At 37.6% G+C, this 64,736-nt stretch overlaps 1 protein-coding gene across 1 annotated transcript; it reads right to left on the bottom strand.

Annotated features, from left to right (window-relative positions):
* Positions 1-11,257: 11,257 nt before the first annotated feature.
* LOC142397137 (general transcription factor II-I repeat domain-containing protein 2A-like) lies at positions 11,258-14,243 on the bottom strand. Its single transcript, XM_075480477.1, has 3 exons — positions 13,924-14,243; positions 12,930-13,829; positions 11,258-11,525 (listed from the first exon to the last, which is right to left on the bottom strand). The coding sequence occupies exons 1-3, from the start codon at positions 14,241-14,243 to the stop codon at positions 11,258-11,260; spliced, it is 1,488 nt and encodes a 495-aa protein (XP_075336592.1).
* Between the last annotated feature and the right edge of the window lie 50,493 nt (positions 14,244-64,736).

The following is a 64,736-nucleotide window of genomic DNA, read 5'->3' as shown; positions in this document are numbered from 1 at the left end:
ATCCGTTAAAAGGATCGTAAACAGTGAAATGTTTTTGATGTCAAGACATTTGAAAAAGGGGGGGAGGTTTTTATGTAAACATCTCCGTTCTCTGTCTTTCCTGAGAGCACGCTACAGTGCTAACCACCACACAAGTGAAATTAATTCCAGAAATAACAGTAACTAACCCTCATAGTGACTCCAGTGCAGCTGTGCGCTGCAGCTGTGTTGTAATGAGGCTGCAAGATGTGACCTGGCCATCACTAATGCACAAAAAGACAAACACACACACGCTCAATTTAGGAAGTAAGCGGGGAGCGACTCAGGAAAACAGACGGGTATATAGAAAGTGTCACCGAGGGATGAGTTAAATTACATTAATGATGCTGCGTTGGTGTGAAGTGGCTGTGAATCTCAGCAGTCTCTCTCTACTTGTTAGCATGGTTGCTGCTGCTGAGATCCTGATCCTGATCCTGATCGATCCTGGCGACCTGTCCAGGGTGTACCCTGCCTCTCGCTTAATGACAGCTGGGATAGGCTCCAGTCCCCAGGGACACTTTTTGGCTTTTTCAATTAAACCGGAACAGTCTCAGTTCTCTGCTGTCAGGTGCTGGCTCATATCGTATGAAAAAGGAAAAAACCCAGCTGTTATGAATGGAAGTTAGACAAAAAAAAACTAAACAACAAAAGTTGACAGAAGTGAGAAGCATAAACACACGCATGTGTACAGTGGGGTCCAGCTAAGCTTTGGGGTAACAAACACAAAGAGGAACTGCAGAGGTAAATAAGTAATAAGCACAACAGTGAATCGAAGGCTGTATGAATTAATGTCAGTTACCTTGGCAACTGCTGCTTGAGAAATAAGAATGCAACGGATGATAGGAAGGAGAGAAAGAGGGAGGGAAACACAGGAAAACACAGACTGGCAGACATTTAAAAGGCTACAGATAAAGATGAATTGCATGTTTCTGTACTGCAGGCTGACTTGTCCTCCATCTTTGAAGTCACACATTGTGTTGTTTCTTTGCTTTCAACCACACTGTCTTCATCCACCTTCTGCTGGCGGTGCTTTTCTCTTCCCATCTTAAAAACTGCCTGCCTGCCTGCCACTGGCAAACTCTTTAGTTTTTTTATGTTCACAAACAAAAATTTTAAAGAGCAATTTTCAGGATAGATTTCTAACACATTCACCTGTTAAGAACACGCACAGAGGAGGGACCTTTGGAGAAGCAATTACAAGTGTCTGCTAGATTCTGGTTTGTACAGTGACACTTAGGATTCATTAAATGATTTAAAAGGCACTGAAGCCAAAAACTTAAAAAACTCTTTGTCTCGTCTGATTGCCTGAAGATAGTGCTTCGAACATGCTTTCAATGGACGATAAAAGTAGAGTGTATTTGTGACAGAGCCTAGATGCAATCCATTATATGAACATGTGTACAAAAAAACACGTGAGGGGCATTTTTGTAAAATAAGTACCAAACTATATGATCACTGGTTTAGACTCCGTAAGTATTTGGTTTGGTTGAACGTATAAGGGAATTTGCATGTTCTCTCGCTGTATGTGTGGGTTCTTTTCGGGTACTCCGGCTTCCTCCCACCGTCCAAAAACGTGCATGTTAGGCTCATTGGTGACTCTAAATTATCCCTAGGAGTGAGTATGAGCGTGCATGGTTGTGTCTCTCGATCATCTCTGTGTGGCCCTGTGATGGACTGGCGACCTGTCCAGGGTGTACCCTGCCTCTCGCTCAATGACAGCTGGGATAGGCTCCAGTCCCCAGTGCAAGTAAGTTGGATTAACTGGGTATAGAAAATAGATGGATGGATGAAGGAATAGCAAAACACTGAAACACACATTACAAAAAAACTTGTAAACATTGTGAAAAGTTGATCAACAAGAGTCCTTAATGCTCGCCCCTAAAAACTGGAATGCCATGAACAAATCAAGTTAGTCCCCACAGCATGCAGTGAAGAGAACTGATGAACTAATTAAGTAGCATTGTTCAAGAAGAAGAAACAATAGCTGCTTTAAAGCTGCTGATATATTCAGATTAATAATACAACTGCACAGCATCTGATTTGAATTAAATTAAGTTTTAATGTGAAAATGAAAGGAAGAGAGGGGGAGGGGGGTTCAGATTTTCTTTGAGATGGAAAGCGCTAAGACAAAGAAAAGGAATGAAAAAAATGGTGATGATTTTGCATTTTGTTTCTGTAGTATTTTTTTTTTAGTTCCGGTTTGTGTTTTTTCTTGCATGTATTTTTAGTGTGTAACAAGGGAAGGTGTGTGTTTGTATGTGGTAATAATGCAGGTCAGGAGGATCAAAAGCTGCATCGTGGCATTTTGATCCAGATAGCTGTTTACCATTCATGCTGTAACTTTCACAAGAACCCCTATGATGATTAAAGAAAATGAACACCGTGTTCCCTTGCCCGGAGGCGGGTCACCGGGGCCTCCCCCTGGAGCCAGGCCCAGGGGTGGGGCCTGCGAGCGCCGGCGAGCGCCTGGTGGCCGAGTCTGTGCCCGTGGGGCTCGGTCGGGCACAGCCCGAAGGAACGACACGGGTCCCCCTTCCGACAGGCTTACCACCCGTGGGAGGGGTCTAATCTTTCTCTTCTACTCCACGATCTCTCTCACTTTTCATTTCCCTGCTATTCCTCCCTCATCCTGGCCGACCATGTTACCAGCTGTGTATATATATTCTGTCTTCCTAACATCTTAAGCCCATCCTCATGCTCCTCTAATTTACACTGACATTTTGGATGCTCTTGCTTTAATCCAGCAGTTTACAAAAAGGGACTTCCCCCTGCTGATTTTGATCTGCTTTTAAGCTGTCCTTGCTGTTTGAGCTTCTGGAAATGTAAATCTAAACACTTGTTGCTCAGATGTTCCAAATTACGCGAGCATGCTCAAAAAAAAAGTATCATCTCAAAATGTTCTCCACCGGGTTTCTCTTTGGTCTTTAATAGTTTAACTGGATCCAACTTTTTTTCCCACATCTCCTCATTAAGAGCTAAATAAATCTGTTCAAACAACATTCAGCAAGTGTTTAATGGCTGTTTTAGATTTATACATGACTCTACATACATCACTATAAAGGATTAAACTGTAAGAACTGTTATTTTCAGACTTTCATGTAAAATGAAGCAAAAAACTTATTAGTAAATTATGTATCAAAGTACAAGTTCTCATCTTGTAACTCTGACTCCATCTTCCTCCTAATGCTACTATGTGTGATGGCACTAGATTTATGAAGCACCAGTCTGTGAATGTGTGAACTTTAAGTCACTGTTGCAGTTCCTAAAGTTGGAGTTAGTGAAGTACCAAATGTGGGGTCATGAGAATATGAATGAGAGAAGAAGAATGAAAGGATAAAGTGGCTTCCAGAGATGTTCCTTGAAACTATACCATGTGAGAAATTGTATTTTCTTATTTGGTGGAGCTGTTAACTTGTTGACATTTGAAATGTGGCACAACAGCTTTTAACAATTTATTTTATCGTAAAAGCTTGCTATAAAATGTGTTGTGTTAAATCTTCATCTTGAAAGTAACTAGATACTTGCAGTCCGCTAAAAGTGTTGGTTAGAAAGTCCAAAGTTTTCCTCTGAAAATGTGGTGGGGATGTGCAGATTGTATAGAAATACTCAGTTAAGAATACTTTACAGCTCCATCTTTAATTTTAGCACAACCCTCACAGCAAAACATGAATCACGTAAATGTTATATCATTGATGTGTCCAGAGACATGATTTTCTGTGTGTTTTGGTGCTTACAGCACATTAAAATAACTACACAGTGTAACAGTCTCACAGGACCGTGTGAAATAAATAAAACTGTTTCCTGCTTCTGAAGAGTGCAGACGTGTCTCTGCTTCCTCCTGCTGCTTATCGCTTTATTTGCTTTTAAATCATTTTACTTCTTTCCACAAGTCTTGGATATAATTTTATTATTTTTCTTTTAAGTGAACCAAGACTTTTTAAATAATTTTCATTCTTTTTACAACTTATCTGACGAGCCAGCGACTACAATCCTTTCAACATGCCCTGTGAAAGCTGTCGGATATATCAACAAGAAATTTGGACGCTACAAGAAAGGATTTTTGCCTTAGAAACTGAAATGGGACTTCATGAAACGCTCCCAATGGAATCCAGTGGTAAGAAGTCCACATTTACTTCCAAAGGAAAGGGTGAAAAAAACGCTACCTCCAACTTAAAGCTAAATGATACTGTGTCTTTTCCAAGACTCTGTAAAGACACGTATGATGGACTTGGTGCTAAGCCGAAGAAACGTCAAACTGTTGGTATCAACAGAGGATATGTAACATAAAGTTAACAAACAGATTCTTACCACTGTCAGAGCCAAATGTGACTGAGTGTAATAGACAGAGAGACGGTACAAAGCAGCAGATGGACAGAGAAACTGCTGAGTGTCAAGGTCAAAGATACTCTTGTGCATGGAGACGGAGCCATATCTAATATAAACATAAGCAGAATGGTTACATGCAGCTATCCAAGTGCCACTGTCTCTGACATAACAAGATTACTACCAGAGGCACTGGCAAAACATTACATTACGGTCATTTTGCAGACGCTTTTAACCAAAGCGACTTACAATAAGTGCGTTCAACATCGGTAGACAAAAGAACTTCAGGTCACAAGAAATCATAAGTGCATTTCCTTCCAAAACCAAACAGCTAAGAGCAAAACTAGTGCTAGAGTAAGTGCAATAAGTCAGGTACCTCAGCCTCTCACCAACTGCACACCAGTCACAGCAGGGTGGGGATGCAAACCCTGGTTCGGGTAGGGGAAGAAATAAAAGAGGTAAGAAAAGCAGGAATGGGATTCAAACCCTGGTTCGGGTAGGGGTGAAACAGCTGATTGTGCACGTTGGTGCAGTGGACATCAGAGAGAATCAGTCTGAAATCTTAAAAAAAGACTTTGAGAAACTATTTGAGAGTCTTGATAAAGTGACAATACCAACATTCATAAGTGGACCTCTCCCAAACATCGACAGGAGGATCAACAAATTTAACCGGCTGCTTCAGTTGAACACATGGCTGTCCAAAGTCTGTGAGTCCAGAGGACTGCATGTTGACATATGTATGATTGACAAATGTGTATTCTGTACCACTTACCTGTTCCACACCACAAGAGGGTGCTATTGATTTTGATAGGAGATGTGATATGATAGGTGACGTCACATCCCCTTTATAAATATGAGCGTTCTGGACTTGGTCGTTCTCTTGTCTTCTCTTGTATTGGCCCGGCTGGAAGAGCAGTTTTGTTTGCTAAATAAAATAAATATGCCCTAGAGCAGGGGTGGGCAATTATTTTTCTCAAGGGGCCACATGAGAAACCAAAATTATGTCAGAGGGCCACGATAAATTTAGGTGGTAATTTCATTGACCAAAAATAACCATCAGTGGCGGCTGGCAAATAAAAATATGTCCGGATTACAAAAAAGGGAAAAAAGAAAAATATTTTGACACACATCCTACATTGGCCCTGAGCAACAAATGGCCCACACACTTAACAACTCTTTTTGAAACTCTTGTTGAAACTCAAACACATTTGTTGGAAAGCTGGCACATTGTTCTTAATGACTATCATTTCAATGCAGCTCTTTGTGAGAAATCTTACAGCAAAGTGTTCTGGAATAAGCACAGGAACTGACCTGTGGTGGGGAGTCTAATATAAAGCTGGGTACCACTGTCACACTTAATTCAATCAATCATTATCCCCCCGAAGGAGGTTATGTGATTGTCTAAGTTTGTTGTGTGTTCATTTGTTTGCTGCTGTGAGCACAGTCCGCCACTAGGGGGCGCCAAATCATTAATTATTTACTACTCTTGTTGAAGAGGGATGGTTGTTCTTCCCTACCTTTTTCACCTTTTATTATTATTAGAATCATTAAGGTTTTTTAATATTCTTTATATTCATATCAATACATCTTTAATATTAGTATTATATTTATTCATAGGCTATGTGGAATTGTGGTGTAGGCTATATATAAAGAAGAAAGCAAGAACAGTCATTGAATCAGTGCAATTTATTTATTATTTATTTACCACTTAATTTCAACTCTTCAGTGAGAATAATCCAGTCTGCTCTGGGCCTGAACAAGAGCATTGAAATCTGGCTGAATGTCTGAGGTTGCTATGCGAAGGACAGCAGACAGGTGCTCATCAGTGATGGAGGATCTGTGTTTGGATTTGTTGAACTTCATCACTAAGAATGTCTGTTCACAGACGTAGGTGGATCCAAACAGGACTAGAATCCTCTGAGCATGCCTCCTCAGGTGTGGAAAGCTCTCCTCTTTGAGAGAGGAGTAAAAGTCCAGCAGGGAGACTGACCTAGTAGAGTAGAGTAGAGTACTTTTATTAATTCTGAAAGAAATTAAGGTGTCTGTCATCTTACATAAATACACACACACACACACACACACACACACACACACACACTTTTCAGGGACTTCCCCCTGCTGATTTAAAAGGCACTGAAGCCAAAAACTTAAAAAACTCTTTGTCTCGTCTGATTGCCTGAAGATAGTGCTTCGAACATGCTTTCAATGGACGATAAAAGTAGAGTGTATTTGTGACAGAGCCTAGATGCAATCCATTATATGAACATGTGTACAAAAAAACACGTGAGGGGCATTTTTGTAAAATAAGTACCAAACTATATGATCACTGGTTTAGACTCCGTAAGTATTTGGTTTGGTTGAACGTATAAGGGAATTTGCATGTTCTCTCGCTGTATGTGTGGGTTCTTTTCGGGTACTCCGGCTTCCTCCCACCGTCCAAAAACGTGCATGTTAGGCTCATTGGTGACTCTAAATTATCCCTAGGAGTGAGTATGAGCGTGCATGGTTGTGTCTCTCGATCATCTCTGTGTGGCCCTGTGATGGACTGGCGACCTGTCCAGGGTGTACCCTGCCTCTCGCTCAATGACAGCTGGGATAGGCTCCAGTCCCCAGTGCAAGTAAGTTGGATTAACTGGGTATAGAAAATAGATGGATGGATGAAGGAATAGCAAAACACTGAAACACACATTACAAAAAAACTTGTAAACATTGTGAAAAGTTGATCAACAAGAGTCCTTAATGCTCGCCCCTAAAAACTGGAATGCCATGAACAAATCAAGTTAGTCCCCACAGCATGCAGTGAAGAGAACTGATGAACTAATTAAGTAGCATTGTTCAAGAAGAAGAAACAATAGCTGCTTTAAAGCTGCTGATATATTCAGATTAATAATACAACTGCACAGCATCTGATTTGAATTAAATTAAGTTTTAATGTGAAAATGAAAGGAAGAGAGGGGGAGGGGGGTTCAGATTTTCTTTGAGATGGAAAGCGCTAAGACAAAGAAAAGGAATGAAAAAAATGGTGATGATTTTGCATTTTGTTTCTGTAGTATTTTTTTTTTAGTTCCGGTTTGTGTTTTTTCTTGCATGTATTTTTAGTGTGTAACAAGGGAAGGTGTGTGTTTGTATGTGGTAATAATGCAGGTCAGGAGGATCAAAAGCTGCATCGTGGCATTTTGATCCAGATAGCTGTTTACCATTCATGCTGTAACTTTCACAAGAACCCCTATGATGATTAAAGAAAATGAACACCGTGTTCCCTTGCCCGGAGGCGGGTCACCGGGGCCTCCCCCTGGAGCCAGGGCCAGGGGTGGGGCCTGCGAGCGCCGGCGAGCGCCTGGTGGCCGAGTCTGTGCCCGTGGGGCTCGGTCGGGCACAGCCCGAAGGAACGACACGGGTCCCCCTTCCGACAGGCTTACCACCCGTGGGAGGGGTCTAATCTTTCTCTTCTACTCCACGATCTCTCTCACTTTTCATTTCCCTGCTATTCCTCCCTCATCCTGGCCGACCATGTTACCAGCTGTGTATATATATTCTGTCTTCCTAACATCTTAAGCCCATCCTCATGCTCCTCTAATTTACACTGACATTTTGGATGCTCTTGCTTTAATCCAGCAGTTTACAAAAAGGGACTTCCCCCTGCTGATTTTGATCTGCTTTTAAGCTGTCCTTGCTGTTTGAGCTTCTGGAAATGTAAATCTAAACACTTGTTGCTCAGATGTTCCAAATTACGCGAGCATGCTCAAAAAAAAAGTATCATCTCAAAATGTTCTCCACCGGGTTTCTCTTTGGTCTTTAATAGTTTAACTGGATCCAACTTTTTTTCCCACATCTCCTCATTAAGAGCTAAATAAATCTGTTCAAACAACATTCAGCAAGTGTTTAATGGCTGTTTTAGATTTATACATGACTCTACATACATCACTATAAAGGATTAAACTGTAAGAACTGTTATTTTCAGACTTTCATGTAAAATGAAGCAAAAAACTTATTAGTAAATTATGTATCAAAGTACAAGTTCTCATCTTGTAACTCTGACTCCATCTTCCTCCTAATGCTACTATGTGTGATGGCACTAGATTTATGAAGCACCAGTCTGTGAATGTGTGAACTTTAAGTCACTGTTGCAGTTCCTAAAGTTGGAGTTAGTGAAGTACCAAATGTGGGGTCATGAGAATATGAATGAGAGAAGAAGAATGAAAGGATAAAGTGGCTTCCAGAGATGTTCCTTGAAACTATACCATGTGAGAAATTGTATTTTCTTATTTGGTGGAGCTGTTAACTTGTTGACATTTGAAATGTGGCACAACAGCTTTTAACAATTTATTTTATCGTAAAAGCTTGCTATAAAATGTGTTGTGTTAAATCTTCATCTTGAAAGTAACTAGATACTTGCAGTCCGCTAAAAGTGTTGGTTAGAAAGTCCAAAGTTTTCCTCTGAAAATGTGGTGGGGATGTGCAGATTGTATAGAAATACTCAGTTAAGAATACTTTACAGCTCCATCTTTAATTTTAGCACAACCCTCACAGCAAAACATGAATCACGTAAATGTTATATCATTGATGTGTCCAGAGACATGATTTTCTGTGTGTTTTGGTGCTTACAGCACATTAAAATAACTACACAGTGTAACAGTCTCACAGGACCGTGTGAAATAAATAAAACTGTTTCCTGCTTCTGAAGAGTGCAGACGTGTCTCTGCTTCCTCCTGCTGCTTATCGCTTTATTTGCTTTTAAATCATTTTACTTCTTTCCACAAGTCTTGGATATAATTTTATTATTTTTCTTTTAAGTGAACCAAGACTTTTTAAATAATTTTCATTCTTTTTACAACTTATCTGACGAGCCAGCGACTACAATCCTTTCAACATGCCCTGTGAAAGCTGTCGGATATATCAACAAGAAATTTGGACGCTACAAGAAAGGATTTTTGCCTTAGAAACTGAAATGGGACTTCATGAAACGCTCCCAATGGAATCCAGTGGTAAGAAGTCCACATTTACTTCCAAAGGAAAGGGTGAAAAAAACGCTACCTCCAACTTAAAGCTAAATGATACTGTGTCTTTTCCAAGACTCTGTAAAGACACGTATGATGGACTTGGTGCTAAGCCGAAGAAACGTCAAACTGTTGGTATCAACAGAGGATATGTAACATAAAGTTAACAAACAGATTCTTACCACTGTCAGAGCCAAATGTGACTGAGTGTAATAGACAGAGAGACGGTACAAAGCAGCAGATGGACAGAGAAACTGCTGAGTGTCAAGGTCAAAGATACTCTTGTGCATGGAGACGGAGCCATATCTAATATAAACATAAGCAGAATGGTTACATGCAGCTATCCAAGTGCCACTGTCTCTGACATAACAAGATTACTACCAGAGGCACTGGCAAAACATTACATTACGGTCATTTTGCAGACGCTTTTAACCAAAGCGACTTACAATAAGTGCGTTCAACATCGGTAGACAAAAGAACTTCAGGTCACAAGAAATCATAAGTGCATTTCCTTCCAAAACCAAACAGCTAAGAGCAAAACTAGTGCTAGAGTAAGTGCAATAAGTCAGGTACCTCAGCCTCTCACCAACTGCACACCAGTCACAGCAGGGTGGGGATGCAAACCCTGGTTCGGGTAGGGGAAGAAATAAAAGAGGTAAGAAAAGCAGGAATGGGATTCAAACCCTGGTTCGGGTAGGGGTGAAACAGCTGATTGTGCACGTTGGTGCAGTGGACATCAGAGAGAATCAGTCTGAAATCTTAAAAAAAGACTTTGAGAAACTATTTGAGAGTCTTGATAAAGTGACAATACCAACATTCATAAGTGGACCTCTCCCAAACATCGACAGGAGGATCAACAAATTCAGCCGGCTGCTTCAGTTGAACACATGGCTGTCCAAAGTCTGTGAGTCCAGAGGACTGCATGTTGACATATGTATGATTGACAAATGTGTATTCTGTACCACTTACCTGTTCCACACCACAAGAGGGTGCTATTGATTTTGATAGGAGATGTGATATGATAGGTGACGTCACATCCCCTTTATAAATATGAGCGTTCTGGACTTGGTCGTTCTCTTGTCTTCTCTTGTATTGGCCCGGCTGGAAGAGCAGTTTTGTTTGCTAAATAAAATAAATATGCCCTAGAGCAGGGGTGGGCAATTATTTTTCTCAAGGGGCCACATGAGAAACCAAAATTATGTCAGAGGGCCACGATAAATTTAGGTGGTAATTTCATTGACCAAAAATAACCATCAGTGGCGGCTGGCAAATAAAAATATGTCCGGATTACAAAAAAGGGAAAAAAGAAAAATATTTTGACACACATCCTACATTGGCCCTGAGCAACAAATGGCCCACACACTTAACAACTCTTTTTGAAACTCTTGTTGAAACTCAAACACATTTGTTGGAAAGCTGGCACATTGTTCTTAATGACTATCATTTCAATGCAACTCTTTGTGAGAAATCTTACAGCAAAGTGTTCTGGAATAAGCACAGGAACTGACCTGTGGTGGGGAGTCTAATATAAAGCTGGGTACCACTGTCACACTTAATTCAATCAATCATTATCCCCCCGAAGGAGGTTATGTGATTGTCTAAGTTTGTTGTGTGTTCATTTGTTTGCTGCTGTGAGCACAGTCCGCCACTAGGGGGCGCCAAATCATTAATTATTTACTACTCTTGTTGAAGAGGGATGGTTGTTCTTCCCTACCTTTTTCACCTTTTATTATTATTAGAATCATTAAGGTTTTTTAATATTCTTTATATTCATATCAATACATCTTTAATATTAGTATTATATTTATTCATAGGCTATGTGGAATTGTGGTGTAGGCTATATATAAAGAAGAAAGCAAGAACAGTCATTGAATCAGTGCAATTTATTTATTATTTATTTACCACTTAATTTCAACTCTTCAGTGAGAATAATCCAGTCTGCTCTGGGCCTGAACAAGAGCATTGAAATCTGGCTGAATGTCTGAGGTTGCTATGCGAAGGACAGCAGACAGGTGCTCATCAGTGATGGAGGATCTGTGTTTGGATTTGTTGAACTTCATCACTAAGAATGTCTGTTCACAGACGTAGGTGGATCCAAACAGGACTAGAATCCTCTGAGCATGCCTCCTCAGGTGTGGAAAGCTCTCCTCTTTGAGAGAGGAGTAAAAGTCCAGCAGGGAGACTGACCTAGTAGAGTAGAGTAGAGTACTTTTATTAATTCTGAAAGAAATTAAGGTGTCTGTCATCTTACATAAATACACACACACACACACACACACACACACACACACACACACACACACATCTGAACACAGGGCCATATTAAGTCAATGTGGTGCCCCTGGGCACTAAACCTCAAGTGCCCCCCGCCCCCCCCCCCCACGAAACCACGAAAGGTTGGTATCACGTGCACCTTTATAAAATCACACATTAAGAAGATGTGAAAATCTGCAGATAAGCCGCACCTGTGTCACCCACACAGGTGTCACACATCCTTACGTCCCCCATAATTTTCCTTGATGGAGAAATTATCCAGGTTCTTAACTGCCAATGTGACATATATGTCACATTACAGATCTCTGACAGTGGGGGGTGGTATTCTGGAAAAAAAATTCTGAAATGGGTTCTATGTGGTCTATTTAGTCTGTGTTATAAACCCTTTAATTTTCATTTAAGTAGAAATGGGTCTGGGTTCTTATGGGCTAATACAATAAAGTTCTGTGTGACCAATTATTAACGGAGGAATTAGTTTGAAGAATTTTTATTTTTTACCCACCACCACCACACATTGCCTTCACATCTGTGAGAAACACTGCACGCACACTTAAAAACTTAACCACAGCCACAATGCGTCGCAACACCTCTCTCCAATACTTCGCCGCATCCTCTTTTTGTTGTCTGAGAACAACATCAACCGTACCCGCATTCCGTGACCTCCTGAGAAGTGCGAGCAGACACTCGCGGTGGCTTGCGCTCTTCTCATGGGCTGTGACTGTCCGGGTGTTTCCAGTCACTGTACCCCTCGGTGAACATCGATCTAAAACTGGAACATTTTTAATTGCCGCTAAACGTCTGGAGTCTTTCTCTTTTTTTTATTTTTCTCTTCGCACAACCACTCAATTGATGTCTATCCATTTTTTTTGTTTTTTTTACCGCGTTTTTTAAAAAACATGATACATTTCACCATAGGTGGACTGGCTCAACTGACAGGTTGAGGGAGGGGGGATTAATGTTCACATTAGGCCACTATTGCTCAGAATTATGATATATCGTTGCTGTTCTTATCACATTAGTTTTAATAATGAATTTTATATGAATATTTATGTCAAGTGTAACCATTTTAAGTGTACAAACATTCATGAAAAAACTATTTTTAAAGTTTGTCATGTGGTGCCCCCCCACTGGCTGTGAATGGTTGGTGCCCCTGGGCACTGTGCCGCAGGCCCATATAGTTAATCCGGCCTTGTCTGAACATCACTTGGTGCTTTTTCCACTCTGCAGTTGAAGGGAGAGGAGACCAATAGCATCTCACTCTCAAGATTTTTGAAATCTTGAAATCGCCTCGAAAACTCACAATGCAGTGCATCCAACATCTCTGAGTATTTCTGGAGGTGATCGGCCGACTTTGTCGCTGCTTTCAGTGTTGGCAAGTGAGTCAAAACCTTCTCCTTCACCTGGCTTGAGAGAAGCTCTAACTTTCTCATGAAAGCCTTCACCGCGCTGTACATCTCATGCACAAACAGACCCTTGCACTGCAGTTTGGCATTTAGTTTCATCAAAGAAGTCACGTCTATTGCGAATCCGAGGTCTGCCACCCACTCGTCATCTGAAAACTCGGGAATGTCATGTCCTTTCTTGGCACAGAAATCCTGAATCTGCACTCTAAGATCCCAGACATTTTTCAGGACTTTGCCGAGGCTGAGCCACCTGACAGCGCAGTGGTAGCCTACGTCACCATGCCCGCTCTCGCTGTCCTCCAGAAGAGCCACAAATTGCCTGTGGTTTAGTGCTCTCGCTCTGATGAAGTTAACTACTTTCGTTACAACATCCACGACATGGTTCATTTTCAACACCGTCTTACACAGCACCTCTTGGTGGATTATACAGTGCAAAAATGTCAACTTCTGCTCGGGGTTAATTTCGGTTACTTTATCCTGCATTCTTTTCAACAATCCCACATTTTTTCCCGTCAGATTTGGACAACCGTCTGTTGTTACGCCAGCCAATTTGTCCCACTCAAGTTTTAATTTGTCCAAGCATGCATTTACCTCGGTCATCAAGTCCTTGCCGGTGGTTGTGCCTTTCATTGACTGCATCGATGCCAGCTCCTCTGTGATTTGGAAGTCATTCGTTATGCCTCGCAAGAAGATGAGTAGCTGGGCGGTGTCACGTACGTCGCAGCTCTCATCCAAAGCCAGGGAAAAACAGTCGAATTCGGCAGCTTTTTCCTTCAACTGCAGCTCCAAATTTTCTGCAATATCCTCCACCCGCCTCGTACAGTGCGCCGGGGGAGCGAGACGTTCTCATAAGCATCCTTTTTTTCAGGGCACATCAGTGCAGCAGAGTCCACTAAACATTCCTTGACGAACTCTCCGTCAGAGAACGGTTTCTCCGGGCGATTTTATGAGCAATTACAAAACTTGTTTTGACGGTAGCGTCTCTGTTGGCATTGGCTAGCAATCCATCAGCTTCTCGTGCACGCTCTTCATCTGACAGATTCTTGTATTTCTCCTCATGCTTGGTCACGAAGTGGCGATTCAGATTATAATCTTTCAGCACAGCAACTTGAGTCCCACAAACTAAGCACACAGCTTTACCTTGGATGTCAGTAAATAAATACTTGGCAGTCCATATTTTGTTGAAAACGCGACCTTCGATATAAACTTTCCTCTTTTTAGCTGACATGACGGCGATGTGCTGGGAATGACTATCCTCACTTGTTGCAGACGTTCACCCCAAAGTTGAGAGGCATCTGGCTGCAGACCTGCACTGTCAGGACCCATGACCTGCACTGTCAGGACCCTTAGTTGCAGACATGCACTGTGACGTCACCTGCACTGTGAGGACCCGAAGCGACAAGCGAGGAGCACGTATTTTTCGTTCCCCATTTGAACTGTGGAGACGACAAGGTGAGTAAAAGTCGAGTGAAAACAACTTTCTTTCATACGAAGAAACAGAAACAGTCTTTATTCACTTGAACGTTACGTTGCACACTATATACTCTAAAGTTATATTAATTTTAAAGAATCAGGTTTTTTTTTTTAACTTTTGGCTAGTCTTCAGCGTTGTTATCGTATCGATAGTGCTCAGTTGTATAATTTTGTTTGACTTATTACGACATTATTTGTCTCTTACAGATGCATATTTCAATAACTATATACTGTAAAGTTATATTAATTTTAAAGAATCAGGTTTTTTTACTTTTGGCTAGTCTTTAGTGTTGTTATCGTATCGATAGTGCTCACTTAAATGCGCCATTTATATATGTATATATATATATTTAAAATTTAGTTTTACTTATTACGACATTATTTGTCTCTTACAGATGCATATTTCAATAACAACCGCCGGCACTACGCCCAAAATCGAACGCTGCACGTCATGTTGCAAACTGTTTCACTGCCCTCTGTGCCTACAATTTAAACCAGCAAAATTGTCCAAGCTGCAGAGCCACTTAGAGGCACATACAAAAGGTGGCATTTTATTTAAAGGTAAGCATAATGTATTTGTCTGTTTGTTTGTACTCATAAGTATTAGCCAACGCTACGCTACTAACTTCTGGCAGGTTGTGGTTTGGTTTGTAAAAGGGTAAAAGGAAAATTAAGGGAATGTAGGTTGCAGTGAAGAACATCTGACACCTCACTTTCTGTCTTTTAGAAACTTATCCCAGTCACTAAATCCTGGCAACTGGACAGAGAAAACTGGACTACAAATTCAGGTAAGAGTATAAAGTATGTATAATGCATGTATTCATATTAATAGTTGAGTACTCAGGAAGAAGAGCAGCAGGCAGAGGTCTCCAAGAGAGCCAGACTTGCTGATGTGGACACACCAGTGGAAGGCGTAAGCTTTTGCACAGTATCTATTGGTCAGATACTGTTGGTGTGGCAGCTATAGTACAGACATCTTTCTTTCTGTCTTTTCCATAGGACTCAGTTGAAGATCGCATTCTTCAAAATTGCAGACATGCAGCAGAGTGGGCTGAGGCCAACAAACCACTGTTGTCTGGCAGAGTGGACCTCCCTGACGTTCTGGGCATGGGGGAAGAGGAACAGGCAGAGGCTGCTCTACAATATGGGAGGTTGTGGAACGAAGAACTGGACGAGGATGAAAGAGAAGCGATCCTGGAGCCTTTCAAAATGATATTTCACAATATTAACGACATGTTGATATTTTGTGAACAGGTAGTCGACAAAAACAAAGATTTTTTGTCATATTGTGAATGTTTGACTGAATAAACACTACAGAACATTTGATCATGTTGTGACTTGGTGTGTTTTTTATGTTTTCTCATTGATCCCTTAATAATTTGACTAAGATTATACTGTAGATATCAAGAGTTAGGGTACTATTTAGTGGTACTAAGGTGTTCCAGCAGCACAAGAACATAACTGGCATAGACATAGAACCAAACATGAAATTTATGGTGGTTAAGGATAAAAATACAGAATAATACAACAGAAAAACTAATTGAAACAAATATATATATATATATAAAGAGCAGTGCGATAAAGTCAAAATGAAATGATAATAAAATAGCAGTGACTTACTCTATAGTACACAATAAAATGTACAGATGCCTATGGCATCTTGTGAGATGTTGGCTTATGAATATGAGCCTAAGAGAAAATGTGTGCGGTGACCAAACAAAAGTTTACAATACAAATAAAAACAATAGACCGGGAATTGATAGATTTTATGTCGTACTGTTAACTAATTAATTAATTTGTGAGTACCTCTTGAAAAATATAGCGTTTAAAATCGTTTAAAAACAATAGACCGGGAATTGATAGATTTTATGTCGTACTGTTAACTAATTAATTAATTTGTGAGGACCTCTTGAAAAATATAGCGTTTAAAATCGTTTAAAAATACGTGCTTCCGATACACACGCTTTTATTTTGAAAGGCTTCGAATCAACTTCCGGTCCTCACAGTGCAGGTGACGGTCTGCAACAGGGTCCTGACAGTGCAGGTCTGTGGGTCCTGACAGTGCAGGTCTGCAGCCAGACTCTCTTGACAAAGTTCGACTATGCTTGCACGTTAGAACGTAACCACGTGCGCAACAATTTCAAAATAAAAGTCACACCATTATATTGCACTTGGAATACGAGGGTTTCCCCCATTTATTTTTGTAATTTATAATAGGCCTCGCGGACCGTACAGGGATGCACCACGGGCCGGATGTGGCCCGCGGGCCGTAGAATGCCCAGGTCTGCCCTAGAGGCTGAAGAGAGAAATCGCCTGGTCTATTTCTGTGTTTGCAACTGTTGGACTCCTGCTGCGTTAGTAGTACTCCTGCTAACACTGCATTTCATTGAAAACTTTAATCTTTTCTGGCAAAGAGATGATCTGTTTCAAAGAAAAGGCCCACACCTGAAAAGAGGTGGAGTGAGACGACTGACGGATAATCTCCTCCACGCTCTGAGGCATCAGAATGGGCCACGGCCAGGGCAAGGGCCAGGACCAGGACCGGGTCCTGTGTAGAGACCGACCGATCGATCGGCCAGCCGATTTAATCGGCCGATTTTTGCTATTTTTTAATCAATCGGCATCGGCCGATTTTCTTATTTGGCCGTGCCGATTTTAAGTCAGGCACATCTGCGGGCAGCTACTTGGAACGCAGTGCGAGGTTTCAAGAGTGAGCAAGACTGTCAACAGGTAAGGCATCAATGTTTACATTCTAAACTATAGTAACAATAATCTAAGTGGAAATATAACAAAAAAGAGGACGCTAATCTAACATGTGAATGCTTTATAACATTGTCATCCCATGTCCATTTGTTTTCAACTGCATTGGAGTTGAAGAAGAAATGAAAGTTGCTTAGCGTTGTGGTTACGAGTGCATTGGGAATGCGCAGACTATGCAAGCCCCCTCAACGCTGGCTCTAAATTAACACCAGCCAACCGGCCAAATGCTGGTGAAAATTCAGTTTGGCTGGTAGAAAATAAAACTTACTAGCCACTTCGACCCATTAGTGAGTGTGTGTTTGGCCAAAAAGATTAATATCCACTAGCCATTTTGGCTGGAAGTGTAAAGAAAAAAAGTTCATTTAGAGCCCTGCTGGGGACTGCTATGTTACGATCTAAACTGAAGTAACGGACAATCTAAGTGAAATGTTAACAAAAAGAGGACGCACAAATAACAAGTGAACGTTTTAAAACATTGTCATCCCATGTCCATTTGTTTTCGCGATGCATACATGTTTGAATTGATTTGAATTTGCCGACTATGCAAGCCCCCTCAACGCTGGTGAGGTGACTGGCTGCTATGTTATGATCTAAACTTAAATAACGGACAATCTAAGTGAAATGTTAACAAAAAGAGCACGCACAAAGAACAAGTAAACGTTTTAAAACATTGTCATCCCATGTCAATTTGTTTTTCGCGATGTATATCGCTTGATTTGATTGTGAGTTTGAGAGCGATCAAACGGATTGTTCTCTAGTTCCTATTTCCGGTTTCCTGCACAGCATGCTGGGAGACGGAGTTTTATATTGTTGAAACATAGGAAAGTGTATGTGCAAACATAGGAACTTTTAAGGCATGGAAGTTCCACAGTGAAACTGTATAACCTGCCGTTTTGAAGTAACTATCTGAAGTTGTCACATCATGGAAGTCTTCTTGCACTCTGTTAAACACATTAAAATTATTTTTATGTTGATTATATATAGTTATATATATATAGTAACTATATTATTATAGTTGGTATTTATTTATTTTATATTTAATTCATATGTTGTTTTTTCAACAATAGTTGTTCAACAGTTGTTCAATTTTCAATAAATCGTGTGAAGTTTACAAGTGTTGTGCCTCCTCTTACTAGTATGTTTTTTTGCATGCCAATTAAGGATAATACGATAGCATATCGGCCTTAAAAGTCGGCCCAAAAAATCGGCAGGTCACATTGGCCATCGGCTGACTCTGACCGCTAAATATCGGTATCGGCATCGGCTTTAGAAAAACCCATATCGGTCGGTCTCTAGTCCTGTGCTGCCGCCGAGAGAGAAGAGGAGCCAGAGAAGAGCTCCTGCCTCGCCACGCAAGGACCCAGCAAAGGATTCAGCCACAGCAGCCACAGCAGCCACAGCAGCACCTCCAGCATCCCGAACACAGGATTCAGCAGCTCCACCATCGCCTTCACCACGGCCCTCACCACAGGCGTGGGACCCACCTACTGCATCTACACCCTCCAGAGATGTTTCACCATTGTTCTCTTCTCCACCGTCACCCATGAGATTTCCTGATCACCTTGAAAGCTTGGTGAAATCAGGGATTAAAATGGTTCCTCTCACGCCAAACATGGCAAGATCAAGAATTCTATCCTCAAAGAAGCATCGAGCCCCTCTCCCTCCCCAGCCTACTCCATCGACCAAAGCCCCCCCAGCTTGGCCTCCATCATCGGTGCCCACAGCTGTCATTTTCAGCAGCGTCAATGCTGTTGTCTAGGACGCTAAGGGCCTCTGTGTTGGTAAACACCATCTCAACCAGAGGTCCAAGGATGGAGTGAAGAGAGGGACAATCAGACTGTCCAATCAGAGAAATCTTATCCATATCCCTTGCAAGAACACAGCATCCAGTTCAACTATAACTAATCTCAAACACGCAGTACTCAATGTCAGATCTTTAAGTAACAAATCATTCCTGATAAATAGTTTTATTTCCTCTCACAATCTTGATTTTATGTTTTTAACTGAGACATGGCTCGATAAAAACACAGCAAATGCAGTCCTGATTGAGTCTAGTCCAACTCACTTCAATTTTGTGTCTGAAAAACGAGAAAACCAGAGGGGTGGGGGTGTTTGTGCCATGTTCAGGGACAATATACCCACCCACAAGTTGTCATTTGGGGTTTTTTCATCATTTGAGTATGTGTCATTCAAAATGGAGATAAAACAATCTTCCATACTTTATATCACCTTTTATAAACCACCACAGAATTGTTTTATTGGTGATTTTACTGAACTACTTTCAATTGTGTGCACTGCTTTTGACTGTTTAGCCATAACAGGGGACTTGACTGTGCACGTGGATGTAGCCCATAACAAGGAAGCTAAAGAGCTCACTGCTGTCCTTGAAATGTTTGGTCTAACTCAGCATGTGACTGAGCCCACCCACAACAGAGGGCACACTCTAGATGTGCTCATTTCAAAGGGTGTTGTTATTTCAAACGTGGATGTCGTCGATGTTGCTTTATCTGATCATTTCTGTGTTTTCTTCGACCTGTCTGTTACACTCAAACCAGCAGCTGGGTCTGTAGTTGTTCGGGGAAGACTCATAAATGACAGAACAGGGACACAGTTTATGGAAATGATTAGGTTTGAGAACACCCCGTGTTCTAATGTTGATGATCTGTTGAACTCTTACACATCAAGTCTCTTAAATGTTTTGGATACCATTGCTCCTGTCAAGGTTAGAATGGTTAAAAGTAGGCAAAGGGCGCCATGGAGGAAAGAAGAGTCGGTCAGGGCACAGAAAAGGGAGTGCCGGAGAGCCGAACGGAAATGGCGCAAGTCAAAGATCCAGGTTCATTATGAGACTTACAAAGAAAAGCTATATGTGTTCAACCAGACTTTGCGTAGAACAAGGGAGAGTTATTTTTCTGAAATCATCAAAAACTGCAGTAACAACTTTTTTTTTGAATTGGCTCTATATGAACGAATTGGATTATTTTATGAATTATGATTATTATTAATTAATTGAATTCCAATTGGCTTGAATTGGACTTACAATCTAAGTGCCTTGAGATGACATTTGTTGTATTTGGCGCTATATAAATAAAAATGAATTGAATTGAATTGAACAACTCTCGTGTCCTGTTTTCAACAGTAAACAGATTAACAAACCCTCCAGTTTCACTGCCTTTAGAACTATTTTCTACATCCAAGTGTAATGAGTTTGCAATATTCTTTAATGACAAAGTTCAAGGCATTAAAAATGCAATAATTTCCACAACACAGTCGAAGAGACCATCTGCAGTCTGAGTTCATCAACGTGCTGCCTTGATGAGTTTCCCACTAGATTCCTAAAGTCTGTGCTGAGCAGTTTGTTACCACAACTCGCTCATCTAGTCAACATCTCACTCCAGACTGGAACATTTCCAAAGGCCTTAAAAACCGCTGTTATTAAGCCCCTTCTAAAGAAGAGCAATCTTGATGCCACAGTACTGAACAACTATAGGCCCATATCAAACCTGCCATTCTTAGGCAAAGTCCTAGAAAAAGTTGTATACCAACAGCTTAGTGACTTTCTCCTGTCTAACAATGCTTTTGATACTTTCTAATCAGGCTTTAGGCCCCACCACAGCACTGAGACAGCTCTGATCAAGGTGACAAATGACATCCACCTGAACACAGATGCAAGTAAAGTCACAGTCTTAGTTCTGCTGGACCTCAGTGCTGCCTTTGACACAGTTGACCATGCGATCTTATTACAGAGGTTAGAAGACTGGGTGGGAATCTTTGGTCGTGCTTTAAACTGGTTCAAGTCCTATTTGGAGGACAGGAAATATTTTGTTGAAATGGGTAACTATGTCTCAGACCAAATGGCTATGACCTGTGGGGTTCCCCAGGGGTCAATCCTGGGACTCGTATTGTTCAATCTGTACATGCTTCTGCTAGGCCAGCTAATACGCAGCTATAATGTGTCCTACCACAACTATGCAGATGACACTCAGATCTACGTGTCACTGACGGCAGGAGAACACGGGCCTGTAGATACATTGTGTCACTGCATCGAACAGATCAGTGTGTGGATGCAAAACAATTTTCTCCAGCTAAACTCAGACAAAACTGAAATCATTGTCTGTGGCCTACAGAAACAAAGAGAAAGTGTTATCAGTCACCTTGAGACTCTCTCTCTAAAACCTAACTATCAGGTTAGAAATCTTGGGGTAATATTGGACTCAGACCTGAACTTTAACAGCCACATTAAATCAGTAACATCAGCAGCTTTTTACCATCTAAAAAACATTGCCAGAATCAAAGGAATAGTGTCTAAACCAGACTTAGAGAGACTGATCCATGCGTTTGTCTCCAGCAGGTTAGACTACTGTAACGGCCTGCTCACTGGGCTCTATAAACGGGCTGTAAGACAGCTGCAGTACATCCAGAACGCTGCTGCTCGAGTCCTGACTAGAACCACGAAATACGACCATATTAGTCCAGTGCTCAGGTCTCTGCACTGGCTTCCTGTCGCTCAGAGAATAGACTTTAATACAGCTCTGCTTGTGTACAAGTCTCTTCATGGTCAAGCGCCAAAGTACATCTCTGACATTTTAAAGCCATATGAACTGACTCGGGCTCTGAGAATCTCAGGGAGGGGTCTCCTGCTGGTGCCCAGAGTCAGGACTAAACAAGGTGAGGCTGCGTTTCAGTTTTATGCTCCTAAAATCTGGAACAGTCTCTGGAACTCTGACAATGTTTAAATCCAAGCTGAAAACAGTTCTATTTAGCTGTGCATATGACACCTGAAAATATTTTATCTGCACTCTTCACTTTTAAATTAATTAATTAATGATTATTTTTTATTTTTATTTTTATTTATTTTTAATGATTTTATTGCCTTCTTGTGATTTTATGTAGCTGTGAAGCACTTTGAATTGCCTTGTATATGAATTGTGCTCTATAAATAAAATTGCCTTGCCTATTAGACACCAACAGGTTTTAAATCGTGCCATCTGGCATTTAAAAAAACAACTACTGGTGTTACACGTTTCTGTATGTGATTTTCTGAATGGTGATTTAGATACACCAGATAAATACACCATGGAAAAAGAGGATGAAATGTGGCCTGTTTGACCATCAATAGCTACTGCCTTCAGGTACATTGATCTTCAAATTTTGTTTTTGTATTTAGTTACTGCTTCTTTTGGATAGAGTTACTTTGAAATGTTGTTTTTGCACTCAGTCAGTGGTTCGTCGCACTTTCACTCACTATATTGTCACATATTTACACATTACAAACTACTAGGTTGAGATTAAGTATTAAAAACCAGATGGGTAAGGTTAGGTTGGCCTACTGAAAATGACATTGCTAGAGTTAGGTATTAAAAAATATTTCCTTGGTTAAGACTGCATTAAAACCGACCCTGGTAAAACGTATTGAATCAAAATATCTTTTTCCGAGATTAGCTATCAGCTGCGCCTCAGTAAAACACACAAAACATGCTGGACACATGAACCAGACAACCAGAGAGTCGTGCTGGATGGCACGTAAAAAATGCAGACTTTGTCTTCATCAGCATGACTATGAGAATTACGTGACATAACTGACTGTTTCACATTTCCAAAATTCTTATTTGAATTGAAAAAAATATGTATTAAGTAAAACTTAACTTTATTTTAAAGTAAATGTATGAGACATAATCCCTAAAATGAGCAGGCTGTCTCAGGAGCCTTCCTGACCGTGAAACTTTATGTTGTGCATCCCCTGAGTCAGGGTGTTGAACCACCTCCAAACCTACTGTAGTAAGTGACTCTTGTGGCTCTCCATTGAACTCAGGCAACGTAGTGGAAAGAGCAGAAGGCATCGGTAGTGTGTAAGGTTTCAGTCAGTGTACTACTTTCCTGCTTTCTGTACAGCTGGAAGGATCCCCAATGCGATAGGTGAGTCCTCGCTCCCCCTGTGTGTCTAACACTGCCATGACACTGTAAGGGCCGTTCCAATGAGGAGCCAGTTTCATTCGATCCTCTGTAGGATCATGCAGCCAAACAAAATCCCCCACAGTGTATGGCTGATGACGAGCCACTCATCATGGTAAAGTTTTTGTCTCTCATGAGCATCTGTGGAACCCAGCCTGGCTCCACCAAAAGCAGCATCCAATCTGCCCATGAGTGATGTCACAAAGTCATCATAGCCACAAGAAGAGTAGGAGTTGGCCCTCTGAGACAACAATAAAACATCCACAGGAATACGGGCCTCATGTCCATGGGTCAGAAATATGGGGAGTAGTTGGTGCAGGCATGAACAGATGTATTGTAGGCAAAAGCCACCTGCTTATCATATTAATCCCACTCCCCTCCATAAGTCTACAATAACTTGGCCAGCTGGTCTATCAGTGTTCTGTTAAAGCGTTCCACCATCCCATCTGACTTCGGATTACAGGGAGTGGTGCATGTTTTTTTAATTCACAAAAGCTCACAGAGTCTTTGAACAATTTCAGCTTCAAACTGCCGACCCTATCACTATTGCGGCGTATAAACTTAAAAAACAATCCGAATGCCGTGGCCGGCTAAGACATGGGATTTTACACTGAAGACGCATCACGCAGAACCATTGCACACAATGATGTTATTTATTGCTCCATCTCCCAAGCTTGTACATAAAAAAGGACACTTACTTCTTTAGGTGCAAAGATGCCTCCGACAGTGCAAGTTATCTGGTTTATTGTTACGTTTACGGTCAACAGAAAGTTTTTCCCCACACTCACCCAGCCGCCATGATCCAGGCTTATCACATTACACAGCTGAGCACATGTACTAATTACCTTGTTTAAGAAAAAACACACCCAAGGTGCCACCCACAGACACCGGCGACAGCCTCCGCTGACGTCATGCATGTGCACACAAAAACGAAAATAATACTTCCCCATGAGCTGTCACCTTACCGTGGTGGGGGGGTTTGCGTGCCCCAATGAGTCTGGGGAACAGCTCATAAAAACCCCCTATGATGATGGACAATATTGGACGGCATTTTCCTTCGCCCGGACGCAGGTCACCGGGGCCTCCCCCTGGAGCCAGGCCCAGGGGTGGGGCCCACTGGCGAGCGCCTGGTGGCCGGGTCTGTGCCCATGGGGCTCGGTCGGGCACAGCCCGAAGAAATGACGTGGGTCCCCCTTCCGACGGGCTCACCACCCGTGGGAGGGGCCAAGGGGGTCGGGTGCAATGTGAGCTGGGTGGCAGCCGAAGGCGGAGACGTTGGCGGTCTGATCCCTCGGCTACTGAAGCTGACTCTTGGGACGTGGAACGTCACCTCTCTGCTGGGGAAGGAGCCTGAGCTGGTGCGCGAGGCTGAGTAATTCCGGCTAGATATAGTCGGACTCACCTTGACGCATGGCTTGGGCTCCGGAACCAGCCTCCTCGAAATGGGTTGGACTCTCTTCCACTCTGGAGTTGCCCGTGGTGAGAGGCGCAGAGCAGGTGTGGGCATACTTATTGCCCCCCGGCTGTGCGCCTGTACATTGGGGTTTACTCCGGTGGACGAGAGGGTACCCTCCCTCCGCCTTAGGGTGGGGGGACGAGTCCTGACTGTTGTTTGTGCTTATGCGCCGAACATCAGTTCAGAGTACCCACACTTTTTGGAGTCCCTGGAGGAGGCACTGAAGAGTGCTCCTCCAGGAGACTCCCTTGTCCTGGTGGGGGACTTCAATGCTCACGTGGGCAATGACAGTGAGACCTGGAAGGGCGTGATTGGGAGGAATGGCCCCCCCTATCTGAATCAGAGTGGTGTTTTGTTATTGGACTTCTATGCTCGTCACGGACTGTCCATAACGAACACCATGTTCAGGCATAAGGGTATCCATATGTGCACTTGGCACCAGGACACCCTGGGCCGCAGCTCTATGATCGACTTTGTGGAACACCAGACCAGCTCTACACCCTCAGCAGGATCCTGGAGTAGAGTCCTGCACTGGAGCCCTAGGCCCAAGGGGCCCTAGGCCCGACAGCCCGAGGGCCGGGCTTCGGGCCGTATAACTACCTCGGACACGGGCCGGGCTCGGGCACTTTTATTTTTCAATTTAATTATTAAAAATAATAATAATAATACTAATAATTCAATTTAATTATTAAAAAAAAAAAAAAACCTGCTAATTAAAGAACTGTGTTGTGTTTAAATGAAAACAATTGAACGCAGGAGCAGCTGCTCTGCCCCGCGCCAGCACCTCTCTTATATAGGCATACGGTACCTCACACTAACACAGTCCTCCGACATGCCTTAAACACAGATGAGCTGGCTGAAGTAGTCCCAGAAGTAGCAGAGACCCTGTTGGCGGCCAAGGCTTTTAGTCCGCTACCTAAAACAGTCAGGCCTGGTCAGTCAGCTGCCAAGAACAGTTAAACAAATAGCAGAGACCAGGTATAGCACAGTATTCCTCACACTCGAGTCAATTCAGTCAGCCCATGCAGAGCTGCAGGAGCTTCTTCAGAGCCGTGGTGAGAGCGCACGATTGCGTGATGTCTCCCCAGATGGTCTGTGCCTATATCAACGAGTTCTCAAGCTGCTGATCGAAACATGAGCCCCTATTTTAACCTGCTCTTTTATGTCCATTTTGATCTGTCAGAAACCGTTTGCTTATTCACAGAAAAATAGAATGCGTTTTTTTTCTAACTGCAGAGCGTTATCCCATTTTCAGAGCGGCAGATTGAATTTACGAACGCACTCAATGAATATAGCGTTCTTTCGCTAAAACATTGTTAAAAAAAAAAAAAAAAAAAAGTCGGGCAGAGCCGGGTTTGGCCCTGAGAATTCTGAAAACCTGTTGGACCGGGCCGGGCTGGCGCTCCACCCCCTCGGGCCAGGGCCTGGCTCGGGCCCAGATAATAGGCCCGTGCAGGGAACTATCCTGGAGGGTGCATGGGAGTTCGCCCAACCAGTCTACATGTGTTTTGTGGACTTGGAGAAGGCGTTTTACCGTGTCCCTCTGGGACTCTTGTGGGGGGTGCTCCGGGAGTATGGAGTGCCGGACTCCTTCATATGAGCTGTTCGGTCTCTGTATGACCGGTGTCAGAGTTTGGTCCGTATTGCCGGCAGTAAGTCGGACATGTTTCCTGTGAGGGTTGGACTCCGTCAGGGCTGCCCTTTGTCACCGATTTCTAGGCACAGCCAGCGCGTTGAGGGGGTCCGTTTTGGCGACCTCAGAATGGGGTCTCTGCTCTTTGCGGACGATGTGGTTCTGTTGGTGTCGTCGGGCCATGACCTTCAGCTCTCACTGGAGCGGTTCACAGCCGAGTGTGAAGCGGCTGGGATGAGAATCAGCACCTCCAAATCTGAGACCATGGTCCTCGGCCGGAACAGGGTGGAATGCCCTCTCCGGGTCAGGAATGAGATCCTTCCCCAAGTGGAGGAGTTCAAGTATCTCGGGGTCTTGTTCACGAGTGAGGGACGAATGGAGCAGGAGATTGACAGGCGGATTGGTGCGGCGTCTGCAGTGATGCGGGCTGGCCTGGGAACGCCTCGGGGTCCCCCCAGAAGAGCTGGAGGAAGTGGCCGGGGACAGTGACGTCTGGGTCTCTCTGCTAAAGCTGCTGCCCCCGCGACCTGACCCCCGGAGAAGCGGAAGATAATGGATGGATGGATGGATGGATGGATGGATGGATGGAATACAAAGTAAGACAAGTAAAAATCAATGTATGGCTCCTACATTCCGGCCCCAAATTATTGCAAGGTAATAATTCACCACCACCACCATAACCTTGTAGGAGACACCAAAATGCAGAGTAAAAATACAAGTCAAGTCAAAGTCAAATAAGTCCAAAAGTCCAAAACAGAAGTAAAAAACCTCAAAAGAGGTTGAAAAAAGCCAAAAGTTCAAAAAGGTTTATATCCACATAAACCAAAAAGGTCTTCACTGCTCTTCTGCTTCCTGCAGAAGGCAGACTTTGGTTATCGGCCTGTCCAAACAGCTCGTTTTAGTTTTAATTTGTACACTTCGAACCAGTCAATTTTTGTCCGTGACAGCATTCACAATTCTTCCTGTAATCCAAGCATTGCGAGGTGCCATATCGTCCACCAGCACCACGATGTCTCCAGAAATGAAGTTTCTCTTTGCAGTATTCCATATCTGGCGCTCCTGAAGGCCAGGAACATACTCCTTCACCCAGCGCTTCCAGAACAGATCCACCATGTACTGCACTTGTTTCCAACTACAACGAGCATACGTATCCTCCTTCTCAAACACTCCAGGTGGCACCAATGGCTGTGTCCTGAGTAGAAGTAGATGGTTAGGAGTCAATGCCTCCAGGTCTTGAGGATCTGTCGATGCTTTCGTTATTGGACGGCTGTTAACAATAGCTTCAGCCTCACAAAACACGGTTACCAAACCTTCTTCGTCCAGGTTCTGCATTTCCAAATGGAGCAGAGCACTTTACGGACTGACCGGATCAACCTCTCCCAAGCACCTCCATGGTGTGATGCTGCTGGGGGGGTTGAAAACCCATTTCACATTCTTCTGCAGCAGCACGTCGTTTATGAGGTTGTGGTTCAGCTTCTCAATGGCCTCCCTTAATTCTCATTCAGCGCCCACAACGTTAGTACCATTATCTGAACGGATTTCCAGTACTTGACCACGACGTGCAATAAACCTTCTGAGACCATTGATAAATGAGTCTGTGTCCAAAGATGCCAACACTTCAAGGTGTATGGCTCGCAGTGTTGTGCGTGAACGAGTTCAAAAGAACGTGTTCATTGAACACGCTCATTTTTCCGCGAACGTTGAACTGAACGCAACACATATTTTAATAAAGAACTTGAACGTGAATTAGTTCACATTATGTGTCATGAACGTCAGACATCACTGTAAATGAACGTTGGAATTAGTTTTCCATTGAAAACTGAGTGACATCTGTTTTCTCTTTTGAAACGCAACGAGAGAAAGTTCCTCCCTCCTGTAGCCTATTCTCGCTGGTGCCGCTTAAATCATGTATCACCAGACAGAAATGGTTTTGACATTGTGTGCGCAATGCATTGCGGGCAACGTAATGAGAGCAGTTTCAAAGAACGTATAGTGATTTCTAGCTCGTAGTGTGAAAAAAAGTATTTATTTGAATATCTCACGAAAAAAGTAAAATTAACTGAACTTTGAACTAGTTCAGAATTAAAATTGTGAACTTTGAACGTGAACTGTTCACTTTGAGCATGTATGAACTGAACTTGAACTAGTTCAGAAAAGCTGTGAACTGGCACAACACTGATGGCTCGTATCGTCAGGCAGGTAAAAATGAGCCCATACCTCTTGACTACAGATCTTCCTCGCTTAATCTTAAATGGTCCAAAGCAGTCCAAACCAACTCGACTGAAAGGAAGCTCATCAAGACAATCGACGGCAGATAACACACTTGGACAGAACCTTTCGTATGGCAACACACGCACCAGGAATCCAATATTTCTGACCCAGGTGAGACAGCATGTGGTTTTGTCCACCATGGCCTGTCACTTCATATACATGTCGGAGAATCAGATTGGAGATGTGCAGGTCTTTAGCGAGTATTACTGGATGCTTCGCCTCTACCGGCAAAGCTGCTCTACTAAGCCGCCCTCCGACCCTAATAAGACCATCATCCAAGATCGGGCTAAGCTTGAAAAGATGACTCGTTCTCCTTACACTCTCTCCTTTTTCCAAGTTGGCCAGTTCCTCCGGAAACCTTGTTCTTTGACAAAAACAAAATATTTACAGATTTTCTTCATACAAAATTAGCGGATCACCGCGAGATCAGGTACTGAATCTGATACGTCCGCGCAGAACATTCCATTTTATACAAAGTTCCACGAGATCAGCTAGCAAGATAAAAGTCCAGGCAGCACGTTCGATTTCCTTTCACTTCGTCTCAAACTGGCAGACTGAGACAAGGGATGACAGAACCAGAAGATGAAGATAGCTTGTTTTCAAGATGGGCATACGCCCACTACTTTGACTTTGATTTTAGTGAAATGCACACTGTGTGTGAAACCCGAACCGCTTTCAACGTCGAAAAACAGTAGGCTACAAGCAATTTGACGGAGCATTTGCAGAGCTGCCATAGCACCACTAAATTAGTCAGGAAAGGAGGGGATGAGACAGGGTGCGATAAAACCCTGCAGCTGAAACTGACTTATACCCGACCAGAGAATCTCCAGCCACGAGAAGTGAGAAGGCTCGTTGCCGAGTATATCGTGGAAGACATGGTTCCACTCTCAACGGTGGAGTCACCCGCTTTCAGAAAAGTCATCTCCAAGATCCTGGTCGCTGCTAGCAAGGACAAGGTAAGCAAGGCTACATTGCCTCGACACACTTGTTTTTACCTGAATGCTGAAATTGAATTTAATGTTAGCCAAATATCGAAAGTGTGGGAGTCATTGTCTGTTTTTTTTCCCATGTGGAATGTTCTTGTTTCGTTTCATGCATTTGTACAACGTGGGACATTTTGTAATGGCTGGCCATGCCGAATATGCTGTCACTTTGGTTGAAGAGAACTTGCCGTCAAATGAGAATGCCAAAACCTCTTTAAATTACCTTGATTGAGAAAGAAACACAGCAAAAGCTTTCCTTTGCGGAGTTAAGGCCAAATTGGTATTTTTTTCTATAAACACCAATTCCTTCAGTCAAAACAAGTTCAAACTCATTTGTCCTTCATATATATCAATTCTAAGTAGGTTCCAACCAAAAACCTCTTTAAATGACCTTGTTTGAGAAAGAAATAAAGGAATAGCCTTCCTTTGCGGAGTTAAGACGAAATTCGGATTTTTGCTTATAAACAAAGATTCCTTCAGTCAAAAAAAGTTCAAACTCTTTTGCCCTTCATATATAGCCATTCTAAGTAGGTTCCAACCAAAAACATCTTTATATTACCTTGTTTGAGAAAGAAATACAGCAAAAGCTTTCCTTTGCGGAGAAAAGGCCAAATTGGTATTTTTGCTATAAAAGGAATTCCTTCAATCAAAACTAGTTCAAACTCTTTTGTCCTTCATATATAGCCATTCTAAGTAAGTTCCAAGCAAAAACCTCTTTAGATGACCTTGTTTGAGAAAGAAATACAGCAAAAGCTTTCCTTTGCGGAGATAAGGCCAAATTGGTAACTTTGCTATAAAAGGAATTCCTTCAGTCAAAACTAGTTCAAACTCTTTTGTCCTTCTTATATAGCCATTCTAAGTAAGTGCCAACCAAAAACCTCTTTAGATTACCTTGTTTGAGGAAGAAATACGGGAATAGCCTTCTTTTGAGGAGTAAAAACCAAAATGGTATTTTTGCTTATAAACACAAATTCCTTGAGTCAAAACAAGTTCAAACTCTTTTGTCCTTAATATATAGCCATTCTAAGTAGGTTCCAACCAAAAACCTCTTTAGATTACCTCGTTTGAGAAAGAAATACAGCAAAAGCTTTCCTTTGTGGAGATAAGGCCAAATTGGTATTTTTGCTATAAAAGGAATTCCTTCAGTCACAACTAGTTCAAACTCTTTTGTCCTTCATATATAGCCATTCTAAGTAAGTTCCAACCAAAAACCTCTTTAGATTACCTTGTATGAGAAAGAAAAACAGGAATAACCTTCTTTTGCGGAGTTAAGTCGACATTCGGATTTTTGCTTTTAAACAACAATTCCTTCAGTCAAAACCAGTTCAACTTCTTTGTCCTTCATATATATCCATTCTTTGTAGGTTCCATGCATAAACCTCTTTAAATGACCTTGTTTGAGAAAGAAAAACAGGAATAGCCTTACTTTTTCGAGTTAAGGTCAAATTGGTATTTTTTTCTATAAACACCAATTCCTTCAGTCAAAACAAGTTCAAACTCATTTGTCCTTCATATATATCAATTCTAAGTAGGTTCCATGCATAAACCTCTTTAAATGACCTTGTATGAGAAAGAAAAACAGGAATAGCCTTACTTTGGCTAGTTAAGACCAAATTGGTATTTTTGCTATAAAATTAATTCCTTCTGTCAAAACAAGTTCAAACTCCTTTGTCCTTCATATATATCTATTCTTTGAAGGTTCCATGAATAAACCTCTTTAAATGACCTTGTATGAGAAAGAAAAACAGGAATAGCCTTACTTTTGCGAGTTAAGGCCAAATTGGTATTTTTGCTATAAACACATATTCCTTCAGTCAAAACAAGTTCAAACTCCTTTGTCCTTCATATATATCCATTCTTTGTAGGTTCCATGCATAAACCTCTTTAAATGACCTTGTATGAGAAAGAAAAACAGGAATAGCCTTACTTTTGCGAGTTAAGGCCAAATTGGTATTTTTGCTATAAACACCATTTCCTTCAGTCAAAACAAGTTCAAACTCATTTGTCCATCATATATATCAATTCTAAGTAGGTTCCATGCATAAACCTCTTTAAATGACCTTGTATGAGAAAGAAAAACAGGAATAGCCTTACTTTTGCAAGTTAAGGCCAAATTGGTATTTTTGCTATAAACACCAATTCCTTCAGTCAAAACAAGTTCAAACTCCTTTGTCCTTAATATTTATCAATTCTAAGTAGGTTCCATTCATAAACCTCTTTAAATGACCTTGTATGAGAAAGAAAAACAAGAATAGACTTACTTTGGCGAGATAAGTCGAAATTCGGATTTTTGCTTATAAACACCAATTCCTTCAGTCAAAACCAGTTCAAACTCCTTTGTCCTTCATATATATCCATTCTAAGTATGTTCCATGCATAAATCCCTTTAAATGACATTGTTTGAAAAAGAAAAACAGGAATAGCCTTACTTTTGCGAGTTAAGGCCAAATTGGTATTTTTGCTATAAACACCAATTCCTTCAGTCAAAACCAGTTCAAACTCCTTTGTCCTTCATATATATCCATTCTAAGTATGTTCCATGCATAAATCCCTTTAAATGACCTTGTTTGAGAAAGAAAAACAGGAATAGCCTTACTTTTGCGAGTTAAGGCCAAATTGGTATTTTTGCTATAAACACCAATTCCTTCAGTCAAAACCAGTTCAAACTCCTTTGTCCTTTATATATATCCATTCTAAGTATGTTCCATGCATAAACCCCTTTAAATGACCTTGTTTGAGAAAGAAAAACAGGAATAGCCTTACTTTTGCGAGTTAAGGCCAAATTGGTATTTTTGCTATAAACACCAATTCCTTCAGTCAAAACCAGTTCAAACTCTTTTGTCCTTAATATATATCAATTCTAAGTTGTTTCCATGCATAAACCTCTTTAAATGACCTTGTATGAGAAAGAAAAACAGGAATAGCCTTACTTTTGCAAGTTAAGGCCAAATTGGTATTTTTGCTATAAACACCAATTCCTTCAGTCAAAACAAGTTCAAACTCCTTTGTCCTTAATATTTATCAATTCTAAGTAGGTTCCATTCATAAACCTCTTTAAATGACCTTGTATGAGAAAGAAAAACAAGAATAGACTTACTTTGGCGAGATAAGTCGAAATTCGGATTTTTGCTTATAAACACCAATTCCTTCAGTCAAAACCAGTTCAAACTCCTTTGTCCTTCATATATATCCATTCTAAGTATGTTCCATGCATAAATCCCTTTAAATGACCTTGTTTGAAAAAGAAAAACAGGAATAGCCTTACTTTTGCGAGTTAAGGCCAAATTGGTATTTTTGCTATAAACACCAATTCCTTCAGTCAAAACCAGTTCAAACTCCTTTGTCCTTCATATATATCCATTCTAAGTATGTTCCATGCATAAATCCCTTTAAATGACCTTGTTTGAGAAAGAAAAACAGGAATAGCCTTACTTTTGCGAGTTAAGGCCAAATTGGTATTTTTGCTATAAACACCAATTCCTTCAGTCAAAACCAGTTCAAACTCCTTTGTCCTTTATATATATCCATTCTAAGTATGTTCCATGCATAAACCCCTTTAAATGACCTTGTTTGAGAAAGAAAAACAGGAATAGCCTTACTTTTGCGAGTTAAGGCCAAATTGGTATTTTTGCTATAAACACCAATTCCTTCAGTCAAAACCAGTTCAAACTCTTTTGTCCTTAATATATATCAATTCTAAGTTGTTTCCATGCATAAACCTCTTTAAATGACCTTGTATGAGAAAGAAAAACAAGAATAGACTTACTTTGGCGAGATAAGTCGAAATTCGGATTTTTGCTTATAAACACCAATTCCTTCAGTCAAAACCAGTTCAAACTCCTTTGTCCTTCATATATATCCATTCTAAGTATGTTCCATGCATAAACCCCTTTAAATGACCTTGTTTGAGAAAGAAAAACAGGAATAGCCTTACTTTTGCGAGTTAAGGCCAAATTGGTATTTTTGCTATAAACACCAATTCCTTCAGTCAAAACCAGTTCAAACTCCTTTGTCCTTTATATATATCCATTCTAAGTATGTTCCATGCATAAACCCCTTTAAATGACCTTGTTTGAGAAAGAAAAACAGGAATATTCTTACTTTTGCGAGTTAAGGCCAAATTGGTATTTTTGCTATAAACACATATTCCTTCAGTCAAAACAAGTTCAAACTCATTTGTCCTTCATATATAGCCATTCTAAGTATGTTCCATGCATAAACCTCTTTAAATGACCCTGTATGAGAAAGAAAAACAAGAATAGCCTTACTTTGGCGAGTTAAGTCGAAATTCGGATTTTTGCTTATAAACACCAATTCCTTCAGTCAAAACCAGTTCAAACTCCTTTGTCCTTCATATATATCCATTCTAAGTATGTTCCATGCATAAATCCCTTTAAATGACCTTGTTTGAGAAAGAAAAACAGGAATAGCCTTACTTTTGCGAGTTAAGGCCAAATTGGTATTTTTGCTATAAACACCAATTCCTTCAGTCAAAACCAGTTCAAACTCCTTTGTCCTTTATATATATCCATTCTAAGTATGTTCCATGCATAAACCCCTTTAAATGACCTTGTTTGAGAAAGAAAAACAGGAATAGCCTTACTTTTGCGAGTTAAGGCCAAATTGGTATTTTTGCTATAAACACCAATTCCTTCAGTCAAAACCAGTTCAAACTCTTTTGTCCTTAATATATATCAATTCTAAGTTGTTTCCATGCATAAACCTCTTTAAATGACCTTGTATGAGAAAGAAAAACAAGAATAGGCTTACTTTGGCGAGATAAGTCGAAATTCGGATTTTTGCTTATAAACACCAATTCCTTCAGTCAAAACCAGTTCAAACTCCTTTGTCCTTCATATATATCCATTCTAAGTATGTTCCATGCATAAACCCCTTTAAATGACCTTGTTTGAGAAAGAAAAACAGGAATAGCCTTACTTTTGCGAGTTAAGGCCAAATTGGTATTTTTGCTATAAACACCAATTCCTTCAGTCAAAACCAGTTCAAACTCCTTTGTCCTTTATATATATCCATTCTAAGTATGTTCCATGCATAAACCCCTTTAAATGACCTTGTTTGAGAAAGAAAAACAGGAATAGCCTTACTTTTGCGAGTTAAGGCCAAATTGGTATTTTTGCTATAAAGACATATTCCTTCAGTCAAAACAAGTTCAAACTCATTTGTCCTTCATATATAGCCATTCTAAGTATGTTCCATGCATAAACCTCTTTAAATGACCCTGTATGAGAACGAAAAACAAGAATAGCCTTACTTTGGCGAGTTAAGTCGAAATTCGGATTTTTGCTTATAAACACCAATTCCTTCAGTCAAAACCAGTTCAAACTCCTTTGTCCTTCATATATATCCATTCTAAGTATGTTCCATGCATAAATCCCTTTAAATGACCTTGTTTGAGAAAGAAAAACAGGAATAGCCTTACTTTTGCGAGTTAAGGCCAAATTGGTATTTTTGCTATAAACACCAATTCCTTCAGTCAAAACCAGTTCAAACTCCTTTGTCCTTTATATATATCCATTCTAAGTATGTTCCATGCATAAACCCCTTTAAATGACCTTGTTTGAGAAAGAAAAACAGGAATAGCCTTACTTTTGCGAGTTAAGGCCAAATTGGTATTTTTGCTATAAACACCAATTCCTTCAGTCAAAACCAGTTCAAACTCCTTTGTCCTTTATATATATCCATTCTAAGTAGGTTCCATGCATAAACCTCTTTAAATGACCTTGTATGAGAAAGAAAAATAGGAATAGCCTTACTTTTGCGAGTTAAGGCCAAATTGGTATTTTTGCTATAAAATGAATTCCTTCAGTCAAAACAAGTTCAAACTCATTTGTCCTTCATATATATCAATTCTAAGTAGGTTCCATGCATAGACCTCTTTAAATGACCTTGTATGAGAAAGAAAAACAGGAATAGCCTTACTTTTGCAAGTTAAGGCCAAATTGGTATTTTTGCTATAAACACCAATTCCTTCAGTCAAAACCAGTTCAAACTCCTTTGTCCTTCATATATATCAATTCTAAGTAGGTTCCATTCATAAACCTCTTTAAATGACCTTGTATGAGAAAGAAAAACAGGAATAGCCTTCTTTTGCGGAGTTCAGTTGAAATTCGGATTTTTGTTTATAAACACCAATTCCTTCAGTCAAAACCAGTTCAAACTCCTTTGTCTTTCATATATATCCATTCTAAGTAGGTTCCATGCATAAACCCCTTTAAATGACCTTGTTTGATAAAGAAAAACAGGAATAGCCTTACTTTTGCGAGTTAAGGCCAAATTGGTATTTTTGCTATAAACACCATTTCCTTAAGTCAAAACAAGTTCAAACTCCTTTGTCCTTCATATATATCCATTCTTTGTAGGTTCCATGCATAAACCTCTTTAAATGACCTTGTATGAGAAAGAAAAACAGGAATAGCTTTACTTTTGCGAGTTAATGCCAAATTGGTATTTTTGCTATAAACACCAATTCCTTCAGTCAAAACAAGTTTAAACTTATTTGTCCTTCATATATATCAATTCTAAGTAGGTTCCATGCATAAACCTCTTTAAATGACCTTGTATGAGAAAGAAAAACAGGAATAGCCTTACTTTTGCGAGTTAAAGCCAAATTGGTATTTTTGCTATAAACACCAATTCCTTCAGTCAAAACAAGTTCAAACTCATTTGTCCTTCATATATATAAATTCTAAGTAGGTTCCATGCATAAACCTCTTTAAATGACCTTGTATGAGAAAGAAAAACAGGAATAGCTTTACTTTTGCGGAGTTCAGTTGAAATTCGGATTTTTGTTTATAAACACCAATTCCATCAGTCAAAACAAGTTCAAACTTATTTGTCCTTCATATATATCAATTCTAAGTAGGTTCCATGCATAAACCCCTTTAAATGACCTTGTTTGAGAAAGAAAAACAGGAATAGCCTTACTTTTGCGAGTTAAGGCCAAATTGGTATTTTTGCTATAAACACATATTCCTTCAGTCAAAACAAGTTCAAACTCATTTGTCCTTCATATATAGCCATTCTAAGTATGTTCCATGCATAAACCTCTTTAAATGACCCTGTATGAGAACGAAAAACAAGAATAGCCTTACTTTGGCGAGTTAAGTCGAAATTCGGATTTTTGCTTATAAACACCAATTCCTTCAGTCAAAACCAGTTCAAACTCCTTTGTCCTTCATATATATCCATTCTAAGTATGTTCCATGCATAAATCCCTTTAAATGACCTTGTTTGAGAAAGAAAACCAGGAATAGCCTTACTTTTGCGAGTTAAGGCCAAATTGGTATTTTTGCTATAAACACCAATTCCTTCAGTCAAAACCAGTTCAAACTCCTTTGTCCTTTATATATATCCATTCTAAGTATGTTCCATGCATAAACCCCTTTAAATGACCTTGTTTGAGAAAGAAAAACAGGAATAGCCTTACTTTTGCGAGTTAAGGCCAAATTGGTACTTTTGCTATAAACACCATTTCCTTCAGTCAAAACAAGTTCAAACTCCTTTGTCCTTCATATATATCGATTCTAAGTAGGTTCCATGCATAAACCTCTTTAAATGACCTTGTATGAGAAAGAAAAATAGGAATAGCCTTACTTTTGCGAGTTAAGGCCAAATTGGTATTTTTGCTATAAAATGAATTCCTTCAGTCAAAACAAGTTCAAACTCATTTGTCCTTCATATATATCAATTCTAAGTAGGTTCCATGCATAAACCTCTTTAAATGACCTTGTATGAGAAAGAAAAACAGGAATAGCCTTACTTTTGCAAGTTAAGGCCAAATTGGTATTTTTGCTATAAACACCAATTCCTTCAGTCAAAACCAGTTCAAACTCCTTTGTCCTTCATATATTTCAATTCTAAGTAGGTTCCATTCATAAACCTCTTTAAATGACCTTGTATGAGAAAGAAAAACAGGAATAGCTTTACTTTTGCGAGTTAATGCCAAATTGGTATTTTTGCTATAAACACCAATTCCTTCAGTCAAAACAAGTTTAAACTTATTTGTCCTTCATATATATCAATTCTAAGTAGGTTCCATGCATAAACCTCTTTAAATGACCTTGTATGAGAAAGAAAAACAGGAATAGCCTTACTTTTGCGAGTTAAAGCCAAATTGGTATTTTTGCTATAAACACCAATTCCTTCAGTCAAAACAAGTTCAAACTCATTTGTCCTTCATATATATAAATTCTAAGTAGGTTCCATGCATAAACCTCTTTAAATGACCTTGTATGAGAAAGAAAAACAGGAATAGCCTTACTTTGGCTAGTTAAGGCCAAATTGGTATTTTTGCTATAAAATTAATTCCTTCAGTCAAAACAAGTTCAAACTCCTTTGTCCTTCATATATATCCATTCTTTGTAGGTTCCATGCATAAACCTCTTTAAATGACCTTGTATGAGAAAGAAAAACAGGAATAGCCTTACTTTTGCGAGTTAAGGCCAAATTGGTATTTTTGCTATAAACACCAATTCCTTCAGTCAAAACAAGTTCAAACTCATTTGTCCTTCATATATATAAATTCTAAGTAGGTTCCATGCATAAACCTCTTTAAATGACCTTGTATGAGAAAGAAAAACAGGAATAGCCTTACTTTGGCTAGTTAAGGCCAAATTGGTATTTTTGCTATAAAATTAATTCCTTCAGTCAAAACAAGTTCAAACTCCTTTGTCCTTCATATATATCCATTCTTTGTAGGTTCCATGCATAAACCTCTTTAAATGACCTTGTATGAGAAAGAAAAACAGGAATAGCCTTACTTTTGCGAGTTAAGGCCAAATTGGTATTTTTGCTATAAACACCATTTCCTTCAGTCAAAACAAGTTCAAACTCATTTGTCCTTAATATTTATCAATTCTAAGTAGGTTCCATTCATAAACCTCTTTAAATAACCTTGTATGAGAAAGAAAAAAAGGAATAGCCTTACTTTGGCTAGTTCAGGCCAAATTGGTATTTTTGCTATAAACACCAATTCCTTCAGTCAAAACAAGTTCAAACTCCTTTGTCCTTCATATATATCAATTCTAAGTAGGTTCCATGCATAAACCTCTTTAAATGACCTTGTATGAGAAAGAAAAACAGGAATAGCCTTACTTTTGCGAGTTAAGGCCAAATTGGTATTTTTGCTATAAAATGAAGTCCTTCAGTCAAAACAAGTTCAAACTCATTTGTCCTTCATATATATCAATTCTAAGTAGGTTCCATGCATAAACCTCTTTAAATGACCTTGTATGAGAAAGAAAAACAGGAATAGCCTTACTTTTGCAAGTTAAGGCCAAATTGGTATTTTTGCTATAAACACCAATTCCTTCAGTCAAAACAAGTTCAAACTCCTTTGTCCTTCATATATATCAATTCTAAGTAGGTTCCATTCATAAACCTCTTTAAATGACCTTGTATGAGAATGAAAAACAGGAATAGCCTTCTTTTGCGGAGTTCAGTTGAAATTCGGATTTTTGTTTATAAACACCAATTCCTTCAGTCAAAACCAGTTCAAACTCCTTTGTCCTTCATATATATCCATTCTAAGTAGGTTCCATGCATAAACCCCTTTAAATGACCTTGTTTGATAAAGAAAAACAGGAATAGCCTTACTTTTGCGAGTTAAGGCCAAATTGGTATTTTTGCTATAAACACCATTTCTTTCAGTCAAAACAAGTTCAAACTCCTTTGTCCTTCATATATATCCATTCTTTGTAGGTTCCATGCATAAACCTCTTTAAATGACCTTGTATGAGAAAGAAAAACAGGAATAGCTTTACTTTTGCGGAGTTCAGTTGAAATTCGGATTTTTGTTTATAAACACCAATTCCATCAGTCAAAACAAGTTCAAACTTATTTGTCCTTCATATATATCAATTCTAAGTAGGTTCCATGCATAAACCTCTTTAAATGACCTTGTATGAGAACGAAAAACAGGAATAGCCTTACTTTTGCGAGTTAAAGCCAAATAGGTATTTTTGCTATAAACACCAATTCCTTCAGTCAAAACAAGTTCAAACTCATTTGTCCTTCATATATATAAATTCTAAGTAGGTTCCATGCATAAACCTCTTTAAATGGCCTTGTATGAGAAAGAAAAACAGGAATAGCCTTACTTTGGCTAGTTAAGGCCAAATTGGTATTTTTGCTATAAAATTAATTCCTTCAGTCAAAACAAGTTCAAACTCCTTTGTCCTTCATATATATCCATTCTTTGTAGGTTCCATGCATAAACCTCTTTAAATGACCTTGTATGAGAAAGAAAAACAGGAATAGCCTTACTTTTGCGAGTTAAGGCCAAATTGGTATTTTTGCTATAAACACCATTTCCTTCAGTCAAAACAAGTTCAAACTAATTTGTCCTTCATATATATCAATTCTAAGTAGGTTCCATGCATAAACCTCTTTAAATGACCTTGTATGAGAAAGAAAAACAGGAATAGCCTTACTTTTGCAAGTTAAGGCCAAATTGGTATTTTTGCTATAAACACCAATTCCTTCAGTCAAAACAAGTTCAAACTCCTTTGTCCTTAATATTTATCAATTCTAAGTAGGTTCCATGCATAAACCTCTTTAAATGACCTTGTATGAGAAAGAAAAAAAGGAATAGCCTTACTTTGGCTAGTTCTGGCCAAATTGGTATTTTTGCTATAAACACCAATTCCTTCAGTCAAAACAAGTTCAAACTCCTTTGTCCTTAATATTTATCAATTCTAAGTAGGTTCCATGCATAAACCTCTTTAAATGACCTTGTATGAGAAAGAAAAACAGGAATAGCCTTACTTTTTCAAGTTAAGGCCAAATTGGTATTTTTGCTATAAACACCAATTCCTTCAGTCAAAACAAGTTCAAACTCCTTTGTCCTTCATATATATCAATTCTAAGTAGGTTCCATGCATAAACCTCTTTAAATGACCTTGTATGAGAAAGAAAAACAGGAATAGCCTTACTTTTGCGAGTTAAGGCCAAATTGGTATTTTTGCTATAAACACCAATTCCTTCAGTCAAAACCAGTTCAAACTCTTTTGTCCTTATTATATATCTATTCTAAGTTGTTTCCATGCATAAACCTCTTTAAATGACCTTGTATGAGAAAGAAAAACAAGAATAACCTTACTTTGGCGAGATAAGTCGAAATTCGGATTTTTGCTTATAAACACCAATTCCTTCAGTCAAAACCAGTTCAAACTCCTTTGTCCTTCATATATATCCATTCTAAGTGTGTTCCATGCATAAACCCCGTTAAATGACCTTGTTTGAGAAAGAAAAACAGGAATAGCCTTACTTTTGCGAGTTAAGGCCAAATTGGTATTTTTGCTATAAACACCAATTCCTTCAGTCAAAACCAGTTCAAACTCCTTTGTCCTTCATATATATCCATTCTAAGTATGTTCCATGCATAAACCCCTTTAAATGACCTTGTTTGAGAAAGAAAAACAGGAATAGCCTTACTTTTGCGAGTTAAGGCCAAATTGGTATTTTTGCTATAAACACCAATTCCTTCAGTCAAAACCAGTTCAAACTCTTTTGTCCTTAATATATATCGATTCTAAGTTGTTTCCATGCATAAACCTCTTTAAATGACCTTGTATGAGAAAGAAAAACAAGAATAGCCTTACTTTGGCGAGATGTCGAAATTCGGATTTTTGCTTATAAACACCAATTCCTTCAGTCAAAACCAGTTCAAACTCCTTTGTCCTTCATATATATCCATTCTAAGTATGTTCCATGCATAAACCCCTTTAAATGACCTTGTTTGAGAAAGAAAAACAGGAATAGCCTTACTTTTGCGAGTTAAGGCCAAATTGGTATTTTTGTTATAAACACCAATTCCTTCAGTCAAAACCAGTTCAAACTCCTTTGTCCTTTATATATATCCATTCTAAGTATGTTCCCTGCATAAACCCCTTTAAATGACCTTGTTTGAGAAAGAAAAACAGGAATAGCCTTACTTTTGCGAGTTAAGGCCAAATTGGTATTTTAGCTATAAACACATATTCCTTCAGTCAAAACCAGTTCAAACTCCTTTGTCCTTCATATATATCGATTCTAAGTATGTTCCATGCATAAACCCCTTGAAATGACCTTGTTTGAGAAAGAAAAACAGGAATAGCCTTACTTTTCCGAGTTAAGGCCAAATTGGTATTTTTGCTATAAACACCAATTCCTTCAGTCAAAACCAGTTCAAACTCCTTTGTCCTTCATATATATCCATTCTAAGTATGTTCCATGCATAAACCCCTTTAAATGACCTTGTTTGAGAAAGAAAAACAGGAATAGCCTTACTTTTGCGAGTTAAGGCCAAATTGGTATTTTTGCTATAAACACCAATTCCTTCAGTCAAAACCAGTTCAAACTCTTTTGTCCTTAATATATATCAATTCTAAGTTGTTTCCATGCATAAACCTCTTTAAATGACCTTGTATGAGAAAGAAAAACAAGAATAGCCTTACTTTGGCGAGATAAGTCGAAATTCGGATTTTTGCTTATAAACACCAATTCCTTCAGTCAAAACCAGTTCAAACTCCTTTGTCCTTCATATATATCCATTCTAAGTATGTTCCATGCATAAATCCCTTTAAATGACCTTGTTTGAAAAAGAAAAACAGGAATAGCCTTACTTTTGCGAGTTAAGGCCAAATTGGTATTTTTGCTATAAACACATATTCCTTCAGTCAAAACAAGTTCAAACTCCTTTGTCCTTCATATATATCCATTCTAAGTATGTTCCATGCATAAACCCCTTTAAATGACCTTGTTTAAGAAAGAAAAACAGGAATAGCCTTACTTTTGCGAGTTAAGGCCAAATTGGTATTTTTGCTATAAACACATATTCCTTCAGTCAAAACAAGTTAAAACTCCTTTGTCCTTCATATATATCCATTCTAAGTATGTTCCATGCATAAACCCCTTTAAATGACCTTGTTTGAGAAAGAAAAACAGGAATAGCCTTACTTTTGCGAGTTAAGGCCAAATTGGTATTTTTGCTATAAACACCAATTCCTTCAGTCAAAACCAGTTCAAACTCCTTTGTCCTTCATATATATCCATTCTAAGTATGTTCCATGCATAAACCCCTTTAAATGACCTTGTTTGAGAAAGAAAAACAGGAATAGCCTTACTTTTGCGAGTTAAGGCCAAATTGGTATTTTTGCTATAAACACCAATTCCTTCAGTCAAAACCAGTTCAAACTCTTTTGTCCTTAATATATATCAATTCTAAGTTGTTTCCATGCATAAACCTCTTTAAATGACCTTGTATGAGAAAGAAAAACAAGAATAGCCTTACTTTGGCGAGATAAGTCGAAATTCGGATTTTTGCTTATAAACACCAATTCCTTCAGTCAAAACCAGTTCAAACTCCTTTGTCCTTCATATATATCCATTCTAAGTATGTTCCATGCATAAACCCCTTTAAATGACCTTGTTTGAGAAAGAAAAACAGGAATAGCCTTACTTTTGCGAGTTAAGGCCAAATTGGTATTTTTGTTATAAACACCAATTCCTTCAGTCAAAACCAGTTCAAACTCCTTTGTCCTTTATATATATCCATTCTAAGTATGTTCCCTGCATAAACCCCTTTAAATGACCTTGTTTGAGAAAGAAAAACAGGAATAGCCTTACTTTTGCGAGTTAAGGCCAAATTGGTATTTTAGCTATAAACACATATTCCTTCAGTCAAAACCAGTTCAAACTCCTTTGTCCTTCATATATATCGATTCTAAGTATGTTCCATGCATAAACCCCTTGAAATGACCTTGTTTGAGAAAGAAAAACAGGAATAGCCTTACTTTTCCGAGTTAAGGCCAAATTGGTATTTTTGCTATAAACACCAATTCCTTCAGTCAAAACCAGTTCAAACTCCTTTGTCCTTCATATATATCCATTCTAAGTATGTTCCATGCATAAACCCCTTTAAATGACCTTGTTTGAGAAAGAAAAACAGGAATAGCCTTACTTTTGCGAGTTAACGCCAAATTGGTATTTTTTCTATAAACACATATTCCTTCAGTCAAAACAAGTTCAAACTCCTTTGTCCTTCATATATATCCATTCTAAGTGTGTTCCATGCATAAACCCCTTTAAATGACCTTGTTTGAGAAAGAAAAACAGGAATAGCCTTACTTTTGCGAGTTAAGGCCAAATTGGTATTTTTGCTATAAACACCAATTCCTTCAGTCAAAACCAGTTCAAACTCCTTTGTCCTTCATATATATCCATTCTAAGTATGTTCCATGCATAAACCCCTTTAAATGACCTTTTTTGAGAAAGAAAAACAGGAATAGCCTTACTTTTGCGAGTTAAGGCCAAATTGGTATTTTTGCTATAAACACCAATTCCTTCAGTCAAAACCAGTTCAAACTCTTTTGTCCTTATTATATATCTATTCTAAGTTGTTTCCATGCATAAACCTCTTTAAATGACCTTGTATGAGAAAGAAAAACAAGAATAGCCTTACTTTGGCGAGATAAGTCGAAATTCGGATTTTTGCTTATAAACACCAATTCCTTCAGTCAAAACCAGTTCAAACTCCTTTGTCCTTCATATATATCCATTCTAAGTATGTTCCATGCATAAATCCCTTTAAATGACCTTGTTTGAAAAAGAAAAACAGGAATAGCCTTACTTTTGCGAGTTAAGGCCAAATTGGTATTTTTGCTATAAACACATATTCCTTCAGTCAAAACAAGTTCAAACTCATTTGTCCTTCATATATAGCCATTCTAAGTATGTTCCATGCATAAACCTCTTTAAATGACCCTATATGAGAAAGAAAAACAAGAATAGCCTTACTTTGGCGAGATAAGTCGAAATTCGGATTTTTGCTTATAAACACCAATTCCTTCAGTCAAAACCAGTTCAAACTCTTGTCCTTCATATATATCGATTCTAAGTATGTTCCATGCATAAACCCCTTGAAATGACCTTGTTTGAGAAAGAAAAACAGGAATATTCTTACTTTTGCGAGTTAAGGCCAAATTGGTATTTTTGCTATAAACACCAATTCCTTTAGTCAAAACCAGTTCAAACTCTTTTGTCCTTAATATATATCAATTTTAAGTTGTTTCCATGCATAAACTTCTTTAAATGACCTTGTTTGAGAAAGAAAAACAGGAATAGCCTTACTTTTGCGAGTTAAGGCCAAATTGGTATTTTTGCTATAAACACCAATTCCTTCAGTCAAAACCAGTTCAAACTCTTTTGTCCTTAATATATATCAATTCTAAGTTGTTTCCATGCATAAACCTCTTTAAATGACCTTGTATGAGAAAGAAAAACAAGAATAGCCTTACTTTGGCGAGATAAGTCGAAATTCGGATTTTTGCTTATAAACACCAATTCCTTCAGTCAAAACCAGTTCAAACTCCTTTGTCCTTCATATATATCCATTCTAAGTATGTTCCATGCATAAACCCCTTTAAATGACCTTGTTTGAGAAAGAAAAACAGGAATAGCCTTACTTTTGCGAGTGAAGGCCAAATTGGTATTTTTGCTATAAACACCAATTCCTTCAGTCAAAACCAGTTCAAACTCCTTTGTCCTTTATATATATCCATTCTAAGTATGTTCCATGCATAAACCCCTTTAAATGACCTTGTTTGAGAAAGAAAAACAGGAATAGCCTTACTTTTGCGAGTTAAGGCCAAATTGGTATTTTAGCTATAAACAAATATTCCTTCAGTCAAAACCAGTTCAAACTCCTTTGTCCTTCATATATATCGATTCTAAGTATGTTCCATGCATAAACCCCTTGAAATGACCTTGTTTGAGAAAGAAAAACAGGAATAGCCTTACTTTTGCGAGTTAAGGCCAAATTGGTATTTTTGCTATAAACACCAATTCCTTCAGTCAAAACCAGTTCAAACTCCTTTGTCCTTTATATATATCCATTCTAAGTATGTTCCATGCATAAACCCCTTTAAATGACCTTGTTTGAGAAAGAAAAACAGGAATAGCCTTACTTTTGCGAGTTAAGGCCAAATTGGTATTTTTGCTATAAACACCAATTCCTTCAGTCAAAACCAGTTCAAACTCTTTTGTCCTTAATATATATCAATTCTAAGTTGTTTCCATGCATAAACCTCTTTAAATGACCTTGTATGAGAAAGAAAAACAAGAATAGCCTTACTTTGGCGAGATAAGTCGAAATTCGGATTTTTGCTTATAAACACCAATTCCTTCAGTCAAAACCAGTTCAAACTCCTTTGTCCTTCATATATATCCATTCTAAGTATGTTCCATGCATAAACCCCTTTAAATGACCTTGTTTGAGAAAGAAAAACAGGAATAGCCTTACTTTTGCGAGTGAAGGCCAAATTGGTATTTTTGCTATAAACACCAATTCCTTCAGTCAAAACCAGTTCAAACTCCTTTGTCCTTTATATATATCCATTCTAAGTATGTTCCATGCATAAACCCCTTTAAATGACCTTGTTTGAGAAAGAAAAACAGGAATAGCCTTACTTTTGCGAGTTAAGGCCAAATTGGTATTTTAGCTATAAACAAATATTCCTTCAGTCAAAACCAGTTCAAACTCCTTTGTCCTTCATATATATCGATTCTAAGTATGTTCCATGCATAAACCCCTTGAAATGACCTTGTTTGAGAAAGAAAAACAGGAATAGCCTTACTTTTGCGAGTTAAGGCCAAATTGGTATTTTTGCTATAAACACCAATTCCTTCAGTCAAAACCAGTTCAAACTCCTTTGTCCTTTATATATATCCATTCTAAGTATGTTCCATGCATAAACCCCTTTAAATGACCTTGTTTGAGAAAGAAAAACAGGAATAGCCTTACTTTTGCGAGTTAAGGCCAAATTGGTATTTTTGCTATAAACACCAATTCCTTCAGTCAAAACCAGTTCAAACTCTTTTGTCCTTAATATATATCAATTCTAAGTTGTTTCCATGCATAAACCTCTTTAAATGACCTTGTTTAAGAAAGAAAAACAAGAATAGCCTTACTTTGGCGAGTTAAGTCGAAATTCGGATTTTTGCTTATAAACACCAATTCCTTCAGTCAAAACCAGTTCAAACTCCTTTGTCCTTCATATATATCGATTCTAAGTATGTTCCATGCATAAACCCCTTGAAATGACCTTGTTTGAGAAAGAAAAACAGGAATATTCTTACTTTTGCGAGTTAAGGCCAAATTGGTATTTTTGCTATAAACACCAATTCCTTCAGTCAAAACCAGTTCAAACTCTTTTGTCCTTAATATATATCAATTCTAAGTTGTTTCCATGCATAAACCTCTTTAAATGACCTTGTATGAGAAAGAAAAACAAGAATAGCCTTACTTTGGCGAGATAAGTCGAAATTCGGATTTTTGCTTATAAACACCAATTCCTTCAGTCAAAACCAGTTCAAACTCCTTTGTCCTTCATATATATCCATTCTAAGTATGTTCCATGCATAAACCCCTTTAAATGACCTTGTTTGAGAAAGAAAAACAGGAATAGCCTTACTTTTGCGAGTGAAGGCCAAATTGGTATTTTTGCTATAAACACCAATTCCTTCAGTCAAAACCAGTTCAAACTCCTTTGTCCTTTATATATATCCATTCTAAGTATGTTCCATGCATAAACCCCTTTAAATGACCTTGTTTGAGAAAGAAAAACAGGAATAGCCTTACTTTTGCGAGTTAAGGCCAAATTGGTATTTTAGCTATAAACAAATATTCCTTCAGTCAAAACCAGTTCAAACTCCTTTGTCCTTCATATATATCGATTCTAAGTATGTTCCATGCATAAACCCCTTGAAATGACCTTGTTTGAGAAAGAAAAACAGGAATAGCCTTACTTTTGCGAGTTAAGGCCAAATTGGTATTTTTGCTATAAACACCAATTCCTTCAGTCAAAACCAGTTCAAACTCCTTTGTCCTTTATATATATCCATTCTAAGTATGTTCCATGCATAAACCCCTTTAAATGACCTTGTTTGAGAAAGAAAAACAGGAATAGCCTTACTTTTGCGAGTTAAGGCCAAATTGGTATTTTTGCTATAAACACCAATTCCTTTAGTCAAAACCAGTTCAAACTCTTTTGTCCTTAATATATATCAATTCTAAGTTGTTTCCATGCATAAACCTCTTTAAATGACCTTGTATGAGAAAGAAAAACAAGAATAGCCTTACTTTGGCGAGTTAAGTCGAAATTCGGATTTTTGCTTATAAACACCAATTCCTTCAGTCAAAACCAGTTCAAACTCCTTTGTCCTTCATATATATCGATTCTAAGTATGTTCCATGCATAAACCCCTTTAAATGACCTTGTTTGAGAAAGAAAAACAGGAATAGCCTTACTTTTGCGAGTTAAGGCCAAATTGGTATTTTTGCTATAAACACCAATTCCTTCAGTCAAAACCAGTTCAAACTCTTTTGTCCTTAATATATATCAATTCTAAGTTGTTTCCATGCATAAACCTCTTTAAATGACCTTGTATGAGAAAGAAAAACAAGAATAGCCTTACTTTGGCGAGATAAGTCGAAATTCGGATTTTTGCTTATAAACACCAATTCCTTCAGTCAAAACCAGTTCAAACTCCTTTGTCCTTCATATATATCCATTCTAAGTATGTTCCATGCATAAATCCCTTTAAATGACCTTGTTTGAAAAAGAAAAACAGGAATAGCCTTACTTTTGCGAGTTAAGGCAAATTGGTATTTTTGCTATAAACACCAATTCCTTCAGTCAAAACCAGTTCAAACTCTTTTGTCCTTAATATATATCAATTCTAAGTTGTTTCCATGCATAAACCTCTTTAAATGACCTTGTATGAGAAAGAAAAACAAGAATAGCCTTACTTTGGCGAGATAAGTCGAAATTCGGATTTTTGCTTATAAACACCAATTCCTTCAGTCAAAACCAGTTCAAACTCCTTTGTCCTTCATATATATCCATTCTAAGTATGTTCCATGCATAAATCCCTTTAAATGACCTTGTTTGAAAAAGAAAAACAGGAATAGCCTTACTTTTGCGAGTTAAGGCCAAATTGGTATTTTTGCTATAAACACATATTCCTTCAGTCAAAACAAGTTCAAACTCCTTTGTCCTTCATATATATCCATTCTAAGTATGTTCCATGCATAAACCCCTTTAAATGACCTTGTTTAAGAAAGAAAAACAGGAATAGCCTTACTTTTGCGAGTTAAGGCCAAATTGGTATTTTTGCTATAAACACATATTCCTTCAGTCAAAACAAGTTAAAACTCCTTTGTCCTTCATATATATCCATTCTAAGTATGTTCCATGCATAAACCCCTTTAAATGACCTTGTTTGAGAAAGAAAAACAGGAATAGCCTTACTTTTGCGAATTAAGGCCAAATTGGTATTTTTGCTATAAACACCAATTCCTTCAGTCAAAACCAGTTCAAACTCCTTTGTCCTTCATATATATCCATTCTAAGTATGTTCCATGCATAAACCCCTTTAAATGACCTTGTTTGAGAAAGAAAAACAGGAATAGCCTTACTTTTGCGAGTTAAGGCCAAATTGGTATTTTTGCTATAAACACCAATTCCTTCAGTCAAAACCAGTTCAAACTCTTTTGTCCTTAATATATATCAATTCTAAGTTGTTTCCATGCATAAACCTCTTTAAATGACCTTGTATGAGAAAGAAAAACAAGAATAGCCTTACTTTGGCGAGTTAAGTCGAAATTCGGATTTTTGCTTATAAACACCAATTCCTTCAGTCAAAACAGTTCAAACTCCTTTGTCCTTCATATATATCGATTCTAAGTATGTTCCATGCATAAACCCCTTTAAATGACCTTGTTTGAGAAAGAAAAACAGGAATAGCCTTACTTTTGCGAGTTAAGGCCAAATTGGTATTTTTGCTATAAACACCAATTCCTTCAGTCAAAACCAGTTCAAACTCTTTTGTCCTTAATATATATCAATTCTAAGTTGTTTCCATGCATAAACCTCTTTAAATGACCTTGTATGAGAAAGAAAAACAAGAATAGCCTTACTTTGGCGAGATAAGTCGAAATTCGGATTTTTGCTTATAAACACCAATTCCTTCAGTCAAAACCAGTTCAAACTCCTTTGTCCTTCATATATATCCATTCTAAGTATGTTCCATGCATAAATCCCTTTAAATGACCTTGTTTGAAAAAGAAAAACAGGAATAGCCTTACTTTTGCGAGTTAAGGCCAAATTGGTATTTTTGCTATAAACACCAATTCCTTCAGTCAAAACCAGTTCAAACTCTTTTGTCCTTAATATATATCAATTCTAAGTTGTTTCCATGCATAAACCTCTTTAAATGACCTTGTATGAGAAAGAAAAACAAGAATAGCCTTACTTTGGCGAGATAAGTCGAAATTCGGATTTTTGCTTATAAACACCAATTCCTTCAGTCAAAACCAGTTCAAACTCCTTTGTCCTTCATATATATCCATTCTAAGTATGTTCCATGCATAAATCCCTTTAAATGACCTTGTTTGAAAAAGAAAAACAGGAATAGCCTTACTTTTGCGAGTTAAGGCCAAATTGGTATTTTTGCTATAAACACATATTCCTTCAGTCAAAACAAGTTCAAACTCCTTTGTCCTTCATATATATCCATTCTAAGTATGTTCCATGCATAAACCCCTTTAAATGACCTTGTTTAAGAAAGAAAAACAGGAATAGCCTTACTTTTGCGAGTTAAGGCCAAATTGGTATTTTTGCTATAAACACATATTCCTTCAGTCAAAACAAGTTAAAACTCCTTTGTCCTTCATATATATCCATTCTAAGTATGTTCCATGCATAAACCCCTTTAAATGACCTTGTTTGAGAAAGAAAAACAGGAATAGCCTTACTTTTGCGAGTTAAGGCCAAATTGGTATTTTTGCTATAAACACCAATTCCTTCAGTCAAAACCAGTTCAAACTCCTTTGTCCTTCATATATATCCATTCTAAGTATGTTCCATGCATAAACCCCTTTAAATGACCTTGTTTGAGAAAGAAAAACAGGAATAGCCTTACTTTTGCGAGTTAAGGCCAAATTGGTATTTTTCCTATAAACACCAATTCCTTCAGTCAAAACCAGTTCAAACTCTTTTGTCCTTAATATATATCAATTCTAAGTTGTTTCCATGCATAAACCTCTTTAAATGACCTTGTATGAGAAAGAAAAACAAGAATAGCCTTACTTTGGCGAGATAAGTCGAAATTCGGATTTTTGCTTATAAACACCAATTCCTTCAGTCAAAACCAGTTCAAACTCCTTTGTCCTTCATATATATCCATTCTAAGTATGTTCCATGCATAAACCCCTTTAAATGACCTTGTTTGAGAAAGAAAAACAGGAATAGCCTTACTTTTGCGAGTTAAGGCCAAATTGGTATTTTTGTTATAAACACCAATTCCTTCAGTCAAAACCAGTTCAAACTCCTTTGTCCTTTATATATATCCATTCTAAGTATGTTCCCTGCATAAACCCCTTTAAATGACCTTGTTTGAGAAAGAAAAACAGGAATAGCCTTACTTTTGCGAGTTAAGGCCAAATTGGTATTTTAGCTATAAACACATATTCCTTCAGTCAAAACCAGTTCAAACTCCTTTGTCCTTCATATATATCGATTCTAAGTATGTTCCATGCATAAACCCCTTGAAATGACCTTGTTTGAGAAAGAAAAACAGGAATAGCCTTACTTTTCCGAGTTAAGGCCAAATTGGTATTTTTGCTATAAACACCAATTCCTTCAGTCAAAACCAGTTCAAACTCCTTTGTCCTTCATATATATCCATTCTAAGTATGTTCCATGCATAAACCCCTTTAAATGACCTTGTTTGAGAAAGAAAAACAGGAATAGCCTTACTTTTGCGAGTTAAGGCCAAATTGGTATTTTTGCTATAAACACCAATTCCTTCAGTCAAAACAAGTTCAAACTCCTTTGTCCTTCATATATATCCATTCTAAGTGTGTTCCATGCATAAACCCCTTTAAATGACCTTGTTTGAGAAAGAAAAACAGGAATAGCCTTACTTTTGCGAGTTAAGGCCAAATTGGTATTTTTGCTATAAACACCAATTCCTTCAGTCAAAACCAGTTCAAACTCCTTTGTCCTTCATATATATCCATTCTAAGTATGTTCCATGCATAAACCCCTTTAAATGACCTTTTTTGAGAAAGAAAAACAGGAATAGCCTTACTTTTGCGAGTTAAGGCCAAATTGGTATTTTTGCTATAAACACCAATTCCTTCAGTCAAAACCAGTTCAAACTCTTTTGTCCTTATTATATATCTATTCTAAGTTGTTTCCATGCATAAACCTCTTTAAATGACCTTGTATGAGAAAGAAAAACAAGAATAGCCTTACTTTGGCGAGATAAGTCGAAATTCGGATTTTTGCTTATAAACACCAATTCCTTCAGTCAAAACCAGTTCAAACTCCTTTGTCCTTCATATATATCCATTCTAAGTATGTTCCATGCATAAATCCCTTTAAATGACCTTGTTTGAAAAAGAAAAACAGGAATAGCCTTACTTTTGCGAGTTAAGGCCAAATTGGTATTTTTGCTATAAACACATATTCCTTCAGTCAAAACAAGTTCAAACTCATTTGTCCTTCATATATAGCCATTCTAAGTATGTTCCATGCATAAACCTCTTTAAATGACTCTATATGAGAAAGAAAAACAAGAATAGCCTTACTTTGGCGAGATAAGTCGAAATTCGGATTTTTGCTTATAAACACCAATTCCTTCAGTCAAAACCAGTTCAAACTCTTGTCCTTCATATATATCGATTCTAAGTATGTTCCATGCATAAACCCCTTGAAATGACCTTGTTTGAGAAAGAAAAACAGGAATATTCTTACTTTTGCGAGTTAAGGCCAAATTGGTATTTTTGCTATAAACACCAATTCCTTTAGTCAAAACCAGTTCAAACTCTTTTGTCCTTAATATATATCAATTTTAAGTTGTTTCCATGCATAAACTTCTTTAAATGACCTTGTTTGAGAAAGAAAAACAGGAATAGCCTTACTTTTGCGAGTTAAGGCCAAATTGGTATTTTTGCTATAAACACCAATTCCTTCAGTCAAAACCAGTTCAAACTCTTTTGTCCTTAATATATATCAATTCTAAGTTGTTTCCATGCATAAACCTCTTTAAATGACCTTGTATGAGAAAGAAAAACAAGAATAGCCTTACTTTGGCGAGATAAGTCGAAATTCGGATTTTTGCTTATAAACACCAATTCCTTCAGTCAAAACCAGTTCAAACTCCTTTGTCCTTCATATATATCCATTCTAAGTATGTTCCATGCATAAACCCCTTTAAATGACCTTGTTTGAGAAAGAAAAACAGGAATAGCCTTACTTTTGCGAGTTAAGGCCAAATTGGTATTTTAGCTATAAACAAATATTCCTTCAGTCAAAACCAGTTCAAACTCCTTTGTCCTTCATATATATCGATTCTAAGTATGTTCCATGCATAAACCCCTTGAAATGACCTTGTTTGAGAAAGAAAAACAGGAATAGCCTTACTTTTGCGAGTTAAGGCCAAATTGGTATTTTTGCTATAAACACCAATTCCTTCAGTCAAAACCAGTTCAAACTCCTTTGTCCTTTATATATATCCATTCTAAGTATGTTCCATGCATAAACCCCTTTAAATGACCTTGTTTGAGAAAGAAAAACAGGAATAGCCTTACTTTTGCGAGTTAAGGCCAAATTGGTATTTTTGCTATAAACACCAATTCCTTCAGTCAAAACCAGTTCAAACTCTTTTGTCCTTAATATATATCAATTCTAAGTTGTTTCCATGCATAAACCTCTTTAAATGACCTTGTTTAAGAAAGAAAAACAAGAATAGCCTTACTTTGGCGAGTTAAGTCGAAATTCGGATTTTTGCTTATAAACACCAATTCCTTCAGTCAAAACCAGTTCAAACTCCTTTGTCCTTCATATATATCGATTCTAAGTATGTTCCATGCATAAACCCCTTGAAATGACCTTGTTTGAGAAAGAAAAACAGGAATATTCTTACTTTTGCGAGTTAAGGCCAAATTGGTATTTTTGCTATAAACACCAATTCCTTCAGTCAAAACCAGTTCAAACTCTTTTGTCCTTAATATATATCAATTCTAAGTGTTTTCCATGCATAAACCTCTTTAAATGACCTTGTATGAGAAAGAAAAACAAGAATAGCCTTACTTTGGCGAGATAAGTCGAAATTCGGATTTTTGCTTATAAACACCAATTCCTTCAGTCAAAACCAGTTCAAACTCCTTTGTCCTTCATATATATCCATTCTAAGTATGTTCCATGCATAAACCCCTTTAAATGACCTTGTTTGAGAAAGAAAAACAGGAATAGCCTTACTTTTGCGAGTGAAGGCCAAATTGGTATTTTTGCTATAAACACCAATTCCTTCAGTCAAAACCAGTTCAAACTCCTTTGTCCTTTATATATATCCATTCTAAGTATGTTCCATGCATAAACCCCTTTAAATGACCTTGTTTGAGAAAGAAAAACAGGAATAGCCTTACTTTTGCGAGTTAAGGCCAAATTGGTATTTTAGCTATAAACAAATATTCCTTCAGTCAAAACCAGTTCAAACTCCTTTGTCCTTCATATATATCGATTCTAAGTATGTTCCATGCATAAACCCCTTGAAATGACCTTGTTTGAGAAAGAAAAACAGGAATAGCCTTACTTTTGCGAGTTAAGGCCAAATTGGTATTTTTGCTATAAACACCAATTCCTTCAGTCAAAACCAGTTCAAACTCCTTTGTCCTTTATATATATCCATTCTAAGTATGTTCCATGCATAAACCCCTTTAAATGACCTTGTTTGAGAAAGAAAAACAGGAATAGCCTTACTTTTGCGAGTTAAGGCCAAATTGGTATTTTTGCTATAAACACCAATTCCTTCAGTCAAAACCAGTTCAAACTCTTTTGTCCTTAATATATATCAATTCTAAGTTGTTTCCATGCATAAACCTCTTTAAATGACCTTGTATGAGAAAGAAAAACAAGAATAGCCTTACTTTGGCGAGTTAAGTCGAAATTCGGATTTTTGCTTATAAACACCAATTCCTTCAGTCAAAACCAGTTCAAACTCCTTTGTCCTTCATATATATCGATTCTAAGTATGTTCCATGCATAAACCCCTTGAAATGACCTTGTTTGAGAAAGAAAAACAGGAATATTCTTACTTTTGCGCGTTAAGGCCAAATTGGTATTTTTGCTATAAACACCAATTCCTTCAGTCAAAACCAGTTCAAACTCCTTTGTCCTTTATATATATCCATTCTAAGTATGTTCCATGCATAAACCCCTTTAAATGACCTTGTTTGAGAAAGAAAAACAGGAATAGCCTTACTTTTGCGAGTTAAGGCCAAATTGGTATTTTTGCTATAAACACATATTCCTTCAGTCAAAACAAGTTAAAACTCCTTTGTCCTTCATATATATCCATTCTAAGTATGTTCCATGCATAAACCCCTTTAAATGACCTTGTTTGAGAAAGAAAAACAGGAATAGCCTTACTTTTGCGAGTTAACGCCAAATTGGTATTTTTTCTATAAACACATATTCCTTCAGTCAAAACCAGTTCAAACTCCTTTGTCCTTCATATATATCCATTCTAAGTATGTTCCATGCATAAACCCCTTTAAATGACCTTGTTTGAGAAAGAAAAACAGGAATAGCCTTACTTTTGCGAGTTAAGGCCAAATTGGTATTTTTGCTATAAACACCAATTCCTTCAGTCAAAACCAGTTCAAACTCTTTTGTCCTTAATATATATCAATTCTAAGTTGTTTCCATGCATAAACCTCTTTAAATGACCTTGTATGAGAAAGAAAAACAAGAATAGCCTTACTTTGGCGAGATAAGTCGAAATTCGGATTTTTGCTTATAAACACCAATTCCTTCAGTCAAAACCAGTTCAAACTCCTTTGTCCTTCATATATATCCATTCTAAGTATGTTCCATGCATAAATCCCTTTAAATGACCTTGTTTGAAAAAGAAAAACAGGAATAGCCTTACTTTTGCGAGTTAAGGCCAAATTGGTATTTTTGCTATAAACACATATTCCTTCAGTCAAAACAAGTTCAAACTCCTTTGTCCTTCATATATATCCATTCTAAGTATGTTCCATGCATAAACCCCTTTAAATGACCTTGTTTAAGAAAGAAAAACAGGAATAGCCTTACTTTTGCGAGTTAAGGCCAAATTGGTATTTTTGCTATAAACACATATTCCTTCAGTCAAAACAAGTTAAAACTCCTTTGTCCTTCATATATATCCATTCTAAGTATGTTCCATGCATAAACCCCTTTAAATGACCTTGTTTGAGAAAGAAAAACAGGAATAGCCTTACTTTTGCGAGTTAAGGCCAAATTGGTATTTTTGCTATAAACACCAATTCCTTCAGTCAAAACCAGTTCAAACTCTTTTGTCCTTAATATATATCAATTCTAAGTTGTTTCCATGCATAAACCTCTTTAAATGACCTTGTATGAGAAAGAAAAACAAGAATAGCCTTACTTTGGCGAGTTAAGTCGAAATTCGGATTTTTGCTTATAAACACCAATTCCTTCAGTCAAAACCAGTTCAAACTCCTTTGTCCTTCATATATATCGATTCTAAGTATGTTCCATGCATAAACCCCTTGAAATGACCTTGTTTGAGAAAGAAAAACAGGAATATTCTTACTTTTGCGCGTTAAGGCCAAATTGGTATTTTTGCTATAAACACCAATTCCTTCAGTCAAAACCAGTTCAAACTCCTTTGTCCTTTATATATATCCATTCTAAGTATGTTCCATGCATAAACCCCTTTAAATGACCTTGTTTGAGAATGAAAAACAGGAATAGCCTTACTTTTGCGAGTTAAGGCCAAATTGGTATTTTTGCTATAAACACATATTCCTTCAGTCAAAACAAGTTAAAACTCCTTTGTCCTTCATATATATCCATTCTAAGTATGTTCCATGCATAAACCCCTTTAAATGACCTTGTTTGAGAAAGAAAAACAGGAATAGCCTTACTTTTGCGAGTTAAGGCCAAATTGGTATTTTTGCTATAAACACCAATTCCTTCAGTCAAAACCAGTTCAAACTCCTTTGTCCTTCATATATATCCATTCTAAGTATGTTCCATGCATAAACCCCTTTAAATGACCTTGTTTGAGAAAGAAAAACAGGAATAGCCTTACTTTTGCGAGTTAAGGCCAAATTGGTATTTTTGCTATAAACACCAATTCCTTCAGTCAAAACCAGTTCAAACTCTTTTGTCCTTAATATATATCAATTCTAAGTTGTTTCCATGCATAAACCTCTTTAAATGACCTTGTATGAGAAAGAAAAACAAGAATAGCCTTACTTTGGCGAGATAAGTCGAAATTCGGATTTTTGCTTATAAACACCAATTCCTTCAGTCAAAACCAGTTCAAACTCCTTTGTCCTTCATATATATCCATTCTAAGTATGTTCCATGCATAAATCCCTTTAAATGACCTTGTTTGAAAAAGAAAAACAGGAATAGCCTTACTTTTGCGAGTTAAGGCCAAATTGGTATTTTTGCTATAAACACATATTCCTTCAGTCAAAACAAGTTCAAACTCCTTTGTCCTTCATATATATCCATTCTAAGTATGTTCCATGCATAAACCCCTTTAAATGACCTTGTTTAAGAAAGAAAAACAGGAATAGCCTTACTTTTGCGAGTTAAGGCCAAATTGGTATTTTTGCTATAAACACATATTCCTTCAGTCAAAACAAGTTAAAACTCCTTTGTCCTTCATATATATCCATTCTAAGTATGTTCCATGCATAAACCCCTTTAAATGACCTTGTTTGAGAAAGAAAAACAGGAATAGCCTTACTTTTGCGAGTTAAGGCCAAATTGGTATTTTTGCTATAAACACCAATTCCTTCAGTCAAAACCAGTTCAAACTCCTTTGTCCTTCATATATATCCATTCTAAGTATGTTCCATGCATAAACCCCTTTAAATGACCTTGTTTGAGAAAGAAAAACAGGAATAGCCTTACTTTTGCGAGTTAAGGCCAAATTGGTATTTTTGCTATAAACACCAATTCCTTCAGTCAAAACCAGTTCAAACTCCTTTGTCCTTTATATATATCAATTCTAAGTTGTTTCCATGCATAAACCTCTTTAAATGACCTTGTATGAGAAAGAAAAACAAGAATAGCCTTACTTTGGCGAGATAAGTCGAAATTCGGATTTTTGCTTATAAACACCAATTCCTTCAGTCAAAACCAGTTCAAACTCCTTTGTCCTTCATATATATCCATTCTAAGTATGTTCCATGCATAAACCCCTTTAAATGACCTTGTTTGAGAAAGAAAAACAGGAATAGCCTTACTTTTGCGAGTTAAGGCCAAATTGGTATTTTTGTTATAAACACCAATTCCTTCAGTCAAAACCAGTTCAAACTCCTTTGTCCTTTATATATATCCATTCTAAGTATGTTCCCTGCATAAACCCCTTTAAATGACCTTGTTTGAGAAAGAAAAACAGGAATAGCCTTACTTTTGCGAGTTAAGGCCAAATTGGTATTTTAGCTATAAACACATATTCCTTCAGTCAAAACCAGTTCAAACTCCTTTGTCCTTCATATATATCGATTCTAAGTATGTTCCATGCATAAACCCCTTGAAATGACCTTGTTTGAGAAAGAAAAACAGGAATAGCCTTACTTTTCCGAGTTAAGGCCAAATTGGTATTTTTGCTATAAACACCAATTCCTTCAGTCAAAACCAGTTCAAACTCCTTTGTCCTTCATATATATCCATTCTAAGTATGTTCCATGCATAAACCCCTTTAAATGACCTTGTTTGAGAAAGAAAAACAGGAATAGCCTTACTTTTGCGAGTTAACGCCAAATTGGTATTTTTTCTATAAACACATATTCCTTCAGTCAAAACAAGTTCAAACTCCTTTGTCCTTCATATATATCCATTCTAAGTGTGTTCCATGCATAAACCCCTTTAAATGACCTTGTTTGAGAAAGAAAAACAGGAATAGCCTTACTTTTGCGAGTTAAGGCCAAATTGGTATTTTTGCTATAAACACCAATTCCTTCAGTCAAAACCAGTTCAAACTCCTTTGTCCTTCATATATATCCATTCTAAGTATGTTCCATGCATAAAACCCTTTAAATGACCTTTTTTGAGAAAGAAAAACAGGAATAGCCTTACTTTTGCGAGTTAAGGCCAAATTGGTATTTTTGCTATAAACACCAATTCCTTCAGTCAAAACCAGTTCAAACTCTTTTGTCCTTATTATATATCTATTCTAAGTTGTTTCCATGCATAAACCTCTTTAAATGACCTTGTATGAGAAAGAAAAACAAGAATAGCCTTACTTTGGCGAGATAAGTCGAAATTCGGATTTTTGCTTATAAACACCAATTCCTTCAGTCAAAACTAGTTCAAACTCCTTTGTCCTTCATATATATCCATTCTAAGTATGTTCCATGCATAAATCCCTTTAAATGACCTTGTTTGAAAAAGAAAAACAGGAATAGCCTTACTTTTGCGAGTTAAGGCCAAATTGGTATTTTTGCTATAAACACATATTCCTTCAGTCAAAACAAGTTCAAACTCATTTGTCCTTCATATATAGCCATTCTAAGTATGTTCCATGCATAAACCTCTTTAAATGACCCTATATGAGAAAGAAAAACAAGAATAGCCTTACTTTGGCGAGATAAGTCGAAATTCGGATTTTTGCTTATAAACACCAATTCCTTCAGTCAAAACCAGTTCAAACTCTTGTCCTTCATATATATCGATTCTAAGTATGTTCCATGCATAAACCCCTTGAAATGACCTTGTTTGAGAAAGAAAAACAGGAATATTCTTACTTTTGCGAGTTAAGGCCAAATTGGTATTTTTGCTATAAACACCAATTCCTTTAGTCAAAACCAGTTCAAACTCTTTTGTCCTTAATATATATCAATTTTAAGTTGTTTCCATGCATAAACTTCTTTAAATGACCTTGTTTGAGAAAGAAAAACAGGAATAGCCTTACTTTTGCGAGTTAAGGCCAAATTGGTATTTTTGCTATAAACACCAATTCCTTCAGTCAAAACCAGTTCAAACTCTTTTGTCCTTAATATATATCAATTCTAAGTTGTTTCCATGCATAAACATCTTTAAATGACCTTGTATGAGAAAGAAAAACAAGAATAGCCTTACTTTGGCGAGATAAGTCGAAATTCGGATTTTTGCTTATAAACACCAATTCCTTCAGTCAAAACCAGTTCAAACTCCTTTGTCCTTCATATATATCCATTCTAAGTATGTTCCATGCATAAACCCCTTTAAATGACCTTGTTTGAGAAAGAAAAACAGGAATAGCCTTACTTTTGCGAGTGAAGGCCAAATTGGTATTTTTGCTATAAACACCAATTCCTTCAGTCAAAACCAGTTCAAACTCCTTTGTCCTTTATATATATCCATTCTAAGTATGTTCCATGCATAAACCCCTTTAAATGACCTTGTTTGAGAAAGAAAAACAGGAATAGCCTTACTTTTGCGAGTTAAGGCCAAATTGGTATTTTAGCTATAAACAAATATTCCTTCAGTCAAAACCAGTTCAAACTCCTTTGTCCTTCATATATATCGATTCTAAGTATGTTCCATGCATAAACCCCTTGAAATGACCTTGTTTGAGAAAGAAAAACAGGAATAGCCTTACTTTTGCGAGTTAAGGCCAAATTGGTATTTTTGCTATAAACACCAATTCCTTCAGTCAAAACCAGTTCAAACTCCTTTGTCCTTTATATATATCCATTCTAAGTATGTTCCATGCATAAACCCCTTTAAATGACCTTGTTTGAGAAAGAAAAACAGGAATAGCCTTACTTTTGCGAGTTAAGGCCAAATTGGTATTTTTGCTATAAACACCAATTCCTTCAGTCAAAACCAGTTCAAACTCTTTTGTCCTTAATATATATCAATTCTAAGTTGTTTCCATGCATAAACCTCTTTAAATGACCTTGTTTAAGAAAGAAAAACAAGAATAGCCTTACTTTGGCGAGTTAAGTCGAAATTCGGATTTTTGCTTATAAACACCAATTCCTTCAGTCAAAACCAGTTCAAACTCCTTTGTCCTTCATATATATCGATTCTAAGTATGTTCCATGCATAAACCCCTTGAAATGACCTTGTTTGAGAAAGAAAAACAGGAATATTCTTACTTTTGCGAGTTAAGGCCAAATTGGTATTTTTGCTATAAACACCAATTCCTTCAGTCAAAACCAGTTCAAACTCTTTTGTCCTTAATATATATCAATTCTAAGTTGTTTCCATGCATAAACCTCTTTAAATGACCTTGTATGAGAAAGAAAAACAAGAATAGCCTTACTTTGGCGAGATAAGTCGAAATTCGGATTTTTGCTTATAAACACCAATTCCTTCAGTCAAAACCAGTTCAAACTCCTTTGTCCTTCATATATATCCATTCTAAGTATGTTCCATGCATAAACCCCTTTAAATGACCTTGTTTGAGAAAGAAAAACAGGAATAGCCTTACTTTTGCGAGTGAAGGCCAAATTGGTATTTTTGCTATAAACACCAATTCCTTCAGTCAAAACCAGTTCAAACTCCTTTGTCCTTTATATATATCCATTCTAAGTATGTTCCATGCATAAACCCCTTTAAATGACCTTGTTTGAGAAAGAAAAACAGGAATAGCCTTACTTTTGCGAGTTAAGGCCAAATTGGTATTTTAGCTATAAACAAATATTCCTTCAGTCAAAACCAGTTCAAACTCCTTTGTCCTTCATATATATCGATTCTAAGTATGTTCCATGCATAAACCCCTTGAAATGACCTTGTTTGAGAAAGAAAAACAGGAATAGCCTTACTTTTGCGAGTTAAGGCCAAATTGGTATTTTTGCTATAAACACCAATTCCTTCAGTCAAAACCAGTTCAAACTCCTTTGTCCTTTATATATATCCATTCTAAGTATGTTCCATGCATAAACCCCTTTAAATGACCTTGTTTGAGAAAGAAAAACAGGAATAGCCTTACTTTTGCGAGTTAAGGCCAAATTGGTATTTTTGCTATAAACACCAATTCCTTCAGTCAAAACCAGTTCAAACTCTTTTGTCCTTAATATATATCAATTCTAAGTTGTTTCCATGCATAAACCTCTTTAAATGACCTTGTATGAGAAAGAAAAACAAGAATAGCCTTACTTTGGCGAGTTAAGTCGAAATTCGGATTTTTGCTTATAAACACCAATTCCTTCAGTCAAAACCAGTTCAAACTCCTTTGTCCTTCATATATATCGATTCTAAGTATGTTCCATGCATAAACCCCTTGAAATGACCTTGTTTGAGAAAGAAAAACAGGAATATTCTTACTTTTGCGCGTTAAGGCCAAATTGGTATTTTTGCTATAAACACCAATTCCTTCAGTCAAAACCAGTTCAAACTCCTTTGTCCTTTATATATATCCATTCTAAGTATGTTCCATGCATAAACCCCTTTAAATGACCTTGTTTGAGAAAGAAAAACAGGAATAGCCTTACTTTTGCGAGTTAAGGCCAAATTGGTATTTTTGCTATAAACACCAATTCCTTCAGTCAAAACCAGTTCAAACTCTTTTGTCCTTAATATATATCAATTCTAAGTTGTTTCCATGCATAAACCTCTTTAAATGACCTTGTTTAAGAAAGAAAAACAAGAATAGCCTTACTTTGGCGAGTTAAGTCGAAATTCGGATTTTTGCTTATAAACACCAATTCCTTCAGTCAAAACCAGTTCAAACTCCTTTGTCCTTCATATATATCGATTCTAAGTATGTTCCATGCATAAACCCCTTGAAATGACCTTGTTTGAGAAAGAAAAACAGGAATATTCTTACTTTTGCGAGTTAAGGCCAAATTGGTATTTTTGCTATAAACACCAATTCCTTTAGTCAAAACCAGTTCAAACTCTTTTGTCCTTAATATATATCAATTTTAAGTTGTTTCCATGCATAAACTTCTTTAAATGACCTTGTTTGAGAAAGAAAAACAGGAATAGCCTTACTTTTGCGAGTTAAGGCCAAATTGGTATTTTTGCTATAAACACCAATTCCTTCAGTCAAAACCAGTTCAAACTCTTTTGTCCTTAATATATATCAATTCTAAGTTGTTTCCATGCATAAACCTCTTTAAATGACCTTGTATGAGAAAGAAAAACAAGAATAGCCTTACTTTGGCGAGATAAGTCGAAATTCGGATTTTTGCTTATAAACACCAATTCCTTCAGTCAAAACCAGTTCAAACTCCTTTGTCCTTCATATATATCCATTCTAAGTATGTTCCATGCATAAACCCCTTTAAATGACCTTGTTTGAGAAAGAAAAACAGGAATAGCCTTACTTTTGCGAGTGAAGGCCAAATTGGTATTTTTGCTATAAACACCAATTCCTTCAGTCAAAACCAGTTCAAACTCCTTTGTCCTTTATATATATCCATTCTAAGTATGTTCCATGCATAAACCCCTTTAAATAACCTTGTTTGAGAAAGAAAAACAGGAATAGCCTTACTTTTGCGAGTTAAGGCCAAATTGGTATTTTAGCTATAAACAAATATTCCTTCAGTCAAAACCAGTTCAAACTCCTTTGTCCTTCATATATATCGATTCTAAGTATGTTCCATGCATAAACCCCTTGAAATGACCTTGTTTGAGAAAGAAAAACAGGAATAGCCTTACTTTTGCGAGTTAAGGCCAAATTGGTATTTTTGCTATAAACACCAATTCCTTCAGTCAAAACCAGTTCAAACTCCTTTGTCCTTTATATATATCCATTCTAAGTATGTTCCATGCATAAACCCCTTTAAATGACCTTGTTTGAGAAAGAAAAACAGGAATAGCCTTACTTTTGCGAGTTAAGGCCAAATTGGTATTTTTGCTATAAACACCAATTCCTTCAGTCAAAACCAGTTCAAACTCTTTTGTCCTTAATATATATCAATTCTAAGTTGTTTCCATGCATAAACCTCTTTAAATGACCTTGTTTAAGAAAGAAAAACAAGAATAGCCTTACTTTGGCGAGTTAAGTCGAAATTCGGATTTTTGCTTATAAACACCAATTCCTTCAGTCAAAACCAGTTCAAACTCCTTTGTCCTTCATATATATCGATTCTAAGTATGTTCCATGCATAAACCCCTTGAAATGACCTTGTTTGAGAAAGAAAAACAGGAATATTCTTACTTTTGCGAGTTAAGGCCAAATTGGTATTTTTGCTATAAACACCAATTCCTTCAGTCAAAACCAGTTCAAACTCTTTTGTCCTTAATATATATCAATTCTAAGTTGTTTCCATGCATAAACCTCTTTAAATGACCTTGTATGAGAAAGAAAAACAAGAATAGCCTTACTTTGGCGAGATAAGTCGAAATTCGGATTTTTGCTTATAAACACCAATTCCTTCAGTCAAAACCAGTTCAAACTCCTTTGTCCTTCATATATATCCATTCTAAGTATGTTCCATGCATAAACCCCTTTAAATGACCTTGTTTGAGAAAGAAAAACAGGAATAGCCTTACTTTTGCGAGTGAAGGCCAAATTGGTATTTTTGCTATAAACACCAATTCCTTCAGTCAAAACCAGTTCAAACTCCTTTGTCCTTTATATATATCCATTCTAAGTATGTTCCATGCATAAACCCCTTTAAATGACCTTGTTTGAGAAAGAAAAACAGGAATAGCCTTACTTTTGCGAGTTAAGGCCAAATTGGTATTTTAGCTATAAACAAATATTCCTTCAGTCAAAACCAGTTCAAACTCCTTTGTCCTTCATATATATCGATTCTAAGTATGTTCCATGCATAAACCCCTTGAAATGACCTTGTTTGAGAAAGAAAAACAGGAATAGCCTTACTTTTGCGAGTTAAGGCCAAATTGGTATTTTTGCTATAAACACCAATTCCTTCAGTCAAAACCAGTTCAAACTCCTTTGTCCTTTATATATATCCATTCTAAGTATGTTCCATGCATAAACCCCTTTAAATGACCTTGTTTGAGAAAGAAAAACAGGAATAGCCTTACTTTTGCGAGTTAAGGCCAAATTGGTATTTTTGCTATAAACACCAATTCCTTCAGTCAAAACCAGTTCAAACTCTTTTGTCCTTAATATATATCAATTCTAAGTTGTTTCCATGCATAAACCTCTTTAAATGACCTTGTATGAGAAAGAAAAACAAGAATAGCCTTA

Source organism: Odontesthes bonariensis, chromosome 13 (genome assembly GCF_027942865.1).
Source record: "Odontesthes bonariensis isolate fOdoBon6 chromosome 13, fOdoBon6.hap1, whole genome shotgun sequence".
Classification (NCBI taxonomy): domain Eukaryota; kingdom Metazoa; phylum Chordata; class Actinopteri; order Atheriniformes; family Atherinopsidae; genus Odontesthes; species Odontesthes bonariensis.
This window is presented reverse-complemented; position numbering and strand designations above follow the sequence as displayed.

Coding starts and splice junctions, on each gene's coding strand:
- LOC142397137 (XM_075480477.1), bottom strand. CDS start 14,243: ATGTCAGCTAAAAAGAGGAAAGTTTATATCGAAGGTCGCGTTTTCAAC. Junction 13,830..13,923: donor CGTTCTCTGACGGAGAGTTC/GTCAAGGAATGT, acceptor GCACTGTACGAG/GCGGGTGGAGGATATTGCAG. Junction 11,526..12,929: donor CTCCAGAAATACTCAGAGAT/GTTGGATGCACT, acceptor CTACTCTACTAG/GTCAGTCTCCCTGCTGGACT.